General features: G+C 37.3%; 1 pseudogene; it reads right to left on the bottom strand.

Annotated features, from left to right (window-relative positions):
• Positions 1–36476: 36476 nt before the first annotated feature.
• On the bottom strand, positions 36477–69012 carry LOC146001432 (NADH-ubiquinone oxidoreductase chain 5 pseudogene; annotated as a pseudogene).
• Between the last annotated feature and the right edge of the window lie 3077 nt (positions 69013–72089).

Here is a 72089-nt window from a genome sequence, read left to right as displayed (position 1 = left end):
TTATTTACGGTATTGGGAATGTTCACAAAGTATGTATTAAAAATTTGTGCTACATCAAGGGGATTGCTTATTTTCTCTCCATCAGCCATAATTTCTATCTTTTCATTCACGTTCTTTGTTTTCTTACCAGTTTCATCATTAACAATTTCCCATAGTTTCTTTGATTTATTTACAGATTTGCGTATTTTATCTGCAATGGCCAATTTCTTAGCATTGTTTATTACCTTCCTGAGAATAATTACATATTTTTTGTAGTGGTCTTTAAGTATGGGATTCTTGTTTTTCTGGATTTCTTTATATAATTTTCTTTTTGTTTCACAGGACTTTTTTATCCCTTTAGTTATCCAGGAAATTGATTTTGTTTGATTTAAGGGTTGTCTGTATGTTTTGTATGGAAATGCTACTTCAAAATGATATTTTACTGTCTTTGTGAATAAGCTTACTTTTGTATTTACATTTTCCTCCATGAGCACATCAGTCCAGTTTTCTTTCTTTAATGAATATACAAAGTTTCCTATATTTTCCTTGGTGAATTTTCTTTTTTCTACAGTAGTGATATGTTTTGCAGTTTTTTCTTTTATATTATCTGGTATATGGACACTTATGAAAACTGCTTCATGATCGGACAAGGCTAAAGGTAAAATAGATGTGGTGTATTCAAAAAAATCTTGGTTAAATATTATTTGATCAATGCATGATTTACTTGTTGGTGTTATCCTTGTTGGTGAATTTATTGTTGCAATCAAATTATGGGAGGTTAGAATTGTATTTAGTTCATTTTTTTCCGGACTGTTTTTTAAAAAATCTATGTTTATATCGCCCATCACTATAATGGGTCGTTTCTTATGTAGTAAAATGGACAACATTGTTTCTAATTTTTCAAAAAATGTGCCTAAATGTCCATCTGGTGTTCGGTATAAACAATCTACTGTTGCTTCATTTTGTTGTTATTTTAAATTCACTACTGCGTGTTCAAAATTGAATTCTTCATTTAAATAATTCGTTTTTGTTACGTTTTCATATGCTATATTGCTTTTAACTAGTATGGCAGCACCACCTCGTTTGTGTTGTTTACGGCAATATGCGCTGGCTAAATTAAAATTTGGGATTTGTGTGGAAGAAAACTCTTCTTCTCGCAACCAATGTTCAGTGGCACAAATTATATGTGGGACTTCTTTGAGGGATCCAAGAATCACATCCAGCTCATGGACCTTGTTCCTTAATGACTGAAAATTTTGACTCATTAACCTAAAAATATTTTTGTTTTCAGAGATAAGAAGTTGTTCATTTTTGTTTATGTGTCTATAAGGTGTGTGTGTTTGGTTTGTGTTTTCTAAATTAAGCGTTTTTGCTGTGGTGAGGCCTTGTACGTTTTGATGAAATATATTTAATATGTTTTCGTTTGCATTTACTTTTTTAACATGAGTACCTTTCCCTTCTTTTGTTTTTTTATCATCACTCTTGACACTAACTGGCAATAGTGGTGGTGCAGTGTTGATGCTCTTGTTACCCCCCTGTTTTTTCTAGCATACTGATCTATTGCATGCTAACCAAAATATTGGGAGACAGGCTCGTTTTTTGTAATGCCACGGACGGAAATATGCATACCTCTGTCTTCCACATGTATGTAATGCGATTTGAGGGGAAGGGGGTCAATTAACCTTATGGCTGACAATGTTTCTATAAAATAACAATTCCTATGAACTCTGTATATTTCCGAGCATATGTTGTATTCATATTTTTACTTATCTTCGATTGTACATTACAAATTCGCAAACAGATTTTGGCTATCTCGTACCGTTTAAGAGATAAACCTACTTCCGGTCGCCATTTTTGATTTCCGAGCATAGGTTGTATTCACACTTTTACTTATCTTCGAGTGTACATTACAAATTCGCAAACAGATTTTGGCTATCTCGTACCGTTTAAGAGATAAACCTACTTCCGGACGCCATTTTGGATTTCCGAGCATAGGTTGTATTCACACTTTTACTTATCTTCGAGTGTACATTACAAATCTGCAAACAGATTTCGGCTAACTCCTACTGTTTAAGAGATAAACCTACTTCTGGTCGCCATTTTTACTTTCTGAGCATAGATTGTATTCATACTTTTACTTATCTTCGAGTGTATATTACAAATCTGCAAACATATTTTGCCTGTTTCTCTCCGTTTTAGAGATATTCCAATATATATATATATATATATATATATATATATATATATATATATATATATTTGATAAGCAACAACAACAGAGCCATCTATGTACAAATGTCTGAAGTCGGTGAACACTTGGGAACAAGTCAACTTTTTCAATACTACATCATTTTAAACTTTCTTTGCCAGCAATAGGGAATGGTAGTAAGTGTTAGACAAAGTACTTTGGAGCTGAATATGCCTTTCTTAAGACGTCGTATATTGCTAAAATATATTTAATTTACATATTTATCATACCGCCGTATCTTGTTCTATTAGACCTCTTCAAGAAAATCGCCAATTAGTGAAAACTAATTGAGCACAACAGCAAAAGAGGTGCTAATAGGGCAAGCATACAATGATATGGGGATATGTGAATTGTCGGTTTCTTCGATTCAGATAAATGGATCGAATTGAAACTGCGATATTTTGCATTTTTTTATATGATAGCTAAAGTAACAGAGATTTTGATTGGCTAATAATTTATACGTGGTGTTTTCTGATTGGTTTAAGTAAGCAAGATTTCTATTGGCTCTATAAATCTATATAAGTCAGAGCACAGTGCTGATTTCTCACCTTCGCTGGATCGGCAGAGGAACCCACATCGCGGGGGATAGAATCTGAACGGGCTCCACCAAAGTATAGGAGACTAGAAGCATATAATTTGGCGGAAAACCCCAAGTAAGGTCATAGAGTTTTTCATAGGGAATAGTATTATCAGGTTGGTGATATCCCATTAAATTTTATATTAAAAAATTAAATTTTATATAAATAACATATCTGAAATTTCTATCGTTTGTTTGCTCATATTTTAAAGCATATAAAAAAATGGAATCACCTACCTGTTTTACTCGTAAGAATGATAAGATCGAATGTGTCACTTGTGGGAAACTAATTTCAAAGAATAATTTATCGATATATAAGACAAGGTGTAACGGAGCAAATCGGTTGTTACCTTCTAAAGCCTGTGCTCAATGTGGAAAAGAAATTAGCATTCGAAATCTAAGTAGACATTTGAAAATTTGCAAAACATCGACCGGAGAAGTAACATTGAAAAGAAAAATTGATTATTCTGAAGCTGAAGCTTCTGCTCCAAAACAAATTAAATTAAATAATAAATATAAACCAGTTAGGTCTGCATTTAATGGTCGACTTCAGGATTTATCATTTACGTCGGAAGCAGGCCGTGATATTCCTAGTTTCTTGCGTGAAGCGAAAACTTTTGTACTGAATACTTTGAAAAGTAATCTTGAAAATAATTCCATAAAAGTATACGTTGATTTATGTTCCGAATATGATAAAGTCGATGGTACAACAAAAGTTTTTTATCATCGTACCAAAAACCAGGCTCTTTATTTGGCAGATGTTGAAAATTTGGACGAGTTTTACTCTAATCTGTCAAATGAGTTGATTACGAAACATGACACTTTCGAGGCTAAGGGGTCGGGATGGTCTTTATGTGGTAGTCCTCATACATTAACCGTTTACGTGAACACATTCATGCCTTTTTCTGCATCGAGTTACGTTCCTCTACCACCGACCATTCAAAGCAAGAAAGCAGTGTTAAATATTCAAAATAATGACTCAAAATGCTTTCTTTGGTGCATCTTGGCAGCTCTGTATCCTGTTCAATGGAAAAATAATCCAGAGCGAGTTTATCATTACAAGCAGTACGAGACAGAGTTTGAAAATATAATCTCTGGCATTGAATACCCCGTGACATTGTCAGACATATCAAAGTTCGAGTCGCGTGCACGAGATTCTGATGGAAAACGCATTGCTATTAATGTATATTCTTATACGTCAGAAAAATATCTTGTGCATCCCATCAGGATAAATGATATCAACGATAATAATGTTAATATAATTAATCTTCTTTTAATTTCAAACAACAATATTCACCATTACTGCCTTATTCGTTCACTATCACGACTAATCAGAAGTCAAGCAACGAAGTATGCAAATCACATCGAGATTTGTCCAAGGTGTTTGGCCATGTTTAATGATCGAAGAAAATTCAATCACCAAATATATACCGCACGGCAAATTGCTATTGAAAAACGTGTCGAACATGAAATATATTGCGGTGACAACAAACCAGCTCGAATGTTGATGCCCAAAAAGAACGAAGTCGAAGAATTCAAAATGTACAAGGCTTTGTTTGATCATCCAGCCATTATCGTCGCAGATTTGGAATCATTTCTGAAGCCACTGTCCTCCTGCAAAACAAATCCAAAAATGTCCTCCACAACGCCATACCAGCTTCATGAACCAAATAGTTTTGGTTACGCTGTCATACGACAAGATGAAATAAATAAACCATATGTATATCGTGGACCGAATGTTATTGAACACTTTTTTGAAAAGATGGAAGAGGAGGTTGAGAAAATTGGCAGCTTCTTGCAAATATCCAAACCGATGAATTCGTTAATACCAGAGGAACAAAAAATATTTGATGAAACTGTTGAGTGTCCAGTGTGCAATCAATACTTCACAAACGAGAATCGTAAAGTGTTTCACCATTCGCACACAGACGGTCCTTTCATCAGCGGAATCTGTAATGCTTGCAACCTCAAAATTCAAAGGCCCAAATTTGTACCCATATTTTTTTCATAATGGATCGAATTACGATTTTCATCACTTAATTCGGAAACTTGGATATGATACACAAAAAATAGATATTCTTGCTCAAAATGAAGAACGATACATTTCTATAAGTAAGAAAGTTAAGATTTCGGGGACAAATGAAACCATAGAGATGAGGTTTCTTGACTCGTTCAGGGCCGTATTCATAGTTAAATCTCAAGACACTGTGTAAGAGATTCTTAGCCAAGATGATCTTGAGAAGGTAATCTCGTCTTGAGACAGTGTCGTTTCATAGTCGTATCTTGAGAAACTCTTGGCTAAGAGCCTCTCTTCCTAAGGAAAGAAACTTTCTCTTCGCAAGACGACGATCCTGAGATACGATTGCCTGAAGTGATACCAACTTAAAAGAACTGCAAGAGAAATTGTCAAAAGAAACAACAAAACACATTTTGAAATACATGAATAAATTACGTGAAGTTATGAACAGAGTCGTAAAAGTACATTTATTTCGATAAGTGATGATTTTGTTACAGAAGATGAATTACTTTCCTGGCTTTGTATGTTTTTCTTGGGTTAGCGATAGGGTTGTATGTTGGTAGTAAACAAAAGAAAATCACGCAGCAGTGTGCAGTCAAGACGTAAATTCACAGCAGGCGCTGTGCTGTAGCTTCATGTTTTGTTGTTCATATACGTTGATGAAACAGAAACAAGAACAACAAAATAATTATCTACTCACGGATTAAAACTTATAGATACTAGAGTTTGGATTCAAATTAAAAATTAACCAGTAATTAGTCTACATAGAAACGAGTTACATCAAAACCCAGCGTACGTACTCAATTCTGCGTTAATCTATGCTACGCAATTTTTTTTGTCTTGAGAAAAAAGTGTCCCCCCCTTTTTTTTTTTGCATACGATCGCTCTCTTTGAAATTCTATAAAAAAGAAATGGGTGGTCCGATTCTAATGAAATTTTATTACGGTGCAACCAGGAAGGTTTTAAACAATTCTTCATTTTCAGATTTTTAAAATTTGTCAAAAAAATATTCTTATCAATTTTTGCGAAACTACTTCTCTTAACGTCTGTGAAGCTTATAGTATTATTATTATTATTATAGTATTGTAGTCCTACAAATACAATTTTGGTCTTGCTTTGAAGGTCCTTGCATCTGTTTTTCAAATCCATTATCGTTGTCAATTCAAATTGCAAAACAGATTTTTAATCAACGGAGTACAGGGTGTCTACCAAAATAACAAATCCAAAATTCTTGATCTTTCTTCCCTTTTTCCTAACCTTATTTAATTGCTCACTACTTAGGCATAGTTGCAAATTTAGATATTTTTATTCAGTGAAAACCCCTTACCAGAAGGCCGGTGAAGATGAAAACTGAAGCTGTGCTTGACTTGCTTTAATTATTAATGCATGTAAAAATTAATGCTCCAGATATCATCTTAGATGGGGAATGGCCACATTACGTTATGTAATATTTTTACAAAACTTTATGCATACAAAAATGTAATTCTTAAGAACCAAAGTAAACAAATTTTAAACACAACTCAATATAATTTAAATTTCCAAATATTCAATATTATTAAATCCCAGGACAGGTATATAACAATTTAACTCGCTACACTGTAAAAAAAAAAATAGCAAACATTCTTGACCGACCACAAGCACGATTTCTTGACTATCTTGACTGGTAGACAGCCTGGAGTAAATATGTACATGGAACGTGTCCAACACTGTTAGCACTAAGAGCCTGCAGTTTCTATGGTTCAACGGACATCGCTGCATTGATATGTGCGAGAACCATTTCAATTCAACTTTTTTGGGACACAAATTTGATACATTATATATTAGAAAAATCAATTCATTTGTGAATATATATCCATAAGCATAAGATAAAAAAAAGTTTTAGTTGAGCAAAATGGGCATTTACAGCTGCAGGCATGCATTTGAGGAATCTTATGAACTTGAAGGTTACCAACCTTACCACTCTTTCACTGTGGCATCAATCTGTTTGAACATAATTTCCTTACATCAGTCATATCCATAAGCATAAGATAAAAAAAAAAGTTTTAGTTGAGCAAAATGGGCATTTACAGCTGCAGGCATGCATTTGAGGAATCTTATGAACTTGAAGGTTACCAACCTTACCACTCTTTCACTGTAGCATCAATCTGTTTGAACATAATTTCCTTACATCAGTCTAATACCGGGATGCTTCTCCATTTTCTACCGAAGTATCAATTTGCAACAAATGAGAAAGGGCTATCTAGTCCAAACTTACCTGCACATTGTCATGTTCTTTTCAGAAAACCATAGAACAGATGTTGTTCACTTTGTTAACATTTACAATTTTTTTCCTGAAATCTACTTGATGTCCTCTTTCCACATACATAAAATAGAAGAAATCATGAAAGAAACTAAAAACTTCAGTAAATATCTGATATTCCCCGGACACCTATAACTTCTTCGTTTTGTCAATTTTTGACATTTGTATTTACCTATCTGCTTCGCAGAACATTCTTTAATTCATTCACGTTTTTTTGATCAAAGTAATTGTATTTTTTTTTAATAAAAGTGTTTTTGTAACTGAAGAACGTACGTTTCCGCAAATGGTTTGTGGGGCTATGTGTCGATGGTTCATGGGGTTATGTGAGAATGGTGTGTGGGGCTACGCATATTTCTTTCGAAACCAATTTTTAACTATTGTAACCTAAACGTGACCCTACCTAACCTAAGCTAACCTTACCGGGAATCGTTCATGGGGCTGTGTGTCAATGGTTGAATTTCCGCTATGAAACATTCCCACATCACACAAAACACCTTCCAGATGTAAACAATGCTACAGGAACTTATTACCGTTAAGTAGTTTCTTCTGTAAAAATGAAAAAAATCTGTCCGGGGAATATCAGATTAGTACCAAAACTACTTCTATGGATTCGAAATCCCAAGCGGAATACTCATAATGAATTTCCACAATGTGCATATAAATTGTTCACTCCTAATCTCAAGAGTATAAGCGAAATGCAATGACATAATTCGACACAAGTACAAGTAAAATTCATCAACGAAGAAAGCGTAACATCTAGAAGTTGGAATTTCAAATGGGCGGTTACAATACACGTGAACAAGATATGCGGAGCGATTATAGCCTGGCATTTATGCACAAAATGAGTGTATAGCAAAGGACATCAAATATTCAGAATATGTTAAGAGCTAAACTTTTGACAGAAGACAAAATAAATCTACTGTCATTTAATGAATATCTGAGATGTATCAAAGTTTAATGCAAAAGTGTATAACAATACACTGGGTGTGTTTTTTATTCCATCATAAAACAGAAGGTACAAGATTATGGGATTCTCACATATGAGGAGATGCACAAACATTACCAAACTAATTTATCCCACTCCCTAATCACAGCGTCTCTGCCTTTGCTCATTTACGCTGTACCATAGGCTATAGAAACAAAGTGAGAGTCCATGGTCACAATAAAATGTTCCAGCGAGCTATGATCAATTGAAGTGCTTGGGTGGAAAACATGGTAAGTGACATTTTGGTACTTTTAAGTTACAAAGTAAAATGTGCCATCCTTCAATTTTAGAGTGAAATTGCCATGTCATACAATTTGCATTGGACTCGGTGAAGTCTTCTGAAATTGGTAAACACAACACAAAAACAATTTATCTACAGTATAGCTTCTAATAATATTTTTTCATATTGAACTCGGAAATGACCAAGGTGTCACTTAGCATGTTTTACACACAGAGACCTTCAATTGCTTCCTATGAACATTTCTCTTGCATAAGTTACTCATTATTTTTCAAATCGTATAAGGAGTATATATTTTTTTACCCAGTCAATTAGAGTAACATTAGCTTGATGGTACACTATCATCAGGCCTTTTCCCATTAATGAATGATAACAAGAGAATTTGATGCACTTACTTACCTGAGTAACTCTCAACTGTACCAGGCTATACTGAATAGTTGAAAGCATATAATTCCTGTTGTAAATAATTTTTGGTGTGATACCACAGATTTTTACGTTACTTTTTTTTATCGATTGTCTGTGCATGTGTGCACATGGTGCATACATACTCCCTCCCATGGCTTCCAAGAATATCCACATGTTACAAATTCATAAAATTGATTGATTGATTTAGTTTACTTTACTTCGCATTTTGTGCCTCTTGGCTAATTTGCGAAGATGGGGATGAGTGATGAAATTGATGAATGGACATTCACAAACAACCGAGCCCGAGCGGGATTCGAACCCGGGACCCTTGGCATCGCAGCGCAATGTGCTACCCACTCAGCCACAGGGTCCGGCACAAATTCATAAAAGAACCAAAGGAATTAAGATAGTTAATTTTTCTAGACACATGGACATCACTGATAAGTTAATTTTACTAGACACATGGACATCACTGAGAAACATTAAACTGTGTAATAAATAAAAATCAAAACTAATTTACAGGTAAAGCACTAATTTATTTTGAGAATAATCTTGTTCACTGGTCATACATAAAGGAAGGTCACATTTCATTATTTTCTTTGACTCTAAAAAAAAGGGGAAAGAACATAAGTTAAATGAAATTATGTTGTCCACGTATACAAAATACACATGATTTTGGTGACATTAAAACCATGTAGTAAAATGCATGGTTTTAAGGAAAATACAGTTTTGCAGGATAACTTTTTGATATTCTTAGTATCAGTGCACACAGCACTTGGATGAATACGAATTTAACGTCATGGAAAATGCTAAAACAACGTTCACAATAAAAATCAAACGAAGAGATACCCAGGTGGCATCTCATAAAACTAGGATTCCTACCACTATAATTCACTGTCACACACACACATGCTGACGCAGAAAATCGTGTGCGAGAGAAAAAGAGAAACATTGAAAACTGAGTGAATAGTCTTTGACAAAGTATAAGCTGACCACATTGTTATATTCATATGAACAGTCTATTCACAAGAAGCTCCTTTGCAGCTCACCATTGTTACGTGTAGGCTCTATTTCTACAGACATGATATCTGAGGTTCCTTGAAAATTTCAACATCGCCACTGTATATGATACCCATATTGTGGAAAACTGCACATGCGATAACAATGTCTCGAACTGTTTCCAAGTCTTCTGGACAAACGTGGAAAATGTCGCTTCCATATCCCAAAGGTACTCTCCACAACATTCCTCTGCTAAGCATGGGCATTGTTGTACCTCTTTCAGGATCAGTTGGTGGGTCTTGGAATGGACTGTAGAGGTATGGTCGAGCTGAGCTGAATATCCCTTGCCATGAAGAATTGCATCTTGTCCTTTGGAATATCGAATTATCATAAATACTTCCTGCCCATCTAGCCACGAAGTCAAAAACTCCCTTTTGGGACCTGCACTACCTGAAAAAAATAACAACAAAATATCCTTAAGACTGATCTCACAATTTAAAATAAGAACATGGAAAGTTGTAAAGAAAATTCATTCCACATAAATTAATGCCTAACCACAAATTAACCCAATACACATACCTGATTATTAAAATGTCCATATCTTGTGCATTTTGAAATGCAGAAACTACTCATTTCTAAAGTTAATAACATGAAAATAACTGTGTTTGTAAAAGTTTTTCAGTATTATTCAGATCTAAACAATTGCTACATACCTGCCTAATCTACTTGCATAAGTGCACACGAGCAGGATGGTAAAATTATTCTCATCAGAAAACCTGTTCAGTTTTTGCTTATAGGCACATGTAGAATATGATTTATGTAAATGCATGTGTGTACTATGAGAATATCGAAATTACAAAAGCAGAGTTTGGACCTACATTAATTTATGTCAAAAATTATCTGAAGGGATACAGCCTCTTCTGTGTACACCTTTGGAATGGAAAATAGAAGAGAAATATTCATGATTTCACAATTATGCTTGTTCAAATATGTTTATGTTAAATCATATATTTTTGTGTAATCATATATACTGTAGTAATAAATTAAAATCAGCAACTAGCTTCATTCACCAGGTGATGAACCAAGCTTTGGTGCTATTTTCACCAGGTCTCGTGATTTGTCACTGTGGAAATTTATTTTTAAGACACAAATATTTTCTTGTATTCTATCTTTTGCACTGCATGTTAGGGAGGGCAGTTAGGCATTCCATGTGTGTGTCTAAAAATAATCAGAAACTTCTATAGTGCACAGGTTAGGTAGTTTCATTAACTGTTATTGTCTTGTTTATTTTCCCAAGTTAGTGTGAGTAATTCGACATACATACACTGAAAATGTGTGAAAGATATATCTGGTCTCACCACATTGTGCCAGTAGTTGCACCCAAAATAGAAATACTAGGTACCCTTAACAATCTGTACTCCCTCAAGAAAGTAAATGCCTTGCATGGTTTATGTTAAATGTTGAGGTTTTTCACTATTTTTAGCTCGCACAGATGTGTCATTGTGAAATAAAGTACGTCTGTTACCTTACTGTGAAACAGCCTGAGGGCTTCATGCAAGTGAATATAGCACCCAGAACGACATTCCACAACAGGAGCTAAAATTTTTCGGAGTGTTAGGTTTGGAGTTGACGTGTTCTTTCGCTCTTTTTGTGTGCACATAAACGGTTTTTTACTAATAAAAGGCGGCAAAAGTAACCGTAGATGGAAGGTTTTAACTTACGCCGGTCATACTTTGGAATCAAATACATCCGTTATATGTGTTTTCCGCGAGTTGGAACCAATTTAATATTACGCAAAACATCGAAATCTGTCCATTAAAAAGAAAACAAAACAATTCTCGAGGGAGTACATTGGGTTAATGGCACCAAAATCCTATTGTTCCATTATTTTGCTACACAACTGAGTAACAATTCGATGCACTACTTCAGAATCAAATAATGTTCATGCAGAAGCAATATTATTATAATACAGGATTACACTTTTCTTTATGAATCAATAAACCGAAGAAAAAGAGGCAGTACAACCAATTAACAAGGTTTATTTTTCCTCAAACTAAGATAATTACGTAGAGAGTAGTTCAATTTACATACCTGATGCAAAACTGAGGCATAAAAACTGGACAAAACAGCTTATGCAATGAGAAAATCTTCAAAATATCCATCCTCTTCATCATAGTTTCTAACTGCAACGTCCATTTTTATTTTCTCAAGATAACAGTCTGTATCTCAAGAGACCTGTTTCGTTCTCTTGGCGAATACAGGATCTTAAGAGACCGAATATCGCTCTTACACTGCCAAGAAGTGTCTATGAAACAGCGAATCTTAAGATGGATCTTGAGAGAGAACTATGAAACGCTAAAAGTGTCTCTTGGCACAGACTGTTCTTATCCAAGATGGTGAAGTAAACCGTCTCTTGGCTAGTATCTTGAGATACGTTTATGAAACACCATGGCGTCTTAAGAGAGGTCTCAAGACGCTTTCCTTTCTTGAGAAACGACTATGAATACGGGCCTCAGATTTCTCTCTGCAAGTTTGGACGCTCTAGCAAGTAAACTTTGTGAGGAACAATTCAAAATTACGAAAGCTAGTTTTCCCAACATAGATATAAAACTGATCAGAAGTAAAGGGATTTATCCGTATGAATATGTAAACAATGAATCTAAATTTAATGACGACACTCTCCCTCCCCAAAAAGAATTCTTCAGTCAACTGAGAAAAGCAGAAATTACAGACAAAGAATACGAACATGCACAACTGATGTTGGATAAACTAGAATGTAAAACATTCGGAGATTATTACAACGCATACTTGAAATTAGACGTAACAGTACTTGCGGATGTTTTTCAAGCATTCAGGAAAACGTCAATGTCTATTTACAAGTTGGGCCCTGCGCATTTCTTCAGCCTCCCGGGATTAGCGTGGTCTGCAATGTTGTTACAAACAAAAATTAAGTTAGAATTATTAACAGATGTAGACATGTTACTTTTCATCGAGAGAGGGATTCGAGGTGGGATGGTACAATGTGTACAGAGACATGCAGAAGCCAACAACATGCACATGGAAGAAAAATATGATGCAAATAAACCATCGAATTACATTTTTTACATCGACGTTAATAATCTCTATGGATATGCTATGGTACAGAATCTTCCTTATGGAGGTTTCGAATGGATAGAAACAACTTCCATAAATATTATTGATTTTGACGATTGTGAATTTGGTTTCTTTGCAGAAGTGGATATTGAATTTCCAGACAATTTGCATGATATTTTTTCTGATTTACCACCAGGACCCGAACTTAAATGTCTACCTAATTCTAATCAACGCAAGCTTTTATTAACTTTGGAGAAAAAAGAAAGATATGTTCTCCATTACAAAAGTCTACAGTTTTTGATTGCGATGGGTGTTAAAGTATTAGATATTAGAAGAGTCCTCAGGTTTAAACATTCCGAGTGGCTCAAACCATACATTGAAACAAACACACAACTTAGAACGGTTGCCACTTCCGATTTAGACAAAGATTTTTTCAAATTGATGAATAATCCTGTATATGGCAAGACAATGGAGAACTTGAGAAATCAAGTGGACGTGAGATTGGTTTCAGATGAAAATAAATGCAGTAAGTGGGTGGCTGATCCTAGATTTAAATCACGAAAAATTTACAACGAGAATCTGTCACTTTTCAATCTAGATATAAAAGTGATAGAATTCCGAAAACCAATTTATGTGGGAGCAACAGTTTTAGATTTATCGAAACTTCACATGTTTCAATTTCACTACAATGTTATGCATCCTTTCTACAACGATAGCATTTCATTACTTTACATGGACACCGACAGTTTTATTTATATCATTAAAACGTCCAATCTATATGAAGATGTAAAAAATCCGTCCTTGCTTGATTATTATGATACTTCTTCCTACCCTCAACCGAACAGATTTGGAATTCCATCTAGTAACAAAAAAGTTCTAGGTAAATTAAAAGACGAGTGTAACGGTGACATCATTCTCGAGTTTGCCGGTTTGCGTTCCAAAATGTATACATTTAGAACTGAGAGCAGCATCACGAAGAAAGCTAAAGGTGTTGGTAAAAATACTGTACAAAACAAACTTTCATTTCAAGACTATAATGATTGTGTGAAGGAATTGAAGCAGCAGCTACGATTGGAAAAAATAATCCAAAGTGTAGACCATGTGATTCAAAAAAACAAAGTTAGAAAAGTAGCATTAGATCCACATGATGATAAAAGATGTATTTTGTGTTGTGGGATCCACACGTTGCCTTGGGGGCACTATCGTTTAGATAGTAGTAAGAAATGCATACAATGACATAAAAAAAAACCTTACGGCTGGCAATATTTCTATCAACACAAGCATATAAAATAACCATGCCTATGAACCTGTTTGGCTTCAGGAAGCAAGCTATGGAAGTGCCCGTCCAGCCTACGTCGTCGTCGAGTTTCAACGAACTCCTGCCTTCCATGCTATCTAAACTTAGCGGTCTATTAATTATACACTTGAATAGCATCCTGACCCAGTACGACGAAGATGTGGGCAAAACTTTCTATGTATTCAACAACAACGTGAATTATTACAGGTTCCCCATCTCTGGCAAACTTAAGTTCGACAAGAACCCTGAGAACAAAGGGGAGGCCAAGGTTTCCTCTGGCAAGAACATCTATCGCATCAAGCATGATAGGATGGATGCGACTACAACGTACGATGTGTCTGCTGGCGATCGCCTGTACGTGGAGCTCTTGGACGACTACGACAAACTTATCCCTCTTTTTGTGGAGATGCGAATCACGTACCCTATAATAAATAACCACAGTGGTAACATTGCCTAACGATATTTTTGGTCACACCAAGCGCGATGACACGGCGACGAGCTACTCATGCTCGACGTCAGGGTCAAGAAGTTGCGAAGCGACCTGCAGGGCCTGCAGTCCACGCTCAACTCCAGCCTCCAGACAGAGATAGCTAGCCTACAGTCTCAGTGCCTGGACCCCGTTCTCAAAATTGACGCCGAGCTTAAATCGCTGTTTCAAAAGTACACCGACCTCGCGTCAATAGACAACTTCGACAACTTGGCACTGAGTGTAAGCTCCAAAACGAACTTGTGAAGCTGCAGCAAGCGCAGACCTCCGATGTGGAACAGCTGTAGCGACACTTGCAGGACCAAACGAGCACCATCCAGACTGAACTGCAAAACATTATCCAGAGTATGAAAACTCAAGATGACTACGATCGCGTGAATGCCAGTATTGCCAAATTACACGAACAGTTTCAATCGTTCGAAATTCCTACGTTGGAAAGCATCAAGGCTGAGCTTCAAACGGACGCTTTGCATGCAGCCATCAACGAAGTCAAAACTAAACTCCAAACGCTACAGGACTTCATCGACAATCTACCTTCGTCCAGCGAGCTGAACGCTATTGCCCGTAGCGTGGCCAACATCAAACTCCAACTTGAGACCTACGAGGATTTCGGGAAGCTGCAAGGTACCATAGCCCATATTGAGGATGCTCTTGCTGTCATCAAAAATGATCTGGCAAACGTACACGAAGCACTGGAATCCAAACTGCCTGGCGTCAGGGATACTCTGGCCAGCGTCCAACAGCAGATCGCCAAGTTGGAAAATCTAACCACCGAATCAGAGTTGTCGCATTTTCATCACTTGATCGACGACATACAGGCTAAGGTGGAAACTTTGCAACAATCCACCCCCACCCAGGACGACATAACACAATTACAAGAAGGCATAAGCGCTGCTGCTGCTGCCTCAGAGTTGGATGCGATGAAAAAAGCTTTGGAGTCGCTCCAAAACACGGTGGCCACCCTGCCTACCTCGCAGGAACTGAAAAGTGTGAAGAGGCAACATCCAAGCATTTGTTCTCGATTCATTCGGAGGCACGCCACCTGCTGGGTTGGTAAAGTATCTCAGTGTTGCCAACCTCTACTACAATGACGAACGCATTCAGGGTTTCAGCAATGTGAACTGTGGCCATCTCTGCGTTTCCATGCTTGTCTTCCTCTCGCAATTAAATAACCCAACGATCGAGGATTTCAGAAAACATTGTGGCACCTAAAGCACTATGGGTTTATTCCATCTCACAAGCAAGACTTCGCTTCTGAAACTCGCATTGCATGACGATATCATCTATCCTAAATCTATTGCTCTTCATGCATTCTACAGCATGTACCTGATACCTAATGTGACGGTACACAACAATACCATCAAAATTGGCAACGAAAAAATCAGCATCACCCCTGGCCAGTACAATCTGTCTACCTTGCAGGCTCAATTGCCAAGAAGTGTGCTGCTGTCGCAAAATTCTGTAACCCACAGGGCGGAACTGGTGTCTGGCACGGAAACCGTAGACCTGGGTACCATCGTAGAGCTTTTGGGATTCGAGAGCAACACAAAACTCGAACCTGGCATCAAGCACAACGGTGCTAACATTCCTAAATTTCTAGCCATCGAGACTCTGAACATACATTGCAATGTGGTAGAATTTATGATCACCAAATCCTCGGACGGCATCCCAGGGAGTCACAAGCAGACAGGTATTATCGCTACGTTCAAACCAAGCTCTGAGTTTATGGAGCCAATTATCTACACACCCTCCCCACCGATATACTTTCCCGTATCTCGTAATCGCATACACAACATAGAATTGGCAATTACCAACGAGAAGGGGGAGGTGGTTGATTTTGCAGGAGCCACGACCACTGCCGTCGTGGAGATTAACATATAATAAATAACCATGATGGAGCAAATCGAAAGTTAGTAGTTGCAGTCCTTCCCTCCCAATCGTCGCATGTTTGCCAAACTCAATGAAGCGAATCGAAAGATAGAATACGACGTGGGCGTCGGGGATGGATTCATTCACCCTCACAGAGCTGATTTGTATATCAAATTTGATGTTGTGAAGAGAGACAACGGCGAAGCATTTCTTGCCAATGCAAATTTAAGACTTGTAGATAATTTTGTGCCGTACCTATTCTCGCAGGTAGAAGTTAGAAAGCATGGCACCGTCATCGATAGGGTTGACTACCCCGGGATTACCTCTACAGCTGTGGGAACACTGAAACTCTCCAAGACCGATGCAGCATAATACCAGGCAGGGGGATTCGAAGCAGGTACAAAAATCAAAACTCAAAGTCACACAGTAGTGTTTCCCATGCGTCTGCTTCCTGGCTTCTTCTCCGAATACACAGAGATTATGTGGAAGGGTGGTTTGCGCGTCACCTTTCGCAGAAGCACCAACGACAACGATGTGTTACAGCACCTTGAGTGCAGACGGTTCAGCACTTCCCAACACACTACCTGATCCTGCCAAGTGCATCATCCAGTCCATGGAGCTGCGCATGCCCGTAGTGGAATACGAAACTAACTACGCTCTCAAGTACAAAGCAGACATTTTGAAGAATCCCCAAGTACCCATCCAATTTTACAGTTACCAGTGCGTGCAGAAACCTGCTTCCGGCAACCATTTTGAATTTGACGTGACCACACAGTTTAACAGCATCCGGTACGATATGCCAGAGTTTGTGGTCTTGCTCTTCCAGACAGGGGAGGACAACAACCAAGAAAAAGATTCGAGCCAGTTCGACAACTGCAAAATCAAGAACATCAACCTCAAAAATGGCAGGAACGAGATATTCCCGCGTAAGAACTACAACCTGAAAAAAAAATCACTATACTATAGAAATTTATGACAATACTGAGTAGTGCCAACTTCTATTTGTAAGTTAGCTTCGCCTGTGAAATATCATATGGTGAAATTTTTGTGGAGTAATTTGACAACACTGCGAGCCCCTCCCTCTGTGCCCCTCCAAAAGTAGTAGTGGGGGCATTGAACCTATTGCCAGGACATACATCGTGAAAAGGGGGCGTAGCTGTTTACGCTGAGCGCCCATAGGCGTTTATGTTGAGAGGGCCCCCACCAACTTACAAAGAAGGTCCCAAAATAAGATTGAGCAAAAAATAGGGCTAGAACATCGTCAAATGCTATAAAATCCATAAAAAAATCATCAAAATCATCAAAATATGTCACAACTGAGGTTAAATACTAGGCATACCTACAAGGAGGGCCGGTGAAACAATACCTTTCTACTACTCCTTATATATATTAACTGAAGAAAACTGTCGTTTACTGCAGGAAATTTAAGAACTCCGCGTACCTTTATTTTACCATATCAACTCTTATATTGAAGAAATTGGCGTGTAAACCTGAGTGTTCTAAACGCAGGGTGCGAAATCCAGGGGGAAATTTCCCTCCACCAATGATCTTGTCCTGAAATTTCCCCCACCAATCTCTTCCGGGGAGAAGAGTTTTTGTTTTAACAAGAAACATAAACAATTAATTTGGGATTCGAATATATTTGACTGGAATAATATCGAAAACGTACATAAAGAACGGACAACAAAGAGCCTCGTCTCTAAGGACACTGAACACAGCTATCCCAAGAACAGAGAAATAAGACCGACGTGTTATTTCTTGTCCATTGCTCATCGGCTTTCGTTAGCAACCGCGAAGTATATAAATATATTAATAAAACACGTGTGGGAGTGTATATATACCTAGGTGTATAGTGTGTGTGTGTGTGTGTGTGTGTGTGTGTGTGTGTGTGTGTGTGTGTGTGTGTGTATGTGTGACTGTCTGCTGCTTCCTGCAGTGATTTTGACCCTGTCTAATTGTAGTGTTATTTTAAAAATTGCGAAGAATATATGACGAAAATAATAGTAATTCCAGAAAAGATATTTTTATAACAATAATTTCTTGTGAGTTAGAACCTATTAGTGGCAATGAAGAAGGCTATTCACGTGTTCAGCCATTGACTGTTACCTTACCAGTATTGCTTTGTCAGCCTAATGAAAACCCTCTACCGAGTGGCTGAATTATAGTAAATACTGCTGTACTGTTAGGGTATAATTCATATCCAAGAAATGGAGCACACATTATTTTTGTACTGGAAGTTATAACAAGATGCTTGTTTTAAACAGTAAGAAATGACTGTCTCTTGAACGGCCCATGCTAGTTTACAGGACAAGCAGAAGCCCTGCCTACACGCATGTCTAAAGGATGACGTCAGGCCTGTCTAGTCTGTGCAGAGGACGTTTTCAAATCTGTGACATACGAGGTGAATTTCAGCAGTGTTTGAAGGCGTGTATCTCGAGAGCCAAAACAAATATCGCTGAGATATTTTGCACATTTCAGTTTGGTGTCATTATCAATAAAATGAATAGATTTCAAACGTTTTTCATGTCATCGTGGAAATGTCCATTTCGTCGAGGCTATCTTCACTGAAAAATGACTTACTGAATCAAACCGTAATTAATCTTCAAACTATTTTTATCTTTACACTTAATCGACTTGCACCTGTTCCAAATTTCATACATAATACTTTTTTTTTTTTTAAAAAAAATTCTATTCATAAAGAACAATTTGAAACTTTACTTTCACATGGTAATATTGATATTGATTGATATGTTGTTTTAAGACCACTTTATGCACAGTAAGGCTAATCGGGACTGGACTTGTGCCTCCACCGTGTATTGAACTCGGGACCCCTTGATTACAAGGTGACGACGTTACCACTGCGGCATCGGGGAGGCCCACACAAGTAGTATAAAATACAATATAACCAGGACGAGAAAGTATGAACCCCCCTCAGGCAGATTTGCCTACACTTAAAACTAGCTCAACATGCCTATATGAGTTTTTTGCTCAAGTGTGGAACTCTGTCTAATCCAAGATTTTTGTAAAAATGCCCTCGGGAATTTCCTGTGAAAGTATGACCCCCCCTCAGATTGATTTGCCTACACTTATAAAAGGCACTTCTGTGAGATTGTTGTCCATAAATTTGTTAAAAATATGCCCCTCTTGATATTTTTTTTTGGCTACACTTAAAACTAGGCCAAGATACACCCACCCACACCCACCCACACACACACACACACACACACACACACACACCCACACACACAACCACACCCACCCACATTCACACATATTTATTTCCGGTTTAAGTTTAATTATACACCAGGCCCAACTTGTGCAATATGCAGAGGCCCTCTAGAATTGCTCTGTGACTCTTTCATTTCTTAAATCATAAACATATGATTTTTCACCTATAAGAATAACACTACATATGGTGTCATCAGGGAGTGTTTCGTGGAATTCACAGATAATTTTAATGTTTGTCCTGTCATTAACCACAACTTGTTTCCTTTTTGAAGTGTTGATGACAAACATGGGTCTCTGTGCTTTGAATTCATCTGGTGTGTAATACATGTCAGTATTGACAGTAGTGACCCTTTTGTATGCTGTAAATGCTTCATATAATTTAAGAAAATCATCCTTGGACATGTCTAAATTGTAATTTTCTCTAGGAAATACCTCATTTCTGCCATTTTTAAGATATATGTTCTTGATGTTGCAGCTATCAAATTTACTTGAATTTTTTTCCTGATTATTGTGTCTTCCAGTCTGAAACAGTACCACCACAAAATCTGGCATGTCATATTGTATACTGGAGAATGAATTTGTAGCATCAAACTCACAATAGGTACCAGTGGCAGGTTTCTGTACACATTGATATGTATAAAATTGTAAAGGAACCTGTGGATATTTTATTATATCTGCTTTGTATTTAAGAGCATAACTGGCTTCATACTCAACAACCGGGATTCTTAGCTCCATAGTCTGAATAAGGCACTTGCCCTCATCAGGTAGGGTATTATTCAGAGCTTCCCCTGTAGAGTTTAATGTACTGTACCTCATCAAAGCATTATTATCATTGGCAGCTCTTCTAAATGTAATTCTTAAACCACCCTTCCACATAATTTCTTTGTAATCTGAGAAGAATCCTGGCAATAGGAGCATAGGAAACAGCACTGTGTGGCTCTTGGATAATATTTTATCACCAGCCTCAAATCCACCTATTTTGTAGTAAGAAGCCTCGGTTTTGGATAATTTTAGTGTGGCCAAAGCTGTGGAGGTAATGCCGGGATAATCTATTCTGTTTATAACAACACCATGTTTTCTGATCTCAATTTCAGAGAACAGATGTGGCACAAAATTGTCTACCAATCTTATATTTGAATTTGCCGGATAATCTGTACCATCGAGCTTTACAACATCAAATTTGATGTATAGATCTGCTCTGTGGGGGTGTATAAAGCCATCTTCTACATCAAGATCAACCTCAATCTCTGTGTTGGGTTGATTTAAATTTGCAAAGGTCCTCCGGTTTGGGGGGAATGATTGTAGCTCATAACTCTCAATATTTTCCATATTTTTTTTGTATGTATTTTTATTTAAATATTAATCTCTATGATTGCAGTTGTTGTGGCTCCAACAAAATCAACTAATTCTTCTATTTCATTAGTGACCATCAACTCAATATAATCTATTCTATTATGGCACACAGGAAAATATAATGTTGGTGATGGAGTGTAGATGATGGGCTCCATAAATTCAGAATTAGGTTTGAATGTTGCAATGATGCCAGTTTGTTTGTGAGTGCCTATGCCATTTGATTTGGTGATCATACCCTCGACCACATTACAGTGAATATTCAGAGTCTCTATGGCTAAGAATTTAGGTATATTAATAGCAGTGTGTTTGATCGCTGGTTCAAGTTTTGTGTTGTTCTCAAAGCCTAACAGCTCTCCTATAGTACCCAGATCCACTGTTTCTGTAGCAGATACAATCTCTACTCTGTGAGTGACAGAATTTTGAGTTAATACTATACCTCTGGGTAACTGAGCATTTAGAGTAGATAGATTATATTGCCCTGGAGTGATGACAATTTTTTGATCCCCAACTGCAATTGTGTTGTTGTGGTGTGTAATATTGGGGATCAAGTACATGCCATAAAATGCTCTGAGAGCTATTGTTTTGGGATACACTATATCATCATGTAATCTGAGTTTCAATATTGAATTTTGGCTGGTGAGATGGAATACCCCCATGATGTTTCAGATACCACAGGGCCTCTTGAAAATTTTCAATTGATGGTTTATTTATTTGAGACATATATCTAAGAACAGATAAACACAAATGTCCACAATTAACATCTTTGAAGTTTTGAACACGGGCATTATTGTAATAAAGATTAGCTGAATTTAGATATTTTATTAAATTTTCAGGTGGAATACCTCCAAATGAATCAAACACAAATGGCTCATCTTTTAAATATTTAAGATAACAGATCCAGTGAGTGCCTTGATTTTTGTACTTATCGAAATTAACTATGCCACACTCTTTGTTGAGTGGTTGTTCTGGTAAAGAATCAGACATGTACACACCTCTAAAATTTTTGATGGCCAGTGGCTTGATTAAAGCTTCAATATCTTGGTTTGTAAGCGGCTCTTGTTTTTTTTAAACTTATTCATGGCTCTCTTAACACCTTTGCCTTGTTTCTCCATGGCCAGGTTATGGCGCCTCTGCTAATCTAATTCTGCCCTATTCTTCTTGGCATCTATTACTGTTTTTGCTATGGCAGCTGATCCCCCAGCCAAGCTCCCAACAGCCCCCAAAGCTGCAAAGATGGCCGGGATAGTAAATATAAATCCCCCTACATGTGATTTTTTCTAGATTGCTGTAATTTTTTTAATTGGGGGTACTAAGTAATCATTTCATACCATGGCCCTTGGCAAGACAAGAGTTTTTTTTTCTTGCGCTGCTTTTTGGTTAAAAGACTATCAATAGTTTTAAGAGATTTAAGACCTGCATAAGGTATTTGATACATAACACCCTTGGCCTTCATCCTAGGTATATTATATATATATTCACAGCCCCCACCCCAGTTTTTGTTTGGTGTTCATAGCTATGGTGGTCCCCAATGCTACTATTCTTTCACTTAAAGAAGCATCTTTGCTTACAAATCTACCAAATGCAGCCTCTTCTAATTTCTTGTCTGCAACATGTCTCTTGTCAAGATCAGAATGTGTGTTGTATGCTATGTCATGGTCTCTACAAGCAGCATCTAGGGGATTAACACCAGGATCACCTCTGTTTAATCTATGGTCCAATTTTGTGCCTGAACCACAATACTGATAGCCTGGAATATGTAATTCAAATGGCAGCTTGTTTATAATGTCATTAACCAACCCCCGACCCTCAGAAATATTCCAAAATTAAGTGGTAGAGTATTAATAATTTTTATAAGATATCCAATCCCCTTAGTATCATTCACTATAAAATTAGACAATTTGGTGCTTATCATGTCCATAATTCCAACCTTTTCATTGTAAAAATTGTGGTTGCCAGCATTTTCCTCCCCAGCTATCACCAATAACCTATCTACAAGTTTCCTGACATCATCAACCCACACAAATTCTTTGGGCAGGGTGTTGTAATGTTTGATTCCACTGCCAGTCTTGATCTGTGACCATATGGGCTTGATTAAATTGTTGTATTTTGCTCCACTGCTAGACTTGACTCTTTTTTGTGTGGGATCATTGTTCTGGTATAGAGTATCTGATTTTATTAATATTTCTTTGTAATGCTCATAATCTTGATCTGTATAGCTGCCAGGCCTTTTCCTAGTCATCAGTTCCCACAATCCAGGTGTGCCGGGATATTTAACAAAACCACCTTTTTCTCCAAGATGAGATTCTGAATATACAATCAGATCATCTCCCATAAATGTTACTCTGAAATTGCCAATTCTATGTATGATGCTACCATCACGCTCTGTGTCAGCATATAAGCCAAAGACCTCATCTTTGTTGTCTTTAGGTGTGCTTAAATATTTTTGAGCAAGAAGACCCAATTCAATAGGATCCTGACTAGCTTCAATTCTTCAAGGAGCAATAGGACTAGGTGTATGAATACTAGAAAGTGGGGTGAATGGATAATCTAATATGTTTCTTGCAGCTACAGGTACAAGCTCTGTGATCAAATTTTGATTTTGCTCTGTAACAGTTTTGATATTTTTACCTAATTCACTAATAGCATCAATAATAGGCTGTTCTGTTTGCTTGTGTTTTTCATAAATTCCTCGGTTCTCTGATTTCCATCCCTTAAATTTTTTTACAAGATAATCTCTTAATTTAAGATCATCAATAATTGGCCTTTTCATGGTTATTTATATATGTTTCAATGTCTAGAAAATTGTTAATTTTATTTCTATATTTACCAGTATTAGGTGTTCTTGTCATATCAATTGTGACAAACCCATAACTGTCCTGGTTCCAGCACCTACTGCAAATCTTAGAAAAATCATTGTAGCTCAGGTCCCCACCTACATATTCATCATGTATGTGTTTGAGGTTGGTATGATCTTGATGAAACACACATATAAAATTGCTGTTGTCTCGGATCAGCTGCTTGGGTATTTTTGAAAAAGTCTGTGCCAGGTAGAAACAATCTATGTTTTTGTGTCGGCCCTGTGTAAAAAAATTCCTAACCTTGTTTTGATTATCCAGTATAATGTCATCAAACACAACAACAGAATTATCGAGACATTCATGGAGTGGCTTAACATCTGATTCAAAAGTGGCTATATCCAGTCCATCATATAGCTTCATCAGTTGCTGATATTTTAATTGTTCCAAGCTCTTAGAAAAAACATACAAGTGCCTATTTTTCCAGTCTAACCAGTTGGGTGCCAATAAAAAATTATCAATCATTAGTGTAGTTTTACCACAAGCCGATGGCCCAACAATAAGACATCTAATATTATCAGGCACGAACTTGCCATTTCTCTTATTCTGCTGTTCAGGTTCTGGCAGCCTTTTTATAACATCCCAGGTGTTCATATTATCACTTTGTTTGCCTCGATCCAGCTGTGTTCTGGAAGTCCTAGCCATTTGACAAATAACTTGTTGCCTTTTCTGCGGATGATTTTTTCTATGAGATATGTGTCAGGCTGTTTAGTTTTGTTGAGTTCTTCTTCATAGAACCTGCCTTTGAGAATTTCTCCTCGGTGGTCTTTTATTATATATGTGTCGGGTCCCAGGTTTAACTTGAACCACTGTAAATAATTCAGTGCTCCAGTTTCTTGTAAAGCCTCTTTTGAATAAGTGCTTATATTTGCTGATTCTTACTTGATCACCCACCTTGTATTTGGCTTTTCTTGTTGTTGGCTGGTATCTAGGATAATAAACAGTGATGATCAATTTTTGCTCATCAGATGAAGTTACTTCAGAGGGTTTCATGTTGATTGTGGAATGGACCGAGTTGTTATATTTTTGTAGAAGTTCTGGAAGAATATTAATCCATTTATAATTAATTACCTTGAAGTGTAAATTGTTTATACATATGATTTTTTAGGGTTTTGTTGAATCTTTCTACAATTGAGGCCTTGAGATCACTGTAACTCGAGTAATGTTGTATTGACTGGCTTTTAATAAATTGTTGGAACACAGAATTATAAAATTCTTTGCCATTATCTGTTTGCAAATAGCGCGGTGATCTTCCACTCTGATTGATGATTGTCCTGAAGGCTTCTGTAACACATGCTCCAGTCTTGGATTTGAGTGGCACAGCCCATGCAAATTTTGAAAATGTATCTATGATAGTGAGTAGATATTTGTAGCCCTTGTTGATCTTGTCTAAGTTTTTCAGCTGTCCACTTGCCATCTCAATCAAGTCGCTCTGCCATAAATCATCTATGCCTTTTGTGACTACTGGCAGTCTCTTATAATTATGTCTGGCTTGTCTGTGTAATTCATCAACAATAATTTGTCTAGACATAATATGTAAACAAGAATATTGCAACTATAGGGTGTTCAGCAGCTGATACTACAGGATTTTCTAAATACAGTTTGTCTCCTATTTGTATATGAAATTCCAGAGAGCCATCATCTTCAACATAAGATGTTTCTAATGTATTGGGATCTGTAAAATCCTCCAATTCTACACTGGTGATTTTTGGTTTATTATCAGCATTTGTTATTGATAAGGTAGGGTAGTGGTGTGCCTGTGGCTGTAGCCAATATTTGATCTTGATTGGTCTAAGTGTGCCCCCAACAAAAAATTGGTAATAAAATTGTGCAGGGGACAGCATATATATTTTGCCACTTGGTGTAAATGGTGAATCATATTCTTTGTTGGGGACACTGTACAATTCAAGAATTACTGTATGGTTAGGATTCTCGATTATGCCTGTTATTTCTTTTTCTGCTGTAAGCAATCTGCTTGTTACAGATTCAAGGTGCTCATTGATAGTTCTAACAACATCATCATGGCCTGGCTTGATTTTTATGTCCACAACAAGTTTCTTGTATTGTTGCACAATCTCTTGTAGCTGCGTGGCAAAAACAGACAGAGCATTTGCTTGATTGGATTCCATGGTCCCTAGCTGTTGCTTGATATTAGCTACAATTTGCTGTAAATTTTCAACAACTGCCAATTTTGAATTTTGAGCAGTAAGATCATGGACCTGCCTTCTGATATCCTCAAACAGGGCATGCAGTTCATTAATATGTTGATTGGTTGGTAGAGTGGCCACTGTCTGAGAGAGTTGTTTGATCTCTGTCTGGATATTCTTGATATCTTCTGATTTCAATATCCGATTCACTGCCCTCTTTATATTTTTAAGTTCCTGTGATGTAGGCAGATTTGATACAGTATTTTGCAAAGATTCAAGTGCCAATTTCACATCATTTAATTCAGAAGCATCAACCACACCACGCATAGCATCTTGGAGCAGGGCTATATCTGCCTAAGTAGGTGTTGATTGTTGTAAAATTTCAAGCTTTGTTTGGATATCATCGATCAAGTGATGAAAATGAGATAGCTCAGATTCAGTGTTGAGGTTTTCAAGCTTTCTGATCTGTTGCTGGACACTGACAAGGGTATCTACAATCCCAGGCAATCGGGATTCTAGAGTTTCTTGTACATTTGTCAAATCACTTTGCACTGCTGCTATTGTGCCCTCAAGATGGGTTATGGTACTTTGAATTTTTCCAAAATCTTCATATGTTTCAAGTTGCAGCTTAATGTTGGCAACACTCCGAGTTATTGCACTCAAAGCATCAGAAGATGGCAAGTTGTTCATAAAATTTTCAAGTGTCTCAATTTTTTCTTTAACCTCGGCTATGGCATTGATTAGAGGGCCCAGATTAGGAATCTCCAGTTACTGAATCTGTTCCTTTAGAGTGGAAATCACTAGATCAAAATCTTCTTGTGATTTTATGCTTTTGACAATTGTTTGGAGCTGTGCCTGGACATTATTTATTTGCTCTTCCAATTGTTGTTTCAATTGCTCAGAGTTGGTGGCCTGGGTCTTAAATTTGACTTGAAGAGCTGCTACAGCTTCTTCTAAACTTTGAAAATTATCCAATGTGGCCAAATCAGTATATTTCTGAAGCAGCAATTTGAGTTCAGAGTCAATTTTAAGAAGAGGGTCCATGCATTGTGATTGCAAATTTGTAATTTCTAGTTGAAGACTGGCATTGAGTGTGGTTTGTAAAGCTTGTAAATCACTTCTTAATTTCTTGACTCTGACATCAAGCATCAGAATCTCATCATTGTGATCTTCATGTCTTGTATGGCCAAATATATCATTAGGCATTTTTGTTTTAGTGGTTATTTATTACTGAATATCTAATTCTTAATTCTATAAAAAAAGATATAAGCTTGTCATATGATCCCGGGACCTCAATATATAAGCAGTCACCAGCAGAAACAGTATATACAGTGCCAGAAACCATGTTTGAGTGCTTAGTTCTATAAATATTTCTTGAAATCTTGACATTACCCTCAGGGGTTGTAATAAATTGCAATTGACCACCTACAGGTAATTGGTAATGATTTAAATTATTGTTAAATATGTATAATGTTTTACCTGTTTCATCATCAACATCTGTAAGTATGCTGTTCAGATGAATAATTAATAAAGCACTTAGTTTAGATATTATGTCAGAAGAGGCTTGTGGTGTTGGCAGGTCCATAATAGCCTGTTTTTTGAACCCAAATAAGTTCATAGGCATGTTTATTTATTTCAAATCATGCTCTGTAATTGGGCATTGATTTCCATTTTTCAAATCACAATGCCCCCATGGTAGAGTATGTATGCCACATGACAAAATGCATCTCTTATCATCATGTGGGTCCAGAGCTATTTTTCTTACAATATTGCTAGTCAATAAGTGATCCACACTCTGAATTCTGGATTCTGATGTTCTGATTGTGCTACATGATTTGAGGCAATTTTTATAATCTTCAAATTCAAGCTCTTTGTCAACAGTTACTCTGCCAATGCCCTTGACCTTTTTGGCAACAGCGCCACTACATGTTTCAAAACTATACATCTTGGCTCTTAACCCAGCAAATGCCACAATAACATCACCAAGTGTCTCATCTTTTAACTTGCCAGGCACCTTTTTGTTGTGGGGGTGAATTTTTGAATGTTCACTGGTATCAAAATATTCAAGCAATGCAGGCTGTGTTATATCTTGATAAACATCTTATGTTTGAATATCAAGAACAAAACTATCTGTGTCCATGGACATCAGTGTTACACGATCCTTATAAAAATGCTTCAACACATCATAATACAATTTTAACATGTGTAATTTGGCCAATTCCAATATCACAGCCCCTACATAAATAGGCTTATCCAACTTAATCTTTGTTTTTTTCATGTTGAAAAGTGCCATATTTTCATCATAAATTCTTCTATAATTGAAATTAGGCTTTGCAATCAATTTTTTGCTCCGGCTGGGGTCAGTAATTATTTTAACATCAGTATATTTTCTGACATTTTCTATTGTTTTGCCATACACTGAATTGACCATCAATTTAAACAAAGTTTTATCAAATTGGCTCATTGCAGATGTTCGAAGCTCTGTGTTTGTATAAATATATGGCTTCAACCATCTTGAGTGCCTGAACCTCAAAACTTTTCCAACTTTGGTCACTTGAACACCATGATGCACCAGGAACTGCAGGTTTTTGTAATATATGACATAATCCTGTTTCGGCTCTAGAGTCATCATCAATTTCTTCTGTTTAGAGCCAGGTGAGCACTCAACCTCAGGAATTGGGGGCAGATCAGAAAATGTGTTGTGTAAATTATCTGGAATTGTCAGATCAACCTCTAAGAACAGGCCATAGTTACTGTCATCAAAATCCTTAAGATCTTCAATATTGAAATCTTCAACCCACTCAAGCCCTGCATATGGCAGTTTATCCATCATAGCATAACCATAGAGGCTGTTGGCATCTACATACAGTATAATTTGATGGCAGTGCTGGATCATAATCAGGAATATATTTGTTATTTGCTCTGGCATATCTCTGAGAACATTGCACCATCCCTCCTCTTATACATTGCTCCATAAACAGATATATGTCCTGATCCTGAATGAGATCCAATTGCATTTTAGTATTTAAAAACATTGCAGACCATGCTAGGCCTGGCGCACTGTAAAAATACATTGGATCCAGCTTATAATTTTGCATGGAAGATTTTCTGAATGCCTGAAGTATATCAGCTAAGAGGGTCACATCAAGTTTTAAGTATGCCTTGTGATAATCACCAAGTGTCTGACATTTTAAATTGTTCCACATCAACTGGGCATGGAGATAATCATCATCAGTGATTCCAGATGCTCTGATTTTGCTGTAAAACTCTTGTTGTGGTGGCAGAGAACACTCATCAAATTTAGAAAAATCTGTAACATAGTCATATGGATATACACCCTTCCGCCTAATTAATTTCAGGTCCTGATTTGGAAACAAAGCACATGTGATTTTGAATTGATCATCAGATAATTGAGTGGCCAGTGTAGCCAGGCTAACAGACAGAATTCTGTATGAATCAAGAAATCTTAAGTGAATAGAAACACCATTAACTTTAATTATTTTGCTAATAGATATATATTTTTCATCATTTTCAGCTAAAATATTTAAATTCTGCTTGTCAAACCCCTCGTACCTGATCAAATGATGAAAATCATAATTGGATGCACCATGGCAAAATATAGGGACAAATTTTGGTCTCTGGATCTTAATATTACAGCTATTACACAGGGCCATTAAGAATTTACCATCTGTATGGGAATGGTGATGTACCTTGATATTTATATCTGAAAATTCAGAATCACATACCGGGCATTTTTCTGCATTGTTGAAATCTTCATTCTGTTTCTCTGTTAAAGGCAACATGGGTTTTGATTTTAATAAGATATTAGATGCTATGTTATGGCACTCATTTTCTATTCTATGTGCAAATTTTTTGATGGCATCTGGTCCCATGTATAAATCTTTTTTACTAACAACACCATCCTGTACAACAACATAATAAAAACTAGAAGGTTCATGTAGCTGGTATGATGTACTTGAAGGTTCATCAGGATCTGGGCTGCATAATGCAAGGGGTTTGAGGTTTGATTCAAAATCACAGACTATATATGCTGGGTGTTCCAACAAGGCTTCAAACTTTTTGAATTTGGCATTTTCACTTGGTATTGGCATCACCATATGAACAGGTTTATGGTTGCCACAATATTTCAGATGCTCAATTAACTTGTTTTTAGCAATTTCTGCATTCACTTCACGAACCCCATTTACTATTTTTTGACCATCAAATACAGTTAAACATTTTGTGCACAACTTGAATATTGTATGGGATTTGTCTAGTTGTGTTCTGACTATAGCTTCAAGATTATGTATCAGAGTGTAATGGTGTGTGTCATCCCCTTCAATTAAGAGCAGGTCAATCGGAACAGCAAAATCATCATCAAATGTACTGATTCTGAGAGGTGCTATCAAGCAATTGCCACGGCCAGTAGAACAAATAAATACATTAATAGATAATTGTTTACCATTGATATTCCTGGCCTTTTTTTCAAATTTATCAATTCTGAACAGACATTGGATATTCTAAACCCTCCATTGCTTCATCAAAATCGTGCTCATGTTGTTTATAATAACTTATTCGCTCAGGATGCCTTGAAACTGGATACAAAGCAGCTAAAATACACCACAAAAAACATTTCTCATCATTATTTTTTATATTAACCACGGCTTGTTTGTTTTTAATATTGGCAGGTAATAGCAGATATGTGGAACCTTGTAATGGGCTGAATTCAGAAATATTAACATAGAGCTTGTGTGGAGATCCGCATAGGCTCCATCCTGATTCTTTTGCAGCAAATTCAGAATGTTTAATATTCAATTGATCTATCAAACTGCTTATTATTTTGTCTGAATTTGTATTTGAGTATACAGGTACAGTTTCTGTTATGTGGGGCTGTGTAAATTTTGTGCCATTTGGTTTCTTATATTGTGTAAACAATTTGAGAGACAGCTTATAAGAGCCATTTTGTGCATTTAGAATTGCCTGCACATCAGGATTTATACTGTTCAAAAAATTCTTAATACCACATCTTGGCTCTGATACAAAGTGGTGATCCCTAAGTTGGCCATTAAAACTGCTATGGATGGGTTCATAGCGTGGCTGCTTTGCCAGTCTAGCATTAACAGGTGCTTCATGCTTTCTTTTCAGACCAGATGTAGATGGTTGTGGGGGCAATATTGATAACTGTGCAGAACAAGTATCTTTATGTTTATATGTGAAATATTCCATGCTATATTTTCTATGGCATTTAGAGCATATTTTTGTGGGAGTTCTGTATTTGTCTGGATTACAATTCTTTTGGTGCTTGGCCCAATTAGGGCTGGATATATTTTTATTGCATTGATTACAATGTTTTTGATTTGGCATTTTTATTATTGGTTTATTATATAAAATTTCTTGGGTTTCAAATCAAAATTCTATGCTTAATAATAAATATCAGTTGGGTTCAGTAGTGTGATTTGTGTGTGTGTGTGCGTGTGTGTGTGTGTGTGTGTGTGTGTGTGTGTGTGTATGTGTGTTAATATTTTTGGCTTTGGTATTTATATAAAATTTCTTGGGGTTCAAATCAAAACTCTATACTTAATAAACCTATAACAGGTTGTCAAAAATTCTGTATATTAAATCAAGTAGATTTGTAATTCAATTTATACAAATCTGCAATATTTTTGTGTTTAAAAAATATGAGCAGCACTGCAACAACACACCCTTTCTCTTCAACAACTCTCACAATACTGGCTGATATGCAATGCAAAATCTCTTTATATAGCCTAAACACGGACCGCATTGAAAACATCTGATACAATAAGCCAATCAGAATATAACACATCATCACATTATGTCATAACCAACCAATCAGAAAACAACACATCCCTAATAATTTATTGCCTAATATTGGGTAATAATTTGTTGCACAACATGATGCAATAGAAATAAACCAGAAATAGGCCACAAGTGGACCAGAAGTAAATATGTGTGGGTGGGTGTGGGTGTGTGTGGGTGTGTATGAGGGTGGGTGTGGGTGTGTATGGGTGTGTATAAGGGTGGGTGTGGGTGGGTGTAGGTGTGTATGTGGGTGGGTGTGGGTGGGTGTAGGTGTGTATGTGGGTGGGTGTGGTCAAGGTCAAGGTCAGGGTCAAGGTCAAGGTCAAGATCAATGTCAACGTCAACGTCAACGTCAGGGGTGTGGTCAAGGTCAGGGTCAAGGTCAGGGTCAAGGTCAACGTCAACGTCAACGTCAACGTCAGGGTCAAAGTCAAGGTCAAGATCAATATGTGTGTGTGTGTGTGTGTGTGTGTGTGGGTGGGTGTGGGTGGGTGTATCTTGGCCTAGTTTTAAGTGTAGCCAAAAAAAATATCAAGAGGGGCATATTTTTAACAAATTTATGGACAACAATCTCACAGAAGTGCCTTTTATAAGTGTAGGCAAATCAATCTGAGGGGGGTCATACTTTCACAGGAAATTCCCGAGGGCATTTTTACAAAAATCTTGGATTAGACAGAGTTCCACACTTGAGCAAAAAACTCATATAGGCATGTTGAGCTAGTTTTAAGTGTAGGCAAATCTGCCTGAGGGGGGTTCATACTTTCTCGTCCTGGTTATATTGTATTTTATACTACTCACACACATGGTAATAGAATCACCTCTCGGCAAATAATGTGAACAGACTCAGTCTCGTGCATTCTTTTTAATTTCCTTGGGGCATTGCAATGTTATCCCCCATGCCAATCTTCTGTCAATCAACTCTGTCTTCCCTGATTTATTTACAAATTTCATTTTGTTGATTCCACGGGGTGCAAACACATGTAAACTTTTCTCTTGTCCTGATCCACAAAACGATTTAGAAACAGTAGACGTTACTCCTTCGAACATTTCCCATGCTTTGAACGACTTGAACACAACGGTATCCTACATAGAGAGGTTCCAGAAAATCTCACCAGAGGGCATATGCGATGCGTGCCATCCACCATCCAAACTCTTCCGAATCTTTTCGTGAAAGTAAGGTTGTGCTTGCCTGTCCTGCGTAATTGATAACAGCTTTTCTGAGTGCTTATTTGAAGGCGAAATTGGTAATGTAAAATGTAGGGATTTCCAACTGGCGCCTGAATTTTCAAATTCAGTTCTAATATATATATATATATATATATACACATACATACATCCACTATTTGGAAGAAAGTCATTGGACACCTTGGTTTCAACTCTGAAACGAACTCCTCATGGAAAAGAGAGTACAGACGGTTATATATATGGCAGCAGGAGGCTTCTCAGATCATTCGCTGATAAAATGACGGACAGGAAAGAGCTCAGCATCTTTGAAAGAGGGATCATAGTAGACTGCTCCATAGGAGGCATGAGTATACGTAGCATAGCTGATGCCCACAGGTCCCTAAATCAACTGTAGCCTTTGTCATCAAGAAGTGGAAGGAAAAGGGACACTGCAGCAATGCACCACGAAGTGGAAAACCCACGAAATTGGACGACCGGGACAGGAGACTGCTGAGGAAGGAGATTCGTAAAAACAGGACCTGTCCGATGCATTCGATTGCAGAAGAGTTTCAAAGTGCGACCAATTTGACTCTTTCGACCAAGACACTTCGCAAGGAGGCCCATGCGCTCGGTTATCATGGTCGAGCCACTGCCCACAACCCCCCGATAACAGAAAACAATAAACGGCAGAGACTACGCTGGTGTAAAGAGCGGAGAAACTGGACGGTGGAGCAATGGCGGAAAGTCCTATGGAACGATGAATCACGCTTCACAGTGTTTCGATCAGATGGGAGAGTGTGGGTATGGCGATTACCCGGAGAACGTCTGTTACCCGAGTGTGTAGTGCCCATAGTGAAATATGGTGGTGGCGGCATCATGTTATGGGGTTGTTTCGGCTGGCATGGCGTGGGTCCACTGGTACCGGTGTATGGCCACATGACGTCTGCGTCCTATCAAGATATATTCTCGACAACTGCATGCTCCCCACGTTGTGGCGTTTCTATGGAAACGAAGAATGTGTGTTCCAGGACGATAATTGGATCAATAATTGGAAATACAGGAACAATATTAGAAATTATTGGACTTTCAATATTAATTTTAGCACAAATTATATTAATTATTATAGAAACAGCCGTAGCATTTATTCAATCTTATGTATTTGCCTTATTAATTGCTATTTATTCTAGAGAATCAAAATAACTTATGTCAACAAACCAAAACCACCCATATCACTTAGTAGATCAAAGCCCATGACCAGCAACAGGAGCCGTTAGAGCAATAATATTAACAACAGGGATAATTAGATGATTTCACCAACAAAATATAGTACTATTATTAATAGGAATAACAACTATACTCCTTACAATAATTCAATGATGACGAGATATTTCACGAGAAGGAACATATCAAGGATTACATACAAATCAAGTTATAATAGGATTACGATGAGGTATAATTCTATTTATTATTTCAGAAGTATTATTTTTTGAATCATTCTTTTGAGCATTTTTCCATAGAAGTTTGTCCCCGACAATTGAACTAGGAATACTATGACCACCAAGGGGGATTACTCCATTTAATCCAATACAAGTACCTTTATTAAATACAGCAATTCTGCTAGCCTCAGGAGTAACAGTAACATGAGCCCATCATGGATTATTAGAAAAAAACCACTCACATACAACGCAAGCACTTATATTAACATTAATATTAGGAGTATATTTTACTATTCTTCAAGCATATGAATATTATGAATCCCCATTTACTATTGCTGATGCAGTATATGGATCCACATTCTTTATAGCAACAGGATTTCACGGACTACATGTTATTATTGGATCAACATTCCTAGGGGTATGCTTAGCTCGACACATCTTATGCCATTTTTCACCAACACATCACTTCGGGTTTGAAGCAGCAGCATGATATTGACATTTCGTAGATGTAGTATGATTATTCCTTTATATTTCAATTTATTGATGAGGTAGATAATTTACTTAGTATATTTAAAGTACGCTTAACTTCCAATTAAAAAGATTATAATAAAATAAAGTAAATAATTAATATAATCATAAGTACCTCATTACTAATTATAATAATCACCTCAATTGTAATAATATTATCCACACTACTATCAAAAAAAATAATTACAGACCGAGAAAAAAGATCACCGTTTGAGTGGGTTTGACCCAAAATCCTCAGCACGAATTCCATTCTCTATAAAATTCTTCCTAATTGCAGTAATTTTTCTAATTTTTGATGTAGAAATTGTATTACTATTACCAATAACAGTTATTATTACTAATTCAAATCTAATATATTGGCTATGTGTTAGACTCCTATTCCTATTAATTTTACTTTTAGGTTTATATCACGAATGAACCCAAGGATCACTAGAATGAGCATGCTGGAGTAATAGTTAATAATAACATTTGAGTTGCATTCAAAAGGTATTGAATAATTCAATTTACTTTATTGAGCAAGAAGCAAAAGCAATCAGCTTCGACCTGAATAAATTGGTATATATTACCCTTGCTTACTTGACTGAAGCCAAAGGAAGGCGGCATATTAATGTTAATAATAAAATTAGGATTATCTCCTCAGTTAAGGGGTATACTATTAAGTGGGGGCTGCTAACTTCCATCTTTAGTGGTGAAATTCCATTAATACTCTGCACATTATTTCTTTAGTATAAAATTACATTATCTTTTCATGATAAAGCTGGACTTTAAATAAGTTCAAGAAGTGTTTACAGAATTATTTTATTCTTCCTAATAACTTCAATATTATGCTTTATTATAAGCTATATAAACACACATAAATTATTAATAAAATTACTATTAAAAATGAACATATAAAATAAATATTAAAATAGTTAGAATGTATTAGTTGAATATTTAAAGAACCACTCCTTATATATTTATACACTCCCTATCCCCCCATAAGTTCACTTCATCCATAATCAATAGCCTTAATATATAGACCTCCAGTAATAAATGAACTACCAATTAACCCACCAGAGGATAAATAAGGCAAAAATCACATTCCTCCTAATAAATAATATACTATTTTATTATTAAAAAATGGATAAATTTCGAACAAGAAAGATGTGATATTATATCCAATTCACCCTCCCAATAAAATACAAATAATTGCCCCTATCTTCAAACTAAGTGGAATAATAATAACAAAAACAGAAGGTAAAAAAGGAAAGTTAAAAATTGTACTTACGTATAAGAGCACTATACTCACATACGTAAGTACAATTTTTAACTTTCCTTTTTTATATTCTGGATTTGTGAGTAACACGCGACAAACCTAAAAATGCTAAAAACAGAAGGAAAGACTAATCATATTAACCCAGAACCACCTACAATAGATAAGAATAATAAGCCTAACATACCTTTAAATATACCTCACCCCCCATCATCAGAAAAGAATTGAAATGATACACCTCTATAAGATTTACCAACTAAATAATAATTTAATCGAAAACTATAAGCTATGGTTATACCCGTAGAAATTCATAATAAAACAAATATTACTAAATTAAAAGAAGATATACTTAATATTTCCAAAATTAAATCCTTAGAATAAAATCCAGCCAAAAATGGTATTCCACATAGGGCAAGACTAGAAATTATTATACAAGAAATAGTTATTGGTATTTTATTAATTAAGCCCCCCATACAACGAATATCCTGAACATCCCCTATAACATGAATAACTACACCAGCACATAAAAACAATAAAGACTTAAATATAGCGTGCGTCAATAAGTGAAAAAATGATAGCTCCTTTAATCCCATAGATAATGTTAACATTATTAATCCAAGTTGTCTTAATGTAGATAAAGCAATAATTTTCCTTAAATCATATTCAAAATTAGCACCAACCCCAGCTATAAATATAGTTAGCCTGGATAATAATAAAAGTACCCTACCAAGAACAGTATATATCAATACATCTCCAAAACGAATTAATAAATAAACCCCAGCAGTAACCAAAGTAGAAGAATGAACTAATTCAGAAACTGGGGTTGGTGCAGCTATAGCTGCCAGCAACCATGCAGAAAATGGAATTTGTGCACTCTTTGTTATCCCAGCAATAATAATAAATCTAGTAATTAATATTATATCAAAATCAGAAATTAATCATAAATAATAAATATAATTTCAGCTACCATAATTTAATATTCAAGCAATAGATAATAAAATAAATACATCACCAATTCGGTTGGACAGAGCAGTTAGTATCCCAGCAGAATAGGAACGAACATTCTGATAATAAATTACTAGACAGTAAGAAACTAATCCTAGGCCATCCCATCCTAAAATAATGATAATAATATTAGGAGAAATAATTAAAAACATTATAGATCCAACAAATAATAAAACTAAAATAATAAATCGATTTATATTATAATCCCCTTCTATATAAGAACCTCTATAATTAATAACCATAGAAGAGATATATATATATAACTAACCCTATAAAATTAAAGATATCCAATCAAATAATATTGTTATAATAATACTAGAACTATTCAAATTAACAATATTTCACTCAATAAAAATTGTAACATCCTTAATTAAAAATATTATCCCTAATAATAATAAAATTATTCTACTAATTAATAAAATAATTGATACTATGCTTGTAATAAAAAAGTTAAAAACCATTGATTTAAGAACTTTTTAGTTACCACTAAGTCCACAACTTACTATTCTACTTAAACTACTTAAATAATTTAAATTCAATGAAATATTGGAGAACAAAAAATAATTAAAAAATTTAATGGAAATAAATGACAAAATAATAATAAATATTCACGAATATTACTTCTTCAACAAGAAAATACACCAGAATAGTATATTCCATGTTGAGTATAAGAATATAAATATAAAGTATAACCAGCACTTAAAAAAGAGAGTAATGCAACACCTACAAAACTAAAGTATGATCACCCGATAATTCTATTTAATAAACTAATCTCACCCAACAAGTTAATAGAAGGGGGCAGCCATATTAGTAATTCTCAACATAAATCATCATAAAGATAATCTAGGAATATAATTCCCCTATTAATTAATATACTACGACTACCTAATCGTTCATAAGTAATATTTACTAGACAAAATATCCCAGAAGAACAAAGACCATGTGCTACTATTAAAGTAAGTCCACCATTTATCCCTCATGCTCCTATAGTTATGATCCCTATTAAAACAAGACCTATGTGTGCTACAGATGAATATGCAACCAAGGCCTTTAAATCAATTTGACGTATACAAACAAGACTAATTATTCAAATCCCAACAATTCTAATACCAAATCAAAAAATATTATACTTATAACAGCTAATCTCTCAATACAAGAAATAATTCGCAAAATCCCGTATCCTCCAAGCTTTAATAAAATTCCAGCCAAGATTATAGAACCACTAACTGGAGCCTCGACATGAGCCCTAGGTAATCACAAATGAACCAAAAATATAGGTATTTTTACTAAAAAAGCAAACACCATTCTAATATATCAAATAAAATAATTTATATTAATATTAATATATCTAAATATATATATACACAGACCCCCCACCTTATAATTTAACATAAAAATTCCAACCAAAAGAGGTAAAGAAGCAAGTAACGTATAAAAAAGCAAATATACCCCTGCTTGTACTCGCTCTGGTTGATATCCCCACCCTAAAATTAAAAATAAAGTAGGTACTAATGATCCCTCAAAAAACAAATAAAATAATAAAAAAATATTCTTATAAAAGTTAATATTAACAATAATAATAAAATAATTAATAAAAACATAAATCTACAAGGGTAAAAATAAATAGATATAATACTATTTCTAGCCACTATTATTAAAAAAATAATTCAAATACTAAGTAAAATTAAAGAATAAGACATTACATCTAAACCAATAAAATAACCAGCCCCCCACACTCCAATACCAAATCACACTATTAATAAAAACAAAAACAACCAAAAATAATAGAAATTTGAACCACCATTCATAAAGAACTATTAAATCTCAAAAGGATTAAAAATATAAAATAAAAAATATATTTTAACATTTCAATAATACAAAAGAATTAAAATAATCATTACCATGAGTACGTGTAACTGATACTATAACAGATAGGCCAAGAGCGCCCTCACATACACAAAATGAAATAAATAATAAACAAAAATAAGCTTCTTCCTGATTATTAATAAAATAATAAGTTATGTATAAATATAAGGATAACACAATAAATTCAAGTCTTAATAGAGTTACTAATAAATGCCTACGTTGAGAAATAAAACATAAAAATCTAATAAATAAAATAATTAATATAAATAATACTCTTAACATAAGTTTTTATAGTTTAATAAAAACAATGGTCTTGTAAATCATAAATGAATTAATAATTCTAAAAACATCAAGGAGGATATGATTATATCATCATTAGCTCCCAAAGCCAATATTTTTATTAAACTACTCCTTGATATTAAAATACAATTAATACTAATTACTATTATATTATTATTAGCACTAATAATACTATATATAAAACATCCACTATCTATAGGGATTATACTAATTATACAAACTATTACTGCATGCCTAACAATATCAACATTTCTAAAATCCACATGACTTTCCTATGTATTATTCCTAGTATTTTTAGGAGGAATACTGGTTCTATTTATTTATACAACAAGACTTACACCAAATGAAATATTCAAAATAAGAACAAAAATAATGACTATAGGCATAATCCTAATATTATTATGTTTATTAACCCCCTCAATACTACAAAATATAGATACATATACAACCTGAAGAAGTACCCCCCCCCTACCAGGAATAAAATTATACAACGAATCCATTATAATAATAACTACTATAACAGTAGTATATTTATTTATTACATTAATTGCAATTGTAAAAATTACTAGACTTTCGCATGGGCCCCTAAAAATAATTAAATAGTTACAAATGACAAAGCCAGCACGGATTTATCACCCATACTTAAATTAGCAAATAATGCATTAGTGGACTTGCCAGCCCCACTAAATATTTCCTACTGATGAAATTTTGGTTCACTTATAGGAATATGTCTTTCAATCCAAATCTTAACAGGTCTTTTTTTAGCAATACATTATATTTCAAGAACAGATTTAGCCTTTTCTAGAGTAATACACTTCTGCCGAGATGTAAACTATGGATGAATACTACGAACTATTCATGCTAATGGGGCGTCCATATTCTTTATTTGTATATATATACATGTTGGACGAGGGATATATTATGGATCCTATTTATATTTTCACACATGATCTATTGGGGTTATAATTATATTAGCAACAACAGCAACAGCATTTGTTGGATATGTACTACCATGGGGTCAAATGTCATTTTGAGGTGCCACAGTAATTACTAATTTACTCTCGGCAATTCCATATTTAGGAACTATGCTAGTTCAATGAATTTGAGGTGGATTTGCAGTAGATAGTGCTACACTAACTCGATTCTTCGCCTATCATTTTTTATTACCATTTATTTTAATAGCAATATCCATAATCCATCTACTTTTCTTACATCAAACCGGATCTAATAATCCGCTATCTATTAATAGCAACATGGATAAAATCCCATTCCACCCAGACTTCTCCATAAAAGACATATTAGGGTTTATATTTATAATTTTAAGATTAATACAACTCTCATTAATATTTCCAACAACCCTAGAAGACCCTGAAAACTTTACCCCCGCAAATCCACTAGTAACCCCCGTACACATTCAACCAGAATGATACTTTCTATTTGCATATGCCATTCTACGATCAATTCCAAATAAACTTGGAGGAGTAGTAGCATTAGTATTATCTATTATAATTTTATTTATTATACCAATACATCATAAAAGAAATTTTCGTGGACTACAATTTTACCCTTTAAATCAAGTATTATTTTGATTAATATTTGCAACCTTTATTTTATTAACCTGAATTGGAGCCCGGCCCGTACAAACTCCGTATATTACTACTGGGCAAGTATTAACAATTATATATTTTATATATTTCATTATATCCCCAGCAACCCTACTACTATGAGATAAAATTTAAAAAAAATGACTTCTTGACTGAAACTTTAAGTGTATGTCTTGAAAACATAAAATAGAATGTAAATATTCTAGAAGTCTTCACATTCTAATTATTATGCAACTAAATATAAATTGATACAATCAAGCCCCTAAAACCAACAAAAAAATAATAATTTAAAGAAACCGGAAGAAAACTCCTTCAAGCTAAATATATAAGTTTATCATAACGAAATCGTGGTAGTGTACCTTGAATTCAAATATAAATAAATCCTAAAAAAATAACCCTTAAGTAAAAAAAATAAGAAAAGTGGTATCCCCCCAACAATAAAATTCTAAATAAAACACTTATAAATAAAATACTAGCATATTCAGATATAAAAATTAAAGCAAACCCCCCAGCACTATACTCAACATTAAATCCAGAAACAAGTTCAGACTCCCCCTCAGCAAAATCAAAAGGAGTTCGGTTAGTTTCAGCTAAGCAAGAACTCAATCAGGCTAACGCCAACCGTAAAGCAATAAAAATAAATCATAAATAATCCTGAAAAACATTAAATAAAAGTAAATTATAGCCACCAATTAAAAAAATTAAAGATAATAAGATTAATACTAATCTAACCTCATAAGAAATAGTTTGAGCAACTGCTCAAAGACCCCCAAGTAACGCATAATTAGAATTAGATGATCGCCCAGCAGATATTACTCTATACACTCCTATTCTCATACAACACAAAAAGAAAAATACCCCCAAATAAAAATTAAATAATAAGGTGTGATATGGAAAAACAACCCAAACAAACATAGATAAAAATAAACTAAAAACTGGAGATATATAATATGGATAATAATTTCTCAAAGTAGGTAGTATTTGCTCCTTAGTAAATAATTTAACTGCATCAGCAAAAGGCTGAAAAATACCACAAATCCCAACCCGATTAGGTCCCCTACGAATTTGAATATAACCTAAAACCCTACGCTCAAATAAAGTAAAAAAAGCAACTCTAATTAAAACACACAACTAAAATAATAAAAGAAATAACTCCAATAAATAAATCTAATATCATCTACTATAAAAAGAAATTTATCTTCATTATTGAATTCTAAATTCAATGCACTTCTCTGCCATAATAGTAATTATTATAAGAGTGATTCAGCAAGATGTATAATGTTCTTTAATTGTATTGTTCATTGATTCGATTCACATGAAGATGAATGAAGTATTGTTTCTTGTACACAAATGTGAATGTTAGCAACATTTGTACCTTGTTGGATAGTAGATGTCACAAGGAAGTAATATAAGTAATTTGTACGCTTCGTGTCATACCATTTTTGTTATTAATACGTTGCCAAGTGAACTAAGAGTGCATTTTTTTATCATCACTTGTAAGTTTAGACCCACCCGTTACTTACATGTGATTGTTATTTGGGAAAAACTTTTTTTTAACGAACCACTTATTTGTTAGCTATCAGAAAACGCTGAAATAAGTGGCATACAATGAGCAGTTTTTTCTCAATTCATCTTTTTATGTGGAAAATTGTCATTTTTTAAAAAATCAATTGAAATTCGATTATCTCGAAAACTACTAATTTTCGGACGGGGTATCATATGGTCAAATTTATTGCAAATTGTCTCTACTTTAACCCCTTTCAGGGAATGCATCTAATTACCAGTCACCCTGTATATATATTAATATTTCAAGTTCTCTTACGGAGATTTTCATTAACATTTTTAAAATATCGAGTGGAGCCATGGACGTCCGCACGATTTTTTCCAGGGAGGGGCAAGGAAAGTAGTTTTTTTCCAGGGGGTATGGCAAACAAAGTACATTTTTCCCCAAGAATAGTGTTGTTCCCTCAAAAAATATTGTTTAAATTTGAATTTATCATATTTATGCAATAATTAACACATATTACTGTGGCTGAAACGAAATTATATGTGAAAAAATACAATTTTTTTTATGACTTTCATTTTCCAGGAAGGAGACACGCCCCCCCCCTCCTTGCCACTCCCTACCGGACGTGCATGAGTGCAGCATGTGTTTTCTGCAACACGTGTATCGTTAAATCAGAATAACAAACATGCCATATAATTATTGAAATTTACTTGAAAGTAAGACTTCGACTATATTCCTAACAATAAACTCCATGATTTCAAGTGTATCGCCATTCTTTTCATTCATGGATCATGGCGAGATTTGAAGCATTTAATAATTTTTCTAAGGCACCCTTCGTTTTTGCAGTTCTTAAAAAATAAGATCTATTGACGAAATGCTATGAACAAACAATACCTCTAGTTTCTTCGATCATTATGAATTAAAAATTCACCATACTTCTAAAACTTGTAAGGTTATTGTTTGTCTTTATTTTCGAAGTGTGTCAGTAATGTCAATTCACCTCGTATGTGGAGTGAGTTGACCATATGTTCGGGGTCAGTTGACAATATTTGTAGTTCTACCCTTGATATGGTTTGGAATATTTTATTACAAACAATACACTGCATTTAAAATTACATATTACAAAAATGTTATCTAATGAACAGCATAATATGTAAAATAAATGTTTCAAACTAAAGAAAAAAACGATTACAGTTGGAAAAATTTACTCATTTTTTTACCCATTCTTCATTATTTTTATTTTTACATCACAAAAGCAAATGCAATAGGCTGTCCTATAATTGTAATATAATATAGTTATATTATTACAAACAATGCTGAGCTATTTTTAATGAAAGAATTATTTGAAAAACAATTTTTAGAGTAGGCTAAATAATAGCCTTCGCAATGAGTCGTCAGTCACAGTTTATACAAAAAGAGATTTTTCCTCTTCCATTTGTTTTTCGTGAACTTTCATTTCGTTTATGTATCAACAGCAGTGGCGGCAATTAGGGGAGCAGTTGCCCTCCCCCCACTTTTTGCCACTTTTGCCCTAGCACTATTCCAAACCTTATATACCATGGGAAAGTAAACTGCTCTTGCCCTCCCCTCCCCCACTTTTTGCACCTTGCTTCCCTTGGAACCCAGTCACACACTGATCAACAGTTACATTTGCAATGTAAAATATAATTAGTATATATAGCCTACATGCGTGTGTGTTAAACATATGCATTATACATTATAACGATATTATTTATTGTCAAACAGATAATAAAAGAATCAGGGAAAAACATCTTTGGGGCAAGGACCTGAGGAGTGTGGAGACCGGAAACTTAAAAAGTAGAAGTTTGCATTTCCCATTATAAAACTTCCATTGAGGCATTATTAGCCACTATAAATCGTATATTTCGAAATAGGTCGAACAAGCATAAAAAATTAATATTTATGACGACGTTCAAAATCTAAAGAGCGTTATACAATATTCATTTTTTGTTTGTTAGTTCCTCATTCAAGTTCTGACAATTGCATGAGTGTTTGCGATGCTCCCTCATTGGTTTCATCATTATATCTATTCTTATCGCTGCAAATATTCGAGAGGGAGAAATACGTTGTTAAGGAATCAAAGAGTACACAACTACCTAATTTTGAAATGCTAAGAATTCGAAATATTAAAATTGGGCTCCCAGCCCAGATAGTCTAGCGATAAAACGGTTATTTTGATATCGAGGGGTCCCGGTTTCGATCCCCTCTGGAGGTAACATTTCATGTAGTGGTTCGGATTCCACTAGAAGTTTTAGCTCTGGTCCCGATTAGCCTCTAATAATAATAATCCGTGTCTCGACAGCCCTAGGCCTATCTCCCGACTGCAAGGCTCCCTCTCACAATCCTACCCTAGAGGTCTGGTGTTTATCAACAGGTAATGGGGTGACGTGGGGTCAGCACGTCGAATCCCCAGCCTTAAAGGAGATTTCCGAGACCGGATTACGCTACTCACTCGTAGCTCCCCAATTTCCTCACGATGGTGGGTTGCGACCGATCCTATACACAGGCCTAGAACCCAGGCGGACTCGAACCTGTGCCCTCCCGCAGTCGGAATTCAAAGCACAGCGACTTAGGCTGCACGGCCACGGAGGAGGACCTCTGTGCATATAGTGGACCGTAATACAAATCAAATCAACTAATCGTTGCAATACGGTGCGAAAATCAGCATGCTTGGGCAATTTTCTTTGCTCGCAGTCATAGTCCTACATGTTAATTAATTATCATTTGTAAGGTTAGAAAACCATTTCTGCAGTACCACCAGAGTGGATAAATTGGATTCTGTGTAAGAAAATCAATTTTTGAAGCACATCTAAAACTACTAATTTAATTCTGATCATTGCCTCCCCGATGGCGCAGTGGTAGCGTCGTTGTCTTGTAATCAAGGGGTCCCGGGTTCGGAGGCACATAGTGGTTTGGACCCCAATTTAAACTGTAGGTCCAGTCCCGATTAGTATTACTGTGCATAAAGTGGACTTAAAACACTAAATCAATCCAATCCAACCAATCAATTCTGACCAGTATTTATGTGCATAATATATTCTGAAATAAAATTGTTACCTTCGTAATCGAATTGGTGATACTATGAGCCTTGTATTCCTGCGTCCCTAGCACAGTTACTGTTGCCCACGAGACGAGACTTTGGTCTGTCTCGTCCCGTCTCGTGAAAATGCCGTCTCATCTCGTGTCTCGTCTGGAAGATATACGTTTGTCTCGTCTCGTGTTTCGTCTCGAAGGGTTCTGTCCCGACTCGTCTCGTAAAAGTAATGCAGGATATTATGCCAACAAAAGTTAAAACTAGAAGGACATCACAAAATATTTTTTCCGAAAGTGGGTAAAACCTTAAAATATTTGGTTCACTGTATAGTGAGAATAAATAAAGTTCGTTAACCATAAGGACATTAATCTAATATATGTATAAAAATGGATGTGTATGTGTGTGTGTGTGTGTGTGTTAGTTCCGGCATAACTCTCGAACGCCTGGAGCGATTTCAACCAAACTTGGTTCGCTTATCACTTGAAATCTCGAAAGAAATACTGTGGGGGGTTCGACAGCCCTGGAGGTGGGGGTGGTGAGGGGGCGACATGTAAAATTAATCGAAAAGACCGATATTAGTGTGGAATCCATAGTTTTCGGAGAATCTAAGATGAATAGCGACACTCCTAATGCCGTTCAACTCAAAGTTCATCACCTATCGGCATGGGGGTTGAGAGGGGGTGAAAATTAAAATGTCAAGAATTACCAAGATTAGTGTCGAATCCATAGTTTTTTGAGTTGCTAAGCTAATTGGTGACATTCACGATGACCAAACTTAGTACACATATTAACTACACTCTGGAAAGAAATACTGTGGGGGTAAGACACCCCTGGCACCCCTAGGGTCGGGGTGGGAAGGGGGTGACATTTAAAAATAATCGAAAACGACCGATATTAGTGTGGAACCCATAGTTTTCGGGTCGCTAAGATGAATAGTGACACTCTCAATGCCGTTCAACTCCAAGTTAATTTTACACTATAGTTAGAATTCAATATTTTCCTGTTTAATAGAAGATTGGGATAAATAAATACCCGAGCAACGACGGGCAATCAGCTAGTATTTAATATGATAAAAACAATAAGTTGCTGACCAAGGCAGTTTATTAAGATAAAAACACTTAACACGTAACGTTTCAACCCTGTATCAGGGTCTTCCTCAGAAGAAGAACTAAACTAAAATGATGAAATATACTACACACAGAAAGATTACATACACATAGCAGGGTCACTAGCCACACAACAACAAATCAAGTTGACAGTCCTTATCTAGGAAGATTTCTCCAAAGGAATTAAACATATCACCTCCTGACAGTTGTTGACTAATGGGTCTACTACACTGACAGGTGATTGACAGGTCAAGATTATCAAGAGTCTACAACCACCTGCTTACCACTCCCCCACCACCTCCTGCCTTTTTGGTTATGGATGAATACTTCCTCCTCTGGTCTTCTTCTTTTCTCTTCTTTCTTCCTTGTTCATACTTCTTTTTTCTTCATTCCTTTTCTTCATCCTTTCAACTTTCTTTAACACACTCTTCCATTCCTTGTTTATCTTGAATCCTCCATTCCAATTCATGATGTCTTCTCCTTTCTTTTCTATTTCTTTGGCCTCCTTCCATTTTCTCACTAGTTCTCTCTTCTCTTTTCCTATTCGCCTAGCCGAATCCCATTCAACTTCATGTCCTGTTTCTCTAGTGTGTTTGAATATGGCATTCCTGTCTCTCTTCAATCTCACATCATCCATGTGTTGCTTTAACCTGTCTTTAAGTCTCTTCTTCGTTTCCCCTATATATACACTTTCACATCCTCTGCACTTCACCTCATAGATAACCCCTTCCTCTTCTTACTCTCTCTTTTCTTCCTTCTTCTTGCTGGCTATACTTAAAATAGTGCGTCCTCCCTTCCTGTAAGTTCTTATACCCACTTTCCTCAGCACTTTGCATATCTTCTATGTGGCATCGCCCATACTTCTTATACCAAACCATCTCTCTTTTTCTTTTTCTTCCTTCTCTTCCAGTCCTCTCTCTTTTATCTCTTTCCTTCTTCTGTTGATGTTGTGTCTGTCTTTCTTTTCATAGCCATTCTCTTCTAGTTGTTCCCACAGGCTATTAATCTTGGTTTCTTCTTCCCCTTTCTCTGTGCATATCTTCTTTATTCGGTCTTCCATGTTCCTTATAAAATTACGTTTAGTTCCATCACCCACATCACTTCTTTTGTGGCAGAACACTCCTGCGGAACACTTCTTTTGATACCATGTAGCCACAATCCCCATTCCTCTCTTCTTTTTCATCTCAATATCCAAGAAATTTAATGTTCCTTCCTGTTCCGTTTCGAGCTCAAGGAATATCCCTGCTTTGTCATCTTCTACATCTTTAACAAGCTTACTCAGCTGCCTTTTTGTTCCCTTCCATATCCCAAAACAATCATCCACATATCTACAAAACAGACTTAACTTATCTCCTCCTTTCACTAAGCAGGTGGTTGTAGACTCTTGATAATCTTGACCTGTCAATCACCTGTCAGTGTAGTAGACCCATTAGTCAACAACTGTCAGGAGGTGATATGTTTAATTCCTTTGGAGAAATCTTCCTAGATAAGGACTGTCAACTTGATTTGTTGTTGTGTGGCTAGTGACCCTGCTATGTGTATGTAATCTTTCTGTGTGTAGTATATTTCATCATTTTAGTTTAGTTCTTCTTCTGAGGAAGACCCTGATACAGGGTTGAAACGTTACGTGTTAAGTGTTTTTATCTTAATAAACTGCCTTGGTCAGCAACTTATTGTTTTTAATATGGAAACAAGGCTTAATTATATTACAATTAATATAATGTTTGTTAATTACCAATAGGTAGAGAATGAAATCTAGTTTGTTGTTTTTCTGCCTTCAATCAACTCTTTTATCCATCGTACACTAAGGGAGCTTTCAGACCGAAGCAACAAGCGACAGGCGACAAGCCGCATGGGGAGTTTGCACCGAAGTTACGATCAACATGAGCCGCTTCCGTATATAGGCAAATATTCACCCTATAGTATGCACTACCAACTAACAGACCGAGGCTACACTATGCACGATATTAAGTTTCAGCGATAAAGAACACGAACACCTTGTCGTGTTACTTCGGTTCGGGAGGTCACATTTACTGAGTGTTTGATTCCAAGCGGTTGCTTGTCGCTTCACGCCTGTCGCGTGTCGCTTTGGTCTGCAAGCTCCCTTGAGGGAGCGTTCAGAACGAAGCGACAAGCGACATGGTAGTTCACATGTGACACAGGCAACTTCAGTTTATTAGCAAGCATTCACAGTCCGAGCCAACATGACGCACGGTATTCAGAAAACAGTCTAATCCGTTCAACACGCAAGCGACAATCGACCCCGAACAGTTTTGTTGCGTCGCTTCGGTTGCAAGGTTTCATGTAAGGGAGAGTTCAAACCGAAGCGACACGCGACACATGCTGCTTGGAAACTAGCCCATCAACAGCAGTATTGCACACCGTGGGGCATGAGACGCCGTGCAAGCCTGCGTTCGATGGGTGGAATCCTCAACCAACACAAGGGTTTCGCACCGAAGTGACAAGCGACACAAGCTCCTTTAGTCTCTAAGCAGGCTTTCCCCACACATGCGCTACCAACGGACAAAGGCGACACGATTCACTACATTAGAAAACGGTCAAGTCCGAGCTACACGAAAGCGACAAGCGATACGTCCCGCTCGTCATGTCGCTTCGGTTCTGAAGGTTATATTTATTACTGAGGGTTCATTTCCAAGTGGCAGGCGTCGCTTCTTGCCTCTTGCATGTCGCTTTTTACTCCTTTGACTTCAGGCAATATAGATTATTTACGTCAACGCAGGGGTATCTAACTATATTGGCCTATTACCAGGTTTTTGGTGCGAAATCTTTAGAGTTTGCAACCAGTACTGACGATGGAGCTGTTGATTTTGAGAAGAGGGGTCGCAGTGAATGAACTGTTTGTGCTGGCGAGAATTTTATGACGATTGTCCCCAATAAGGCTGGAAGAGGACCTACAGTAAACAATGGCAGTGCCTACCTCCACATCCTTTTGGCGCAAGGATGAATGGAAGTCAGCCCTTTGGGGTAGCAGTTGTTGAGGAAATTTCAGAATTTTGCAAGTAAAGATACCTGCAACACGAGGGTGTAGTCTGGGCAAATTCGTTACGGGCATCGTGTGCCGAATTACGTTTTGCGAGGGGGAATCTTACAGAAATAACTCGAAAGAGCTTGCTAAAGAATCGAAGAAATGTTGGAACATCCAGAAATATGGAGAAATAAGAGAATGCTTAACCGACGCAAGAAATTAATTAGAAATGAGATGTTGATATGGTCAGTGATAAAAAAAATACCCTTTTTCCAGCGACACGTGCAGCTGGTCGTGGTACTTAAGTTCGGAAATTGACATAGGTTGTTACTTTGGTCTGGTCACTTCTTACTTCGGTCTGACCTATGCTACAAACAACACAGGACAGACGAAAAGTGAGAAGTGTCGCTTGTGAACGAACCAACAGTAATTAATGCAATTCTTTGTGCCGAAGCGCCGCGACAAGCAGGAGAGGATAACGATCACCCAGGGAAGTTATGCCACAAATTGATTACATTTCCTTACAGAATTCAGGCGTTTTCTTGCTCCAATTTTAGTTTCCATGTCTTCCCTTTTTGCCGGATCCCATTTCACCCAATTACCCAGAGGCGCAATATATCATATTTCCCATCCAAGTATAAATTTCGGCGAAAGAGGAATTCCTGTTTCGCCGATTATTTTGAAGGGAGGGAATTCTCTATCCGCTGGGAAATTTCATGTTTAAACAGACAGAATGCTTAATAAAAAGTTAAAAGGTGAGAGATACCTAGAGAAAAAGATTACTGACCGCGAGGGGGTTTGGATGGGGAAATATTACAATTAGCAAGGGAGGTTACATGTCAAAAATCACATCACTTCCTTCCATGAGAAGACTACAAAAATTGCTTTAGGTCCGTTCCTTAGTAGATGGTACGATTGTATCTGGAATATTCCTTATTCCATGTGCGGGAATAATCGTGTTGTGAAGATAAGAACTATTGTACGAGTCTCGTATGTCTCACTTAACTGTTCAGTGTGGTATTTAAGAAATTTCCAGTGGGGGGAAATTCTACTGACTGCCTAGGGACAGCATGAGATAATGACTTTATGCCATATAACATTTCCCCCACGTGGATAAAAATTTATCAAGCAGAGGGGGATACAAGTACCTAGAGGGGGGAAATCCCCCCCATCCCCCCTACAAATACCACCCTGCGCGTTATAGTAGTAGTTTTTACTTTAAAGGCGTTAAATATATTTAAGCTGTTTTAAGGACAAATAATAAATTTCGTTAGTATGGAAAAGCAAACAAAGCCCCCAATTTTCGTAATGTTTACAATATTTTTCATAAATTTTCCATTCAAAGAAATTATCGAGAATACTTCCCTCTCAAAATATTTTTATACAGATAGATATCTGAATCGGCATGTTAGCAAAGTACTTCTATCTGGAGTACTATTACAGCTTAAAATTACTCAGCTTGAATACTTTGAAAAATGGAAGTAATACTGGATTTCGGATGAGTATAAAACTAAGTAAGATAGCCTTTTTTTATGTAATACGAGGGTCACCATTTATATTTTGAGCCTAACAATGAAAAAACAGGAATTTGGCATTGAAAACTGCTTTATTGTTTTTCGAAGTATTCTCCTTTATAGTCAATACACTTTTGCATTCGTTCGAACCATTTGTCAAAGCAGCTATTCCAATCTTCTGGAGACACCTCCATAATATGGTTTTTGAACGCATCAACGGCGTCTTCCGCCGACGAAAATCGTTGTCCACGCAATTTATTCTTGACATTCGGGAACAAGAAGAAGTCATTGGGTGCCAAATCAGGACTGTATGGCGGATGACCATTCAATTCGATTTTTTGACTGTTCATAAAGTCGGTTGTTAGACGAGATGTGTGACAGCTGGCATTGTCTTGATGAAGAATGATCCGACGGCGTTTGTTTGTTTTCCGTATTTGACCGAAGACCTCTGGCAAACAAATTGTTGTGTACCATTCAGAGTTGACCGTTCTACGTTCCTCTAAAGGCACAGTTGCCACATGACCAGTTTTCCCGAAAGAAAAAAACAGACGACCATTTGTTTCGATGTGCTTCGAGCGCGAACAACTTTTGTTGGATTGGGTTCATCTTGAAACACCCATACAGTCGACTGCTGTTTACGTTCCGGCTCATATGCATATATCCATGATTCGTCACCTGTTACAATCTTATATACGTCTTTTGAATTGAAGCACCACGATTGTATTTATTGAGCATTTGTTTGCACCAATTGACGAGAGCGTCTTTTTGAGTTTTTGTCAAATTGTGTGGGATCCAACGAGAACATACCTTTCTCACAGCTAAACGATCATGTAATATTTTATATATGCTGGTGGAACTAATACATATGGTTGCCTCAATCTCACAGTATGTCACATGACGATCTTGCAGTATTAGGGTTTGCACAGCATCAATGTTTTCTTGAACAACAACTGATTTTGGACGACCTTCGTGAATCTCGTCGGTGAGCGAATGGCGGCCACGATTAAATTCGTTATACCAGCGTTTCACAGTGGCAAAGGATGGGGCTTCATCGCCAAATGTGGAAGTAAGTTGATCGATGCACTCTTGTCTTGATAATCCACGTCGAAAATTGTAAAAAATCATCGCACGAAAATGTTCACGAGTTAATTCCATTTTATTGTTGTCGCGCAATCTCCAAGGCAACATAAACAACACAAATGAAGCTATTGACAAACATTTGAAGTGCGTTATGGTCAATAATGCCAGACGACTCCGTGCAAACGTCAAATCGCGCCTAACTTCAATCAGTGTTGCCAAGGCTCAAAATATAAATAGTGACCCTCGTAGACGCTGATTTGGGTTTCCAAAGAATATCCTTTACTCCGAGTAAATAAATATTCGCAACTGATTAATTATTTTGATTGTATTTTTTTCCGAGACTTTCTTGACGAGACGAGACTTTTACGAGCCGTCTCGTCCCGTCCCGTGTCTCGTCTCGAAAACGAGACGAGACAGGTGGTCAGTCTCGTCTCGTCTCGAATTTTGAAACGCTTGTCCTGTCTCGTGTCTCGCCTCGTTTTCGAGACAGGACACGAGACGAGACGAAACATGTCTCGTATCGTGGGCAACACTAATCACAATATACATTGAAATTATATAGGGAGGTTATTTCAGTTGTTTACCGCGGATCGTCGGCCGTTCGGCGGCCCCTTCATGCAACAGGTCCCGGCAAATTGCATTACAGGAAGTCCGTAACAGAAACCGCTTGTTTTGTAATGTTTCCAGTTTTTACAATTACAGTTACAATTACAATTGAAATAAGCACGTACCTTGTCGCAAGGATGCTGGAAAAGGTGGCCTCCCAAATACAAATATTTCTGGTACCTTATTTCTGACATCTAATCTTAGATTAGACATCGCTACTTTATCCTCAGTTGTTGCGAGTGCTTATCGGGGGAGTTGTCAGCCGCGAGAGGGCGCTTCATACTGCTCGAATGCGACACCTGTCGGCAGTGATGTCAACCGCAGGGATATGTCCCTACGCATAGGGACTTTTTACTATATTTCGCCCGCGTAGGGACAGATTTGCCAAATGAGAGAAAACGTAGGGACTTTTTTCAATCTTGGAAAATAACGTTTTATTGTGCAAAGGTGCAAAGCTTACTCGCCAGTCGGTTGCAGTTTCTTCGGGCTCGGTTTGGAATGAATGGATTAGTTTATCTGGATACTTTAGCGAGGAGGAGAAAAAAGAACTAACTAACAAATCTCCATCAGAATTTTGGAACATGTTTTCGGTTACCAAGAACTTTCAAGGCAAGTTCTTTTTTGAAAACATTTTCACTCTCGCGAAAATAGTGCTAACATTGCCACATTCTAACGCGGAAACGGAAAGAATATTTTCAATGTTAAGTGATACAAAAACAAAAAAAATAGAAATAAAATGGGACCAGAATTGTTAAAGACTGCAGGAAATACAGCATCACCAACCAACATCTATCTCTTCACAGCAGCAGCATGTAAGTCTTCAAATAACATAATCAACAGTAAACGACTCAACGTTGTTCATTAGGGGTGTGCGGGATCCCGAAAAGTCGGGACCGGGATGGGGAAAAAAATTTCCCGTCACGATCCCGACTTCGGGAATTGACTTCCCGACTTTTCGGGATCCCGAGGAGTCGGGAAATACCGAATGGTCACTTTAAAAAGTCGATAATTCTCGACGTTTTCTGCATTGTAAGTTTCTGGAACTTATCGGAAATTGTAAGTTTTTATTCTAGAAATGCAAAAACAATCACTTAAAGTGAAAATTACGTGTAGAATTCGAGATTTCCAGAGCTTCGGGAAATTTCAAACATTGCAAATTTTTCCCGTCCCGAAAGTCGAGATTTAAAAAAATTCCCGTCCCGACCCAAAAAATTCTGTCCCACACACCCCTATTATTCATTAAGGCAAGAATTTACAATAACGGACCCTTCTGTAATTTCTATGCTACGTCTTATACTCACGAAATAATTAGTCGTGATGATTTATCTCAAGTTAACATGTTGGGGTGAGGTGAAAAAATTGTTCATTAACAACATATATTGACAGCCTTGGTCTGTAAGCGATTGCGTTTTTGCTTGTTTGTCTGGTTGGGAAAAAGGGGGAGGGGTGTCTATGGGAGTTTTAACTTTTTCCCAACTCTGCAATGTCCAGCTGCAATACTACTATAGCGTCGTTGTTCGCATCTAATACTCCACAAGTATTTCGAATCTTCCCCCACTAAAAGAATAAAAAAATCCTGAGTATGGGCCTAGTTAGCTTGCAAAAATTCACATACCGCGCCACTTGTTTCGATAACAACCTCGAACTTTTGAGTGAACCAAGCTGGTTCAACCACAGATATTATGTATATGCGTCTATCTGTGGTTCGATGTTCGTGGGGTCCTTCCTGCCTGTTGTAGTGTGTATTGAGGACAGCGTTGCCAACCTCCTGATAAGAAGAATTGCTGCTTCAACTCTTAAATTATGCTAAATGCAACTAATTATGTTGTTTTAAGTTCAATTTATGCAGATATTTTGGAGTTGTGGAACTTTTGTTATCGATTATTTACTACAGTTAAACAACATTGAGCATTTCGCCCATCAAATCAATTACAATGTATAGTGTGCTTGAAAAAGTTGGAGAAAATTCGACGATTGGGAACGGCTGCACGTATGTTTTATTTGTGACCTCCAACTTTCTACCGATTTCCTTTCACTAAAATGTTCATTTCGTAATCGGGGAGTTTGAATTAAACTTATCTGTCCCAAAGACGCGCGTTTAGAGCACTTTGCCAAACACAGGGTGCCGGATGCCAGCGAAGTTCAAATTTTGTTAGGTTTTAAACAATAATCCAAGGTTAGCATCACTGACTGTAGGAAGCCCTCGATGCTTCCTCGCAACTGAGCAACCTCGTCCCGCTCCCTTCTACACCCCGCGCCGATCCCGCTGTAGGTGGAAGATAGAGGTTCCTCAGCAGCAGGAACAACTGTCGTCTTTGGGCGGCAGATGGAGCAAGCCATGAGCAAGCAAGTGACAGCAAACAGTAGCAAACCTAGTAAAATGTACGCATATTGCACTTATAATTCAATAACGTGCATTAAACTCCTAAAAACGTAGGAAACTGGAAATAAATGTAAATGAACTGTAGGAAGTTCCTTACTTCCTACATGGAGGAATCGCCCCTGGTTACGACTAAAGGGTACAATGAGCAGCGACGGCGCCAGGATTAATCATCTAGTGGTGTTGAGGGAGTGCGGAAAGAAATTTAGGGGGTGCGATGCTGAAATTAAAGAAAACATGAGACACGGATGCAACCTTTCAAAACTGGGGGAGCAAGGTGCCAAAACTGGGGGGGCTGTGCTCCCCTTGCCCTCCCCATGGACGTCCATGATGATATGTATTAAGTCTTATACTCCAAGAAAGTGGTCGTACAGTGTAAACATTCATATACACGTTGCAGTCTTATTGAACTATGTAGTGAAATACAAAATGCAATTACCCTTGCATTTAAAAATACAATTTTTGAACCTTTTCAATGTAACCAATGGAGGTACAAAATACATAGTACATGGAATGGGCGTGCGCACGAAGGAAAGAGGGGCAATCCTCCTTAATCATGGACATCCGCAGATTTTTCCACAGAGGGCAAGCAAGCTTTTTTCTCGGAGAGGTGACCGAGGCATATTACCCCAATAGGTAATAGTGATGCTCCATAATAAAACACCACTTGAATTTGTAATTATTGTGTTCCTGCATTCCCATTATAATAATTAATATAAATTACTGTGACTGAAATCAAATTACACGTGACTTTTACGTTGACATTCGTTTCCTAAAGGAAAGGTGTGGCCGTCCTTGACCCCTTTACAGCCCCAATATTATTATGCTCTCTCCTGGAAATTTAGTGTAGAGAAATCTTATCGTCGTTATTACACGATATTTTGCTCTTAAAGAAAGTGAAGCATTTTCAGTCTGATGAAAGTTCAAAGGATCTAAGGGGGGAGAGGTTCATTATTTCCTATGAAACTGAAGTACTATTCCGCTTCGTGGGTCACACACACATGCCCCTGTTTCATACCCGTCGGTACAATAAAATAGTTAGATGAAATGAGGTTTTCTTACCAACTGAACTTTCATCAAGACTCCTCCCCCTCACCCCTTCCCTAATTAGAGTGCCTGCGCACGCCTATGGTAGATACATAGTAAGTACATAATATGTACCTTCCGTTTGCCACTTCAGGACAAAACGTGAAGAGCACAGCAAGTTCGCCTTCGTTAAAATCCCTTCACTATCCCAGACCCAACAACGAACTGTAAAATTTATTCCTAACAGTTTTTGAAAAATCCTGAAATGGTTCGTTTACCAGACATGTTACGAGTAGTGTTGCCCACGAGACGAGACGAGACGAGAATTTGACTTGTCTCGTCCCGTCTCGTGGAAATGCTGTCTCGTCCCGTGTCTCGTCTCGAAGAGCTTTGTCCCGTTCCATTACGTCCCATCTCATTTTGTCTCGTCTCGTAAAATTAATGTAGGATATCATGCCAACAAAAGTTAAGAGTGGAAAAAACATTATTCCCTAAAGTGGGTTAACCTTTAAAAATTTGTTCACTGGACAGTCAGAAAAATTAAGGTTTGTTAACTACAAAGACATTAATATTTAGTCTAAAATAAAGTTTGTTAATTACCAATAGCTAGATAGTTTATGGAATCTGCCTTGTATTTCTGACGTCCATATACTCTTTATCCATCGTACACTAAGGGAGCTTTCACACCGCAAAAACACGCGACAGGAGACAATTCGCACGGTGGGTTTATAATCTTACAAAGTTATAAATGACACGAACGAACCCGTTCCGTCTAGGCAAGTGTTCACCGCGTATGCACCAGCAACATCGCACGATCTTAAGAAAACGACCGAGTTTCAGCTACACGTGCAGCTTGTCGTATTGCTTCGATTCGGAAGGTTACATTTAATGAAGTTTCGTTTCCAAGAGCCTGTTTGTTGCTTTTGTGTGCAAGCTTCCTTACAGTGAGCGTTCAGAACGAAGGGACAAGCGACACGGTAGTTTCACACTGAAGCGACAAGCAACACAGGCCTCTTTAGTTTATAAGCAACTTTCACCGCGCATGCACAAACAATAATCCGAGAGAACACGACGCACGGTATTCATAAAACGGCCTAATCCGTACAACACACAAGCGACAATCGACACGAGTAGTTTGTTGAGTCGCTTCTGTTCCAGAGATTTCATGTAAGGGGGATATGACACCGAAGCGACAAGCGACACGCGACACGCGTCACATGCCGCTTGGGAACGAGTCCATTAACAGCAACATTGCACATCGTAGCGTCACGAGAGGCTGCACAAGCCTAAGTTCGATTGGTGGAATCCCCAATCGACACGGGAGTATCGCACCGAAGCGACAAGCGACACAATCTCATTTAGCCTATAAGCGACCATTCCCCGCGTATGCGCTGCCAATAGACAGAGGCAACACGATACACTATAGCTATTAGAAAACGGCCAAGTCCGAGCGACACGCAAGCGACAAGCTTTGCTCTGATTGGCTGTTCCACAGAATCCAGGCGAGGAAAGCCAGTAGCAATTAGAACATGTCCAATTCCTCAAAACCAGTCAAGCAGCAAGCTAGCCAGCCATCACATCCAGGCAGGTAGCCAGTTCAACGCCAACTTAACTGGTTATCCAGTTCCGTGTGATTCGGCCTTAACTATTTGTCTATTACTAGGTCCTCCCCGATGGCATGGTGGCAGTGTCATTGCTTTTTAATCAAGGGGTCACGGGTTTAATACCCGGTGGAGGCATCTAGTGGTTCGGATGATCGGATCCCACTTTAAACTGTAGGTCCAGTCCAGATTAGCCTTACTGTGCATAAAATGGACTTAAAAAACCAATTCAATCAACCAATCAAAGAGACAATTTCTAACTTATTAGTGCGAAATCTTTGGACTTTGCAACGTGTATACTTGAGGGAGGCGAAGGTGTGTTGATTTTGAGAAGAGGGGTCGCAATGAAAGAACTCTTTGTAGGAGCAAGAATTTTATGAGGGTTGTCCCCAGCATGGCTGGACGAAGACCTACAGTAAACTGTCGTATGTGTGACGCTTATTGCGTAAATAGTATATATTGTTTATAAGACCTTTGAAGTTGTGAAGATGTTGATAAAAACAGATTGTGTTTTGTCTTATATAAATGGAGTTCATTATAGTTTGTTGAATGGAATTTTGTGATCAATTAAATAATGTTGAATTATGCGTGCATATAATTTATAATCTATTCAACACCTTGTGTGAGATCTGCATGTGTTCCAAATTCACAACAGATGTATTAAATGGCGACGAGAAAAATATTTAACGGCGTAGTACAGATTTAGATGAGTTTTGTCTATGATTAATTGGATTTAATCGTTGCTGTAGGCATCATGTCGTACGTGCCAGGATTTGACAAATATGATCCAGATGAAGGAACCATTAACTCTTATTTGGAAAGATATGATAATTATTGCCGAGTTTTCAACATATCTGAGGAAAGCAAAGTTCCTAGATTCATATCTGTAATTGGCGCCAAACCTTATGAAGTGTTACGCGGTTCGATCCCCGGCCGGTTCAAATCCGGGAACTTTTCTAACGATGGAAGCGGCCCCGGCGCCCACCCAGCGTCGAATAACATGGGTACCTGGGGGAAACCCTGGGGGGTAAAGGCGGTCAGGGGCGTGATGCTGATCACATCACCCCCACTCACGACCGGATCAAGAAAGTGTGGTGCGTTACCCCCACACCCCCTATACGCCTTCATGGCGTGGTGCTATGCACAGGGGAACACTTTACCTTTTTTACGCGAGTTGTTCTCTCCAATACTACCAGAGAAGAAATCGTTCAAGGACATTTCTGATAGGCTCATTTCTTATTACAATCCAAATAGTAATTTTATAGTGCAACGCCTAAAGTTAAGAAAATATACGCAAGTGGATGTGGAGAAGGTGGAAGATTTTACAAGAAGGCTCCGAAAGATAGGTGAAGCATGTGGATATGGTGAGTTTTTACCTATTGCATTGTTTGACACGTTCGTGAGCGGTTTAAGGTCTGACGTTATTAGGAAGAAAATAATAGCAGAAAATATCATGGAATTCCAGAAAGCTTTTGAGTTAGCTAGACAAATGGAAAAACTCAAGTGTGACATGAAGGATTATTACCGTCAAGTGAACTTAAAAGGCACAATGAATAATATTAAGTGCAAGGGCAATGACAGAAAATTTCATGAAGCGAATAACGTTTCACGTAAAAATGAGATTGATTCCAAATTTAGCAATCAGCAAAGTAATCTTCATGGTCAAGGTAATAATTCTAAATCATATAAATCAAAGTCCAAAGTGCAAGGGCATTATGAAGGAAGTTTTTGTTCGTTTTGTGGGAAGCAAGGCCATAATTATTTGAAATGTTATAAAAGGATTAACATTGAACGTGGAAAATCCACAAATTATGAACTCAATAACAAATTTGTTGCTCATACAACTGAGTTAGAATCCGCACCTAATTCTGAAGCTAGTCCAACAAACACAGCTGCGAATCAAGGTTTATTTATTGCCACTATTTTTACACATTCTAATGATGCACAAATCAACGTTAATAGTAAAGTTGATAAAGAAGAAATCGTGGATCATGCATCCAAACTTCAATCATCACAACATGTGGTCAACGATTCGGAAAATGATATAAAAGTGTGTACAAGGGAACTAGATTCCAACATTAACCAGCGTACATATTTAATAGATATTAATGTACATGGTCATGAAGCTAAGTTTGAGATTGACACTGGATCCTATGCATCTGTAGCTAGTAAAGATTTTTATCAAAAGTTTCTGCAAAATGTACAAATGTCTGAACCTAACTGTACATTGAAAGGTGCTGATAATAATATAATACCTTTACTGGGAAAAGTTAATGTGAATGTTGCGTGGATAAATCAGTTCTATCGTCTAGATTTGTACATAATGAACTGTCATTTAGAATATCCGCTTTTAGGAAGAAGTTGGATTCAAATTATGATACCCAAGTTACATTGTGAGTTGACTGAAATTTGTGCAAGGGTAACTTGTTCTCCGCAGTCTGATATTATTGCACACAATGTCGCAGGAAATAATGCAATGAACTCTGATGTTCGTAATGTCAAGCATATATTAAATAAATGTGACAATTGTATAAAAACTAATAATGTGCAAGGGATCGTTGATATTATAAAGGAAGAATTTCATTCTACATTTGATGGCGATTTAAGCTTTCCTATAAAAGATTTTAGAGCTGATATTCCATTAAAACCTGACGCAACTCCAATTTTTAAGAGATTTTACAATGTACCTTATGGAATTAAAGATAAAGTAAAATCAGAATTGGATAAATTGGTAGAAAATGGCATTTATGAAAAAGTCAATACTAGTGAATGGGCCAGTCCAATGGTTGTCATTAAAAAGAAAAATGGAGATTTACGCATTTGTTGCGATCTAAAAAGTACATTGAACAAATATGTAGAAAATGCTTCTTATCCCCTACCACTGTTAGCGGATATTTTCCAGAAAGTTAGAGGAAATGCCGTATTTGGTAGTTTGGATTTACAAAAAGCTTATTGGCAAATAGCTTTGAGTGAAAAAGCAAAAAGGTTGCTTGTAATGAACACGCCATGGGGATTATTACAACACACAAGATTACCGTTTGGAGTTAAAATTTCGTCTCAAATATTTCAGAGTGTAATTGAACAGATATTGCAAGGTCTGCATTATGTAATTCCATATCAAGACGATATTCTAATTTGTGGATCTGGACTGAATGAAACGGTTAGCAGATGTATTGAGGTCATGCACAGGTTAGCACAATATAACGTGAAGGTTAATTTGGAAAAGTGCAAGTTCATTAAATCATCCATTCAATACTTAGGATATGAACTCTCTGCGGAAGGAATTAAACCTTGCCAGTGCAAGATTGAAGTATTACTTAATTGTCCACGTCCGCACGACGTGAAGGAATTGAAGTCGTTTTTGGGAGGCATTCATTTTTTTCGAAGGTGCATTCCAAATATGGCTATACTTATTCCAGCCTTGTACAATTTATTAAACAAGAATGTGCATTGGAATTAGAGTGATGACTGTGAAAGTCAGTTCAAAAAGGTTAAAGAAGCACTGCAGTCATCCGAAACTTTAACTCCGTTTGATCCTAGCAAGGATACAGTAATCATATGTGACGCTTCGAGCTATGGTCTAGGAGCTCAGATGTGCCATAGAATTAATGGTGAATTAATAATAATAATCCTTAGCGCGACAGCCCATGAAGGGCCTTGGCTTACCTACCGACTGCCGGTCTCCCTCCCACACTTTCTCTCGTCACCTCTAAGCGTGGAGATCTTCAACCAGTATTGGAATAGTCGGGGGGTCAGCCCGACGTATCCCCAGCCGTTATAGTAGGTCGTCTCGACCGGATTACGCTCACTCACTCGGAGCTTCCCAATTTCCTCACGATGGTGGGTTGCCACCGGCCCTATACGTAGGCCGAATAAATTCCGACCAGAGCCGGATTCGAACCTACGCCGTCCCGCAGCGAACGATCTCAAGACGAGTGAACGCCTTAACCCGCTCGACTACGGAGGAGGACAATGGTGAATTGAGTTGCTGTTTTAAGTCCACTTTATGCACAGTAAGGCTAATCGGGACTGGACCTACAGTTTAAAGTGGGATCCGAACCACTTGTGCCTCCACCGGGTATCGAACCCGGGACCCCTTGATTACAAGGCAATGACGCTACCACTGCGCCATGGGGGAGGCCAATGGTGAATTGAAAACAATAGAGTGTGCATCTACTACTCTTTCGCAACATGAAATGGCTTATCCTCATCATGAAAAGGAAGCTCTTTCAATTATATTTGCCGTGAAGAGATTTAGAAAATATATTTATGGAAAGCAATTTCAAATATGGACTGATTCACTACCCGCCAAACAACTACTTCAATATGGAAAGGCTATACCCATTATGGCTTCATCCAGGATTCAACGTTGGTGTTTGTTCTTGGCTAATTATGAATATGAAATTGTGTACAAGAAGAATGTTGAAGTAGTGGATCTGTTTGATTGATTGATTGATTGATTTAGTTTATTTTACTTCGCGTTTTGTGCCTCTTGGCTAATTTGCGAAGATGGGGATGAGTGATGAAATGATGAAATTGATGAATGGACATTCACAAACAACCAAACCCGACCGGGATTCGAACCCGGGACCCTTGGCGTCGCAGCGCGATGTGCTAAAATCGGATCTGTTGTCGAGGTTGCCATTGCAAGGGGAAACAGTTGATATCGACGGGATTCAGTTTGTAAATGCAATCAAGCTCACGGATCGTCTGAAAGATGTCTTCCGAACTTTGCAAGAACAAGATGTGATGTTGAAACAGGTCAAAAGATACGTTATGGAAGGTTGGCCAGAATCTAAGATTAAGGATCCAAATATAGATGCAAGTGAATTCGAAGCGCTGAGAAGAAGAAGAAATGAACTACAATGTGAAGAAGATATATTGCTGTGGAGTTCTAGAGTTATTGTACCTAATTCAATGAGGCAACAAGTTTTGGAGAAAGCTCATGAGAATCACGATGGCGTAGTTAAAATGAAGTTACTATTGCGTGAAAGATATTGGTGGCCTGGTATAGACAAATGCGTTGAAGATCACGTAAAATCGTGCAACGTTTGTAATGCTGTAAAACCTGACACCAAAAAGAAAGAATACAATGATTGGAAGGAAGTAACTAAGCCGTGGGAGAGAGCACACATGGATTTTTTCTATTTTCAAGGAAAAGTGTTGCTTCTCGTTGTTGATGCATTTACAAAATGGCCAGAATGTGAAGTTGTATCTTCTACATCATTCAGGGATGTAAAGGGATTTATGTCAAGACTAAGTTCAAGGTATAATCAGCCATACACCTTAGTTACGGATAATGGTCCTCCCTTCCAATCTGCAGAATTCAAGAAATATTGTGAAGATCAAGGGATTGCTTTGATGCATTCACCAGCTTATCATCCGGCTAGTAATGGACAAGCTGAGAGACACGTACAAATTATAAAAAGTGCTCTGAGATGTAAATTGTACGAAACTAGAAGAGATGACAAGCATTTTGATTTAAATAATGCTTTGCTGGATGTGCTACATTGTGTCCGAATGGCTACAAACACCGTTAATTTGAAATCTCCTGCTGAAATGATGTATGCATTTGAGCCGAGACCGAAAGATGATATAGGTCGGTTGCAGGATATTCCTGATAAAAGCAAACGCGAGGATACCAGAGGAGGTGTCAAAGTTTGGGTGAAACTTGCCAACCGAGATTCCAGTGGTGCATCCTATGTTCAAGGTGAAGTTGTCCGGAGAGCAGGGACATATACTTGGTATATTAAAGTTGGTAAAGATGTTAAGTTAGTGCATGGAAACCAGATAAAATGGAGAATTGTGAGAGAAAATGATAGAGGATATCATCATGATAGTGATGAAACAGGCGATAAGAATAATGACGCATCTTCAGAAGTCCACGAAGGAAGATATTTAGATGCGAATGATACGTTTAAGGATTACGAGAGAGGAGACAATCACGAAGTGGTGGAAGAAGCTGCAAGAGGAGACATAGATTTAGATAGACGTGAAGCAGCAGAGTCAAGAGTATTAAGGAGAAGTCAGAGGCAAAGAAAACCACCTGACAGATTGGATTGTTAAAAGAAGTAAAAAAATAAAACCAAAATTTTGCTAATGTAAAATTTCATCGACGCGGGGGAATGTCGTATGTGTGACGCTTATTGCGTAAATAGTATGTATTGTTTATAAGACCTTTGAAGTTGTGAAGATGTTGATAAAAACAGATTGTGTTTTGTCTTATATAAATGGAGTTCATTATAGTTTGTTGAATGGAATTTTGTGATCAATTAAATAATGTTGAATTATGCGTGCATATAATTTATAATCTATTCAACACCTTGTGTGAGATCTGCATGTGTTCCAAATTCACAACAGATGAGGGAGGCGAGGGTGTGTTGATTTTGAGAAGAGGGGTCGCAATGAAAGAACTCTTTGCAGGAGCAAGAATTTTATGAGGGTTGTCCCCAGCATGGCTGGACGAAGACCTACAGTAAACAATGGTAGACTGCCTCCACATCGTTTTGAACAAGGATGAATGGAAGAAAGCGCCTGGGGTAGCCGATGGTTGGCAGATTTAACAATATTCGGAGGAAATTTCAGCGGGAAGATAGTGATCCTTGGAAGTAAAGATAGCTGGGACACGAGGTTAAGGTCGGGGCAGATTCGTTACGGACAACGTGTGACGAATTCGGATTTGCGAGGGGAGAATCTTGCAGAATATAACTACCAAGAGCTTGCTAAAAAATCCAAGACATGTTGGAACATCGAGAAATATAGAGAAATAAGAAAATGCTTAACCGATGAAAGAAATTACATGAAAGTGAGATATTGATATGGACAGTCATAGAAAAGAACTGTTTCCAGTAACACGCAAGCGACAAGCGACACGTGCAGCTTGCCGTGTTTCTTCGGTTCAGAATGTGGCATTTATTAACGGAGGTTCGTTTCTAAGCGATATAGGTTGTTGCTTTGGTCTGGTCACTTATTACTTCGGTCTGACCTATGCGACAAGCAACAAGAGAATGGCGAAAAGCGAGAAGTGTCGCTTGAAAACGAACCTACAGTAATGTATGCAATCTTTCGAACTGAAGCGACGCGACAAGCATGAGAGGATATCGATCACCCAGTGAAAAGTTGTGTCACAAATCAGTTCCTTACTTTTAATGGATTATAACTCTTCACTGGATTCAGGCGTTCTTTTGCTCCTTCTTCAGTTCCTAACCACGAGGTGTGAGGGAGGGATTACAAACAGCAACGCAGATTACATACCTTGCTTTTGGTCAGTTCCTTAGATGACACGTTTTTATGTGGAATTTCTCAAAATTCCTTATGTGGGAATATATCGTATTGTGCAGTGACGTGCACTGAGGAGTAGCTAGTCTAGCAGAGATAGATCAATCAATCTCACATCTCGAATTATATTCAAATCACAATATTTATTGTCTTGTTAAAGCCACCACAGCTCATATGCAACACATTCTTTTCCACGCGCTTCTCGTCCATCGGTGTTCTCCGCGGGCAAAGCTGGCTGGATAAACTAGCTCGCTCTTCTTCCGCCTGACCAGTTTCCAGGTAGAAACGACCGCCCAATGAAAAAGAAAGATTTTTACCTCTACCTCCCTTGTCCCTCGCCCCCCCTGCAATGGTTGAAAACCCAGGCTTTCAGGTCCCGCAGTCTATCTCCTATAGGACAGATGGGGGATTGGTTTCTCATAGATTTTTTTGTAAATCCTCTAAAGAACTCAGGGTAAAATTTTCTGCAATTATCTGTATTTACACAACATTTTACACGTTGTACAATATGTATGTATAATATGGGATGTAGTTTTATTGTTTATGCAATGGAAACGTGTTATGTGCAGACAATAATGTTATGCTTTCTTTCCTTTCTTCAAGTATGGAATATATAATGATTAAATTACAAATATGTGCTCGGGGTCTCTCTCACTGTCGTTTTAGTAGAGTTTTATTTAAATATACTACTCTTGGCCTCTAACAGTCATAAATACGGATGTATTTATTTGGGCAAGAGAACGCGTGTTCATATTGTTGTTGGTTTGGTTTATTTTACTTCGCTTTTCTGCCACATTTGGTTATCGCGAAATTGAGGATGAGTGATGATATGATGAAATTGATGATGGGACCTCATATGAACAACACAGGCCAGGATTCGAACCCGTGATGAGTGTGCATTCTTGTCCTATGTGTTGTACTCTGCAGTGAATAATGAAATAATTTGGAATGAAAAATGTATCTCAGAACTCAAAAAGCCAAATGAATATTATTGAAGAAACTACAAAAAAGTGTGTTTTGTTAAATGTTTTGTTTCTGTGCATAAAGTGTGCTTAAAACATCAAATCAACCAACAGTGGGGCAGTGGTTATCACACCAGGAGTTCCGGGTTCGAACCCCGTCCTGGGCATAGGTGTTCTTTGTGTTTGTCCATTCATTAATTTTATCGTATCATCTTCGCAATTAACCAAATGTGACAAAAAAAGCGACGCTAAGTAACAAAAATGAAATCAAATCATTGATTGATTGATTGCTTGATTTGGTTTATTTTACTTCCCTTTTCCGCCACTTTTGGCTAATCGCGAATATGATACGATAAAATTGATGAAGGGACACACACAAAGAATACCCATGGCCAAGCTGAGATTCAATCCCAGGATCTCTGGCTTAGTAGTCAAATCAAATCGTTTTTATATTTTCGAATGTGGGTGGGGTTTACGTGTACTTGTTTTTAGTACTCATTCATCATTTTGTAATCTTTTCCTGTTATTGACATTCTTTTTTTTTAGAAATACTGGGCCCTAAAGGGGGGAGGGGTGTGACCCACACCAACCCCACCCCTCCTTGAGCACGCCACTGACTACTACACCAAGTGTCGACGTCACCGCACGTCACTGGTATTGTGTGACGATAACAATTATTGTATGCCTGCTTTACTATCGTTGTAGCAGTAGGTTTTTTTAACTTTGAAAGCGTTAAAAACATTCCAGCTGTTTTAAGGATAAGCAAATAATTTCATTAATATAAAAAGCAAACAAAGCCAGCAATTTTCTTCGTAAGGTTTACAATATTTTCATAAATTTCTCAATCGAAGAAATTATCGAGGACACTTCTTTTATCACAATATTTTTACAAATAGATATCTGAATCGGTATTTTAGTAATATACTTGAATCTGGAGTACTATTAAAACAAAATTATTAAGCTCGAATACATTGAAAAATGGCAGTAATGCTGAACTTTGAAAGAGTGTTAAAAATAAGTAGGATAGCCTTTTTTTGGATGTAATAGACGCTCATTTGGATTTCAAACAAAAATACTTTATTCGGAGTAAATAATTATTTGCAACTGATTAATTATTTTGTTTGTAATTTTTCGAGACTTCCGAGACGAGACGAGACTTTTCATGAGCCGTCTCGTCCCGTCTCGAATTTTTAAAAGCCTGTCCCGTCTCGTGTCTCGTCCCGTGGGCAACACTAAGTACAGTATCCGGGATCAGGGACGGCGCTGCAGAGACTCTATTGTCCTTTGATTTTTTTGATTGATTTGTTGTTTTAAGTCCACTTTATGCACAGTAAGGCTAATAGGGACTGGACTTACAGTTTAAAGTGGAATCCGAACCACTAAGTATCTGCACCGGGAATCGAACCCGGGACCCCTTGAAAACAAGGCGACGACGCTTTTATTTATTTATTTTTTAAAGGTATACCCTTATTCGGACCCTAATTTTCGGACAAACACAAACAACCAAGCCCGAACGGGATTCGAACCCGGGACCCCTACCTTCGCAGCGCGATGGGCTAAGCACTCGGCCACGGGGTCTGGCAACACTGCGCCATCGGGGAGGCTTATTGTCCCTTGAGAAAGAGCTTGCAAAATCTTTGGATTTAAACAAAGTTGCAGCTGCTCATAAAAACAAATGAATCTTATCGTAGTTTCTTGCTGTGGTTTATTTTATCATTTTGACAAAAAGGTACGCACTCGCTTTACATAGAAATTATGATACGTGTAGTATTTATACGTATATCCAGCGAGTTGATAATAAATAGTTTTTATGGTGTATTTTGTTCTGTTCAAATGAATAATAAATCTGTGATATTGTTCCACTCAATAATGACTTATGAAAAGAAAACAACGTAATTATTACATTTTATTTGACATAAAAGATTCGTGCCTGAAAGTACTTTGGAATATGATGGAACAAAATGCAACATCTCCGTGATTTATCTTTGGATCTGACTGTGAAATATGTCGCTGTAAAATTATACAGTAGGAAAGTAGCTATAAGGAAATACCTTTTAGCCAGCAATAGTTACCCCCCCCCCCCCACATCCCTCCCTGAGAATTTTTATCCGAAATCTGTAGTCCCCAAACCTATTTCAGGCGGGCACAGTCACTGCAGTCCTGTACCCTGTGGAGGCTTGTAGTGGTTCGGATTTCACTTTAAACTGTAGGTCCAGTCCCGATTAGCCTATCTGTGCATAAAGTGGACTTAAAGCACCAACTTAATCAAATAAGCGTGCGTCCCGTAGTCAGAACCCAAAGCCTGGCAGAGACACGTGCTGAGTTTAGTTACGATAGGGATCTGGGCCACGTATAATGTGATGGGTGCAAATAACTCAAGTGTTGACGTACGCAAAAATTATTTCGATCGATCAATCAATCTTGTCTTGGTTAAACTGCTTATCACTGTATTATATGACGGGAAATATAGCCTACGTGCTGGAGTCAAATGGGGGAAAAACATGATGGAGCCCCGCTCATCGCAAGATGTTCCCAGGATCAAACACGGTTTGATTTTGGTTCTCTTGTTTCAAGTGGAAGGTTCTGTGATTGGTCCACTCAAGGTCACTTCTCCCCTTCGTGGAAGACACCCTCCTCTTTTCCCGCTCAACGGAAAGAATGGGGACCAGTTTGAGTGGGAGAGGCTTTTTGGAGGTGCCTGTCCGACATCTGGTTCATTCATTATATCCTGACATTTTTATGGCTTGACCGGGCTCCGTTCGATGAGCAAGGGTCCCTGTGCCTTACCGTGTTTATACCCTATGAAGGCAGATGTTCCAGGATCGAACCCATCATCCATCTTATCTTTCCTCCTCGTCATGACGATTAACCAAATAGATAGAAAAACGACGTACTAAGAACATGAATAGAAAGATGGGTAGATTAAGGGTAAAAACACATTTCGGCACAAGGACCCTTGCTAATCGAAAGAAGCCCGGTCAAGCCATAAAAATGTCAGGATATAATGAATGAACCAGATGTCGGACAGGCACCTCGAATAAGCCTCTCCCACTCAAACTGGTCGGTCCCCATTCTTTCCGTTGAGCGGAACTCTGTCAAAAGAAACTGGGAAAATGAGGAGGGAGTCTTCCACGAAGGGGAGAAGTGGACCAATCACAGGACCTTTCACTTGAAAAAAGGGACCCAAAATCAAACCGTGTTTGATCCTGGGAACATCTTGCGATGAGCGGGGCTCCATCATGTTTTTCCCCATTTAACTCCATGGTTTTGAATTACCAGAAACTTGTCCCTGCGAGTTTCAGGCAATTAGCGATGAGGGATGTGCTTCACTGTGTTTTTACCCTAAGACACAGAGACGGAGCTGTGCGTTGTGTCGTTTCGTCTAGGCTATCCTATATTATCCCTCTAGGTTTTGTGTTGACACAGTGATAGCTGACAATAGAGGACTAAATGTAGCAATGTTTCTTGATAATTGTTCACATATTTCAGTTCTTCAATTGACCACTTTGTTAATCACGACATACATTTATAATTACATGAAAAGATATATCAATAAATTGAAATATCAAATAATGCAATACAAACACAATGCATTGTTCGTGATTCATTTGGTCGTGTACGCTGCGTGGAATGAGATGTGCCCAATGGTGAAGGGGAAGAGGGTAGGTGGGTAACATCCCTTTGGCTCAGAATCTAAACAGCATTAAATAGTGGGAAATATGGCAAAATATAGAGCAAACTACTGGAAAATAATGTACACCTCCCACCCCTTTTAAAAATCCTATTCACGCCACTGGATGCCTCCCACCCAAGAAAAAGCCGACGTGGAGTTTCGCGGGTTGTTTAGAAAGAAATCTGACACCCGGTAAAGTATGTTCAAGGGCTTCGTCTCACTCCCAACCCTCCCTCGCTCAGGGACAACTCGTCGTCCCGTCTTGGTCGTCCCTACTTCACAAGAAGAAATCCCCCTCTCCTTTCTTCCCCGCGGATATTCTGTTTATACGTGGAAGTGCATTATTTGAGATCACCACCCCCAAACAAATGTGTTTCTGTCAGAAACCAAAGTCGTTAACATTCGAAGAGAAAATAATAAATATACAAACAGCAGACGAAATGTAAGGTTTTGATGGTATATACCTTCTTTCACAATTCAGACCATTCAAAAAAGGCGCTTTCCTTTCTTGCGGTAACCTCGATTTGGGGAGTTAAAAATAACAGCCATCCGCCTGTTGCCACTCGCTGCAAACACGTGTTGGGAAGAGGGAAGGGAGCGGGAGGAAAGGCCAGGCAAAAGTTCGTGAATAGGCTTCCGTGGGGTCAAAACAGGCATATTGTAAGCATTGGCGAATCTGACGGGTGAACCCAGGGGTGCCCATTCCCCCAAGGCCGTGCACGCATCCCCCCCGAAGTCGTTCAACAAAATCCCCCCAAAAGAATTGTTCATCATACCCCCCCCCCCCACACACACACAAATATTTTGGATAAAAACGCAGTAATTGTTGAATGTCGATAATTTGATTTCATTATTAAATTATTAAATTTTCGAAACACGTAAGCTTTATACAACAGTCAGTCGTAACACAGGAACACCACAAAGAAAACACCAGACCAATTGTTAGGCTAACTGAACCTTATTCTTAGCAGTTTGTCTGCTTGAGTCACCTTGTATTAATGCGAAAATCAGGTTCCCCCCGTCTTCCGAACAGATTCTACAGGCATAAGAGGTGGTGTTTCATTTCAACCCCATAGCCGCGATCACCCACAGGTAGGTAGAAAACTGTACATAATAACCATAACTAAAAATCAATAACAAGTCAATCAAACAAAACGACACCCCCCATTTTTGTGTGAAGATATATAGAATGGACAATCTAACCTAAAATAGTTTGTGTTAATTCGAAATAGTTTGCGAGAAATTGGCCTTAGAAGTTGTGACAAATTGATGCTGTACGTCACGAAAACTGAACGGCCTCTGATTGGATATTTCAGTTATGACGTTCTCGTTCGGCAGTGAACTCGGTCGTCTGCCCAGCGCTCTAGAAATACATGCACGAAGGCGTTCGATGCTCCTCGTGTTTGTAACGCTGAATATTGAAGAGGATTTTCTGCGATTTTCAAAATTAAAGTTTCGATTATGACATTCGAGAAATGTTCGAAAGCCAATTTCGGCAATCTAACATGTGCAGATGCATTCACGGTAGCTCCATATTTTGCACAACTGATATTGCATGGAGCAGAGATAAGAGGAGCGGAAGCAGCGAGTTAAGTTTTGCAAGGGAAATTTGGCATGATGTTTACTTTCATCGGCAGCTTTTCGAGATCATTTAATATTTATTATTCTGTTCAAAGATTTTTCTCAGTAGCAATCATTCCTAATTTTCAGTTATTATTAGGCTAGTAGCGCTGGTATTCTGCAGGGCAATAAGTTTACCTGTTTTGCACGACATTATAAACAGGCGTTTTTTTCTTTTTTCTTTCGTAGCTGAAAATAAATGTATGTAATGCAAATGAGCGCCGGGAAGGGCGGGGGTTCGAACCGGTCCGTTGACCAGCTCCTAGAAGTTTTATTCTAAATAATAATAACAGAAATAAATTTCAGTTAGATACCATTCCAACGATGGGCGTTGCCAGAATTTTTTGTTGGAGTTCGGGAAATGATAAAGCTTGAATAGTAGAAATAATAACAATAATAAACATTGATAATAATAAAATTGTTTTACAATGATAAATATTATATACTAATAAAAATAAACAGATGAGTGAATACCTAGTACAAAGTTATTTAATATATTTTTTGTTCACATTTCACCCAGTGTACTAAAATTCACAGTTATTGTATTTAATATTAACTTTTGCATACCTCATTCGCGAAAAGGCTGTAAAAGGAAGGGGAAATTTTTACTCATAAGGTTTATGTTGTGACCTCTCCCATGAAAC

The sequence above is a fragment of the Lepisma saccharinum genome, chromosome 17 (genome assembly GCF_977018435.1).
Source record: "Lepisma saccharinum chromosome 17, izLepSacc3.1, whole genome shotgun sequence".
Lineage (NCBI taxonomy): Eukaryota > Metazoa > Arthropoda > Insecta > Zygentoma > Lepismatidae > Lepisma > Lepisma saccharinum.
This window is presented reverse-complemented; position numbering and strand designations above follow the sequence as displayed.